Genomic DNA, 72,089 nt, shown 5'->3' with positions numbered 1-72,089 from the left:
GATTTATGAATTTGCCATGAAAGTAACTCATTATATTTGCATGTTTGTGTGTGTGTGGGGAGGTGGTTCAAGGAGTTTCCAGAGGTGGAAGAAGAGTTATTCTGCCAGCCTCTAACACCAAGGGGATACAGGGAAGCAAAATAAATGAAAAATATTTTTATGCTAGAAATGTAGCAAATTACTTATAAAGGGTTACTCCGGCCCCAAGGATAGGGGATAAGATGTCTGATTGCCACTGGGGACCCCCGCAATCTAGCATGCAGCACCAACCTGTAAGCACTGCAGGAAGCGCTGGAGGCTCTCAGTGTTATGCTTCACAATACTCCGTCCCCGTGGTTGGGAGGCATAACACTAAGAGCCTCCAGCGCTTCCTGCAGTGCTTACAGGTGGGTGCTCCATGCTAGATTGCGGGGTCCCCAGCGACAGGACCCCTGCATGTCTTGGGGCCGGAGTACCCCTTTAAGACAGGTATTAACAAAATGCCAGGACTTTTTGTATAAAATAAAAGATTTATGGGATAACTGTCTTACTAATTTTATTGCAATTATCCTTACATAATAACCATACTGCAATTCATTTGGAGGGAATGAATTCAGAGCTGTTTTATTTCTATAACATGGTAATTTTTTCAGGTGGAAGAAAATAAATGCCTGAAGCAGAGTCTGTAATTTAATGTAAAATTTCAATTAAATGTCCTTCACTTTTGATATCGTGTGTTAGGAAATCTTTTCAAATTCATCTAAGTGCTGATGATAATATCATGTTCATCGTAAAATGACACTACCAAAGCGATGCCTGTAATACTTCAAACAGTAATAATAATGATTACGCCTCTAACAACACACTTGTCTGTTTCCTGCCATTATCTCACTATACCTAAATGTCGTCAATAAATCTGTTCACTCATTACATGTAAAGAAAGGCATGACAGTGAACTGGTGGCATGTTCTATTGAAAGCTATTCAGCAGATAATGTTCTAATCCTGTTAGTTTAGAAAGGTACTGCATACCAGGCTCTGTCAGCATTAGTACTGAAGAGATAAACGCTGGTCATATAGACTAGGCACAGAGGCGATGATTTTATAATGTTTGTTTATACTAATAGCAGACAATATCAAAGAGATTACAAAGTGTGTGGTCTGCAAAAGAGGCCACCAATGAAGATGTTCATGATTCATTCAGAAAAAATAAAGCTTGTGTCAATGGTGTTTTCTCAAGCATAGCAAACAGAGGATATTCTTATTGTTATTAAATGCGCAAGATTATTATACGTTCTGCATACCTGAACTCTAGCTACCGTGAAATGTATATATGGTTATTGGTGCTGAATAAAATGCACAAGAAATTTTCAATAAAAACAGAAAATAATAGATAATTACAGGGTTCTAGATAATGGGACAAGCAAGTATTTTGACATGAACACATTCTGATCTTGTTTAAAGACTAGTGTAGAAATAAGAAGGTACCGATGGCAGATCTCACCCTTCAATCTGTACAAGAAAAATAAAATTTGATGGAAGATGGATTTGATGTTATCTGCCATATTTCACATACAAGTTAAATTCTGTGCACATCTATTTTGCGCTTTCTGTACTCTTTTGTTGTTCTGTGACAGTCACAACTATGCGCAATACATACTTTCTAAATTCCTTGTACTGAATTTTCCAATGCCAGGAGGTCAGCTGCTAACTTCCCTGTCATAAAAACTAAAATCTTGGTAGAGAATGCGATAGGCTGCACTATGGAAGGGGCCAATAAAGGTGTGATCTGGTATCAAAAAATGTTATTTAAGATTTTTACACAAAATGTACTGGCTTCTGCATGCTTTTTCCAGCTCCCCAGCTCTTCACCCTCTCCAAAGACAACACTTGGTCATCTTATATCTCAGGTGGTGTGGCTGGATCTTGTCTCTGAGCTCTGACCCCCTCAGACCAGCCCCTACAGCCTAAATCTACATCTTCCTGTCATATACATATATATCTTTTTGGGGACATTTAAGGAGAATGAGGTGTGTTGTTTAGCATGCTGCCTTGTGCTGAACAATGCCACAGGCAGAGAAGCAGACAGGCCATGACTGCAGCAGGTGCTGCAATCTTATTGAGTGTGTTACAGTCTGCTGTGTATAAAATGTTTTTCAATTTCTCTGGGCGGGGAACTGTCAGGGTTGGTGAAGGAAGGAAGTAGGCAGGGTAGAAGGACTGTGATGAGAAAGAAAGCAATGCATTCTTTGTGAATTCAAATAAAGAAAACAGACATGGTTGCACATCCACAACATGCACAATGATCGGTTCTCAGCAACATTTCTTAAACTAACAGGTCGTTAGTGTACTTTATGATTAGAGACGAGCAAATTTTTGAAAAATTCGATTTGGCCGATTTGCCGAATACAAAAAAAAAAAATCTATTCGATCCGAATAAATTCTCGGCGAATTTTTATTAGTAATGTATTTTAATAATGTGTTTAATAAAGTGTGTGACAGTTGCCATGCCCCATCCCATAGGCTTCCATTGAGGGGGCGGAGCCTGACATCACACAGGGGTGGAAATGTGACGTCACGATACTTCGGAGGCTGATGATAGGGGGGTGCTGCATGAAAGATTGCGGGGGTTCCCAGTGGAGGGACCCCCGCAATCAGGCATCTTATCCCCTTTCATTTGGATAGGGGATGAGATGTCTTAGGGCCAGAGTACCCCTTTAAGGACATGGACCATTTTGGCCTTAAAGGGGTACTGCAGTGGGAAAAAAAAGTTTTTTTTAAATCAACTGGTGCCAGAAAGTTTAACAAATTTGTTAAAAATCTTAATCCTTCCAGTAATTATCAGCTGCTGTATGCTTCACAGGAAGTTCTTTTCTTTTTGAATTTCTTTTTTGTCTGACCACAGTGCTCTCTGCTGACACTCTTTTTATTATAAAAATACAAAACTTATCCAATACAACAAAAAACAAGCTTAACCAGCTATAATATAAATCAAAAACAAAACCCTGCCTAACCGGCCAGCCCAGCTTTACAAAGCAAAAAGAAAAACAAACAAACAAAAACACACTGACACACATACCAAAAATGAACATAAAAACAGCACAACTTGACTTAAACATAAACATAAAATTAGCACTACCCGGCTGTGACTCAAAACCATCCATTCTCGGGAAACAAAACAAAAGGGGAAAATAAATAAATAAATAATATAAAAATTAAAAATATAAATAAATAAACAAAAACACATAACACAACAACTGGTCCGACTGCCATAACTATAATATGAGACAATATAAAACGATGTAGATACAAAACCAAATAGATACAAAATCACTAATAGAAATTAATTAATTATAGTATATAAACATAAATTTATGCACCCTATTTACAGAAACCTACAAAAAAAAAAAAAAAAAAAAAAAAAAAATACAGGAAATCCCTACACTAGGACTGTGCCCTCACCCACACCACCCCTCCTGCACATGGGTCAGAGTCCATACCGTTCCTCTACAGTTTACAAAGTTCTGTCCTTAACTGACCCATGTCAGGTCCCCCAAAAACACGAAAACACACCACCACCCACAAATACACCCTCCCCACCTAGCACTCCACCCAACCAACTTATACATACTAACTAACAGACACTGAACCACAACCCACTTTAGGCCCAAGTTTGGTCGCCTGTAAGCCCTTCATGCCATATCAGCTTAAAACAAAACAAAAAAAAGCTAGCGTGCACATGCATTAGCCCACCACCAGAAAGAAGGATGGCAGACTTGATACACCAAAATAATTTTTAACTCTTTTCCTAACTCCCCCTACAATTCTCCCTAATTCTATCCCTCCATTAAAGCTAACCCTACTCTCACCCTATCTCTATCCCTATCACACTTCCCCTATCCAAAATAAAGGTACTCTACCCAAAAGATCTAGTACCTAGGGCACATCAAAAGAAAACCCTCTCCACAGGAGAGAAGCCCTACTGGTACCAAGACTGCCATACTCCAAAGACCTGATCTTCCCGAGGTCACCGGTGATGTTCCTACAGACCTCCACCTCGGAGAGGATTTTCTGCTGGGTCGACACTAAACACCGTGCATTCCACGTGTAGTACCTAACCACTAAACTAACTAAGAATAAAGTGCCCCGGTCTCGGCCACCCAGGTTCCTGAATGCCCCATAAGCCCACTCCGGATAGGTAAGGCCGGCAAGTTGACTCCAGCCGATGGAAGCGCCCACCCGGTTGTAAACCCCTATATTAAAGGGACAATGAAGCAGGAAATGGTCCATGCTTTCCAGCGTGTCCCCACACTCTTCTCGGGGACATCCCCGGTCATCAGAGTTCCTGCACTTCAGGTTGTCCCTTACATATAGCTTCCCCTGAAAGCAGCGCCAGGCCAAGTCCCAAAACTTCTGGGGGATCCTTTTCATGTTTAAAAGGTACAACCCCACCCTCAGATCCCGACCTGGGCAGTCCCTGAGTGCCAGAGGCTTCTGGAAGTGGGTCAACAGAACCCGTTTGTCAAGGAACTGCCTTGACTGGGTCCTGATCTCCCACACTCCCAGACCCCACCGACGTATCGCCTTCAGAGTCGGGGTAGCGTAAGCCGGAAGATATCCATGGGGCGTACGGAGGTCCTTCACTTGCCCTCCTGTCTCCCATTCCTGGAAGAAAGGCCGAAACCATTCCCTGCAGGAGAGTACCCACGGAGGAGCCCTCTCTGACCAGAGGTTTGAGATGTTAGCTTTTAAAAAGGTGTTTGTTAAGAACACCACAGGGTTTACCATAGATAAACCCCCTAGTCTCCTCGTGCGGTACGTAACCTCCCTCTTGACTAGGTTCATCCTGTTCCCCCATAACAGTTGAAAAAACAGGCTGTAGATCCTAGTGTAGTAAGCCTCTGGCAAGATACATACGCTGCCCAGATAGATAAACAAGGGGAGCAGGTACGATTTGATCAGGTGTACCCTTTCCCTGAGGGTCAAAGACCAACCCTTCCACTGGTCCACCTTCTGAGTGGCATCCTGGAGCTTACCATCCCAGTTTTTGGTGGGATAATCATCCTGGCCAAATGTGATGCCTAAGACTTTTGCTGATTCTTGGGGCCCTGGAAGGGTGTCCGGGAGATCAAACGTGGGATCCCCCCCTCCCAGCCAGAGACTCTCACACTTATCCCGGTTGATCTTAGACCCGGATGCCTCCGAGTAGCGTTCCACCTCCGACATCACCACATCAACCCCCTCTCTCGAGGAGACGAAAATAGTGACATCGTCGGCGTACGCCACTACCCCCTGGATGGCCCCCGGCTCCGCCAAACTCATCCCGACTCCCACCAACGGTCCGCAACTCACCCTCCTAAGGAAGGGATCGATCGCGAACACATATAACAGCGGGCTCAAAGGACAACCCTGACGGACTCCAGACCCCACTCCAAAAGAGTGGCCAGACCACCCGTTCACCAGTGGGAAACTCTCTGCCCCTGCATACAAGATCTTAAGCCAATTAACAAAAGTACTCGGTAAGCCATATCTCAGGAGGACGGACCACAGGTACTCGTGGTTCACCCGATCAAATGCTTTGGCCTGATCCAAGGACAGCAAGTACCCCTTCCAGAAACCCGCACTACTCCGCTCCACTGCCTCCCTGACACTAAGGACAGCACTTAAGGTGCTTCGGCCTGGAACAGTGCAGTGCTGGGCCTCCGAAAGGAGCCGGGGTGCAAACTTCACCAGCCGATTAAACAGTATCTTGGCCAGAAGCTTCCTGTCCGTATTGAGAAGAGCTATGGGTCTCCAATTCTCAATACGGCTGGGATCTTTACCCTTTGAGAGAAGAATCAGGGCTGACCTCCTCATTGACTTTGGCAGAGTGCCCGAGGAGAGACACTCATTGAATACCTCAGTCAAGAGGGGAGCTAAAGACTCCTTAAAGGTCCTGTACCACTCAGATGTTAAGCCATCCGGACCTGGCGACTTCTTGGGGGCAAGCCCCTCGATCGCCAGTCTCACTTCCTCTTCCCTAATCTCTTCTGCCAAAACGCCAAGAGAGGGGTCTACCCCTGGCTCAGGAATGGTTTCAGCCAGGAAACCCGACATCACATCCCGATCCAGATCCTTCCTTCCCAAGAGGTGAGAGTAGAAGGATCTGACGATCTCCAAGATCCCTGATCTGGACCGATTCAGAGATCCTGTACTATCAATCAGTCCTGAAATGACTTTACTACTCACTGACATCTTACAGTTTCTGTAAGGGTCGGGCGAGCGGTACTTCCCGAAATCCCTCTCAAAAACCAAAGATGCGTGCCTATCGTACTGACACCTCATCAGCAAGGACTTCACTCTGGAGATATCCTCTTGGCTACCTCCAGTCGAGACAAGAAGCTCGAGTTTCCTCCTCAGACCCTGATACAGGCGATACCTGTTCAGGGACCTGAGGCTCGAGAGCTGGCGGAAGAACCCCGCAACCCGCTTCTTGAATATCTCCCACCACTCTGACTTACTACTACATAGGCCCAGTAAAGGTACCTGACTCTGAAGAAAATCCTCAAAGGACTGTCTTATCTCCGCTTCCTCCAGGAGGGACGAATTCAGCTTCCAATAACCTTTTCCCATCCGGGGGGTTTCTGAAACATTCAGGGAAAACAAAATCATACAGTGATCGGAGAACTCCACCTCAACCACGGACACTGCAGAAGAGACAGCTTCCTCCTTTAAATAAAACCTATCTATCCTAGACCTGCGACTACCTTGATGATAGGTGAAACCCGCGTGGCCTGAGGGGCTCCGGATGTGGGCATCCTCTAGGCGAGCTTCTCTAGCTATGCTAATCAGCGCCACACTATCGCAAGTCAGCGGACTATTGGAGCCTCTCCTATCTTGGGACCTCGTGACATTATTGAAGTCCCCTCCAAAGATCACCTGCCGACTCGTAAAAAGAAAGGGCTTAATCCTCATAAAGAGATCTTTACGGCCCCGCTTACTTTGCGGGGCGTAGATGTTAATGAGCCGGAGCTCTTGTCCCTTCATGAAGACATCTAAGATCAGGCACCTCCCCATTTCTAATTCAATAACCCGTCGGCATTCAACAGGAGCGGTAAAAAGGACCGCCACCCCACTATACGGCTCAGCCGCAAGAGACCAGTGGGAGGGACCGCGCCTCCACTCTCTTCTGGCTTTTACCAGAGAGGCTAGATCTGACAACCTGGTCTCCTGTAAAAAGAAAATGTCGGCTTCAACGCGGCCGAGAAAATCAAAGGCTGCGAATCTAGCCGTATCCGACTTTATGCTGGCACAATTAATAGATGCCAGCGTCAATGGGGTGAGTGCCGCCATACAGGGTGATTAAATTAGACGGCCACACCCTTTACTTTTGTTTTCCCTTCTTTTTTGCCCCCTCATCCCCCGAAGAAGACGAGAGGGCAGGACCACTCTTGGATCTTTTTTTCGATTCAGATAGATCCATATTATCCCCGTCTCCGTCCGGCCCCGGTCTAGCCCTGCCCTCTGAGGAAGGTGCCTCAATAGGACAGGGCCCAGTTCCTCCCAGAGGCTCTTTCTCCCTAGGCACCTCGCCCTCACCTTCCCCAGCCAAGGAGGGGGAGGAGATGGTATCGAGGACGAGGTACCGGTTTGACAGGTCAACCAGAGGGGGGGCAGTCAGGCTTCCGTTTTGAACCTGGCCCGTAGTACAAGGAACAGAGGGCTCTGACCTCTTCTTTCTCCCTTTCCTTTTGCCCTTGTCTTTCTTTTTAGGCCTCTCCCCACTCTCCTCATCCACACTTTCATAGTGGGAGGAATCGGAAGGGTCGGCCATATTGCCTTCCTCTCTGTGAAGCCTCCTGATCTCCCCATCCAGCACATCCTCCTCCAGGGCTTCAGCGGTTACAGGGCCAGCTTCAGGAGCAGAGGCCGGAGCTACCCCCGTCACCTGGGCACTCTCCAGCTCCCTACTCCTTCTACGATTTTCCTCCCGCCTTAGTTTGGCGGGGCCCTTTTTCCTCCTCACGAGCCCTGTTGCACCCCCATCCCTGCCCATACCCTCCCCGGCCGAGGCAACTTCACAGCTCTCCTCAGCCGGAGCGGCCGCTGCACGGGCGAAGGCGCTAGGACAACGGCTAAATGGGTGCCCAAGGACACCACACAGGTGGCACCGGATCTGCCTACAGGATGCGGCCAGATGTCCCACCCCACCACACAAAGCGCAGACCTGTACAGTACAGGCTGCGCTAAAGTGGGCGGGGCTGCCACACCTGTGACAGACCTTAGGCTGCCCCTGGTAGAAGACCTGGATCCTATCACGTCCAAGGAAGGCGGCTGACGGAATGTGGGCAACCGTACTCCCTGAACGCTTGAGTTTGACGGAAAACGTCCAGGCCCCGGACCAGATCCCGTGCTCATCCAAGTTTTTCTTGGGCATGTCCGTCACATCCCCATACCGTCCGAGCCAGGTCATGATGTCATAACAAGAAAGTGACTCGTTACGGGTCAAAACGGTCACCTTCTTGACAGCATTCTGACGGGAAATCGCCTTTACGGCGAAATCCCGCCAGCCGGGCTCGTTTTTTGCCACTTCGTAATTCGACCAGAAGAGTTCGAGACCCTCTGGCCGAACGAAACTGACGTCAAACTCAGACGATCCGTAGGGGTGAATCAGGGCAAAGATGTCACTCGCCCTGAATTCCATCTGAAGGAGGAGCTCAACCACTTTAGCGCGAGGTGGGCACGCATCCTCGCCCCTCCAAATCAGACGGACCACATTCCTACGGTTATTGTCCTGCCCGGTTGTCGGGAGGGACCAGACCACCTCCCCATTCCGCTCTCGGAAAGCCCCCAAACCGTGCCTCTCTATCCAGAAAGACAGGTCGACCTCACCCCTTCCCTCTACCTGGATCGACCTGTCACCCCTGCGTAGAGCCTCCAGGAGGCGCTGTTGCAAATGGCCCCCAGGGCCGGACGGAGACGGGGACCCCCCTGAACCCCCGGCAGCGACATTAGCATAGCTCCTAGGAGCAGTCACTGCCGGGGGGGCAGCCGGACCAGACCCAGAGCCAGAACCACTTACAACACCATTCACACCACAACTCTCAACCTCTTTATTTCCAGCCATACTACTACCACTCCCATCAACATTCAATCCACTGACACTCCCACATACACTCCTCTCACCCACAACACTACTACACCCATCAATATCACATCCTACATTCTTGTCCTGACTAACAAATTCTGGGCTGGCTGGGACTTGTAGTATGGCTGGCTTTAGTAAAGTCCTTTGTGCTGGCTTAGCCGCTGCTGGGGTCGACGCCGATGGTTTCTCCTTCATGGCTGATATCATATCTTGATTCTGGGGCTGCCCCACCGGGCGCACCCCAGCTCCTCCCACAGCGCCAGCACCTGATTCACCCAACTTCACAGGCTCTGTGGATAATCCCGGCACCCGGACACTCCCCCCCCTCACAGGGGAGTGCCCCGCAGTGCCGGTAATGCCCACAGTACTCGGGGAACCGCCCCCCGAGCACACAGGGGCATAACTCGCGCTTCCCACCATAAGCCCATCCTGCCCCTCCCTACCGGCAGGATGGGTGGGCTTCACATCTATTGCGTCTGCAGCTTTTACTGACGCCATGCTGTACCCCCCATGCTGGCTCCGTTCCACCACAGAAACGGAGTCTGGCAGTCTGGGGGGCCCAGCAGCCTGAACCAGCTTTGCAGCTGGCCCAGACTGCTGGAAAGGAACAAACACGTACTTCACTGATTCTTGTGTCTTTTGCTTTTTCCTCTTAACTGCCACATCATCACAGAGATCATCACCAAAGGTGAAATGCTGGAGGTGGGCTGGGGACTCCTGCATGACTATCGCCCTTAGCAATCCCCCAGCCTCACTCTCCACATCATCCTCCTCGCTCTCACTTGAAGGAAGAGCCACCTGGGCCGGTTCAATATAGCTGTCCTGGGTGGCCTGGGTGTCACAGGGAGCAGCCACAGGCACAGCGTCTTCCTCCACATTCTCATCCTTTTCCTCATCACCACCATCCTCACTTTCTTCACCGCCACTACTCTCCCCATCATCCACCTCCACCTTACCTGGGGATTTCGTGGCGGCAAACCGGTCTTCATTAATCAGCTTTTCCTGGAAAAGACCGCTTCCCTCCAGGATCTCGTCTCTCCTCTCCTCCAGCTTCACAATCTTGCTTTTCAGCGCTGTGATCCTCTTTCTTAGCTCTGGCCTGTTCTTTTTGGACCCCGTGCTCACCAGATTCTGAGCCACACGTAGATCCTCCCTGGCCATCCTCAGCTCCTTACCGCACTGGTCATATTCCGCAAAGCGTGCGGCCATGCGGGAGCAGTATGTATCGCTCGACTCCTTGGGCCCTCTCTCTGCCCACATCTCCACTTTTTTCCTCCTCGCCTTGCTTCCTCCAGATCTCTGGTTGGCACCCGTCGCTGTGGAAGCAGAGCCTGCATTGCTGCAGACTCTGCCAGATTTTCTTCCTCCGGCCGGAACAATGGCTGTTGCAGTTTTCTCTCCACCCCCCGCCAGCCTGGAAGAACGGGAAGTGGAGGCTCGAGATTTCCGGGGCTCCATGCAGGGGAGGCTCTCCCCAGGAGTCTGCCACCCTCCTGGGAAAAGCAGTTAGAACACCTGCCTCTGTAGTTCTCTTGGAAGTCCTGGAGAGCTCAAACAGGGACACACCCGCACACTTCTCACACTGAACAGCTGTGTTTCACAGGATGTGCTCTCTGCTGACACCTCTGTCCATGTCAGGAACTGTCTAGAGCAGTTCCTGATACGATTCCTGATACGGACAGAGGTATCAGCAGAGAGCACAGTGGACAGACTGAAAAGAACTCCAGAAAGAAATACAACTTTATATGGAGCATACAGCAGCTGATAAGTACTTGAAGTTATTTACAAATCTGTTTAACTTTGTGGCACCAGTAAATTGTTTTCCACCAGAGTACCCCTTTAATAGAAGAAGCAAGTTGCCATTGCCTGAATTAAGTGTTGCAATTTCGAATCAGTATTTATGTTAAAGGCAAATGTAGGAAAATGTATCCCCTTTCTGAAAGATAGGGGATAAGTGTCTGATCGCAAGGAGTCGGTGGTCAGACTGAAAAGAACTCCAGAAAATAATACAACTTCCTGTGGAGCATTCAGCAGCTGATAACTACTTGAAGGATTAAGATTTTTCAATAGAAGTCATTTACAAATCTGTTTAACTTTGTGGCACCAGTTAATTATAAAATGTTTCCACCAGGCCAATGTAAAATTGGACCAACATTTTTTCCACCAGGCCAATTTAAATTTTTGCGTATTTGTTTTAGCATTTTTGTTTTATCCTCCTCTCCTTTTAAAATCCATAACTCTTCTACTTGTTTACTTACAGACCCATAGGTCCACTGTTGGGGTTTGCAATTCCATTAATAACGAGCCTGTTTTTTAACAAATAATGGAGCATACAGAGAAAATGTACTTGGTGCCCAAACACAAGCTCAACAAGATAAATCATGCCGTTACACCTAAATCTAACATATGGCAAAGTGTAATACTTCATCTGAAATTAGCAATGTTTTACAGCGTGGCGATTTGCCTGATGACGTGAAAATTAAACGATGCACAGATATACTGCAAAGATACTTGATTCTTGCTAAACAGGATGGCATAGAGTTAGCGTCTTTAAATCTTATTATAGCAACTGCTCCTGGTCCTCAACAATTGACAAATTCCACTACTGATAAAAGTGATGATGTGAATGAGATTGTGAATAATGTCAATCCCAGGTTTAAAAGAAATGCAGAACTATTCTTCAGCAGGATGCTCCAGAACAGAGATGTTACGGCGTGGAATGGTAAAGGTGAATTTATGTACAAGGGTAATCTGGTTCCTGGATCTAATATGGTGGACTTGGTGCGAAACACAACACAAAGTCACGGATTGCTCAAAAACAAAATACCCCCTGGATGGGAAACATTTATCCGCGCCATGACTGAATTAAACATACTGTCTAGTGTTGTGGGTAATAATGTTGGGCGCGAATATTCGCATTTCGAATTTGTATTGTGAATATCGCAAATTCATGAATATTGCGAATATATTAGTTATATATTCGAAATTGCAAATATTGGCTTTTTTTTTTACAAATGTGCGCATATGCGCATATTCGCATATTCCTTCTCTTAACTTGTGGGCCAATTAAAATTATGCAAATACACTTGTCAGAGGTTATCAACAACATCCCTAGAAACAAATAGTAAAGTTGCCCACACCCTCACTGTTTTCTTCCTTGAATATGCAAATATAACGAATATGCAAATATATATTCGTGAAATATCGCAAATTCGAATATGGCCAATGCCGCTCATCACTAGTGGGCAATTCAAGCACTAGAGAGTTACTGGATGGAATAAAAATTGAGTTAAATGATCCTACCGGAACTGCAACCCCTAAATGAGGAATATATCTTACACCTTCTACACCGTCGGTGCTAACATAGGGAAGTTTGCTTCCTAAAAAAAGGCCATTTTTACAAACTGCCTGGTTAACTTTGTGAATATTATGTATATTAATGACCTATATTGCATTAAATATCACTATATTTATAATGCCCAAAAATATGTCTTTTTTATTATATCTGATTTTATAATTTTATATACTTTGTATTATTTTATCTGTTCAATAAAGCTTTTTAAACTTTACATTACTGGTCCGTTTGATTATCTATAAAGGGAAATATATATGGGTGGTGATTCAGACATGCCCAGACATGTTTATACATAGAAGTCAGCCACAAGACATGTCCGGGCTTGTTAGTATAGGCGTATGTATAGAAATCTATGTAGCCTCCACCTATTACATCACAATATGCTACTATGAAGCCTATGCTATTCAATCAGAAAGATTCGGCGCCGTGACTAGCATGATGTATATACATCTCTCCGCTAAAAGGTTAGTAGTTTTAGGGTTCTTTTTAGAAATATAGCTGTGTGTCTGTGAATTACTTTTTCACAATATACTGAATGAGCGGTGTGTCTGGGAATTAGTTTTAGTATTTTTTTAATCTACGGCATAGTAAATATCCTATTGTAAATTGCTATGTGGTATAATGTGTGACTGCCAATGACTGATTTACTTTGGTACAGATGAAAATGTGATATAAATGCTGCTCATAACTAAATAAGAAATCTATGGGCTCTGTATTTTCCTGATAGTTTATGTGAATACATGTGTGTGTGATAAGCCAGGGAGGGGGCTGGGACGTAGTTGCCATAGCAGCATGAAGTCAGATGTTAGAGGTGGGGGTTGTAGTAGAGCTGGAGTCAGCATATGGGCGTAGTTAGGACACGTGGGGGCAGGGGCATGGTACCTGTCAAACACCCCTGGAAGGGGCTGGCTGACGTGTTGGGTTTTGGGATTAAGGGGGCGTGGCACCTGTCAACCAACTTCCGGTGATAGTTTGATGAGTAATGTGAATGCTCTACTACTGGTATGCTAAGAACCTCCATTTTTTCTATGGCAATATTGTTGTTTAAAATATATTTTATATGTGCAGTGTGCTGCTGTCACTTTAGTCTTTGTACTTGTATTTCAACCATAGCAGCGTGTACCTCTATATTTATTGTAACTCTTTTGGATGAGCTAATCAATTCTTGTTTTTTTGATTGTATGTTCCTACAACATGTCAAAAGTTTTGTATAGTCATAGGCACACTTTATAACATAATATCACTGAAAAAACACAAAAACTTAGCTTTTAATATATATTCAATTAAAAGGGGAATAAATCCCAAACCATCAAAAACAAAAATGGCACAAAGCCATAGAGGACAAATCCAATCATGATAGTTTGTCTGTGTCCAAAAATACCTACCCCCAATCAGGGTTTATGACAAAGACAACAGCCAAGTAGATCTATACGACCAGTCCAACAACTACTATCATTAGAGGAAGATTGCACAAAAAATAACAAATTCAATATAGTCACCTGTGCTAAAGGTAGGGTGTGAGGTAAAGGTAAAAAGGGGGAGAGGGGACTAGGGGATATTGGCTAAGATTTGACAATAGGCCGCTAGCCTGGTGTCTCCCTAGATCGCCCTCTATCTAGGCTTAGCCCTAGGCGGAGTGTGCGCCCTGATAAGGGCGGCCCCACTCCGGAACCTAAACCTGTCTCTGTTCCTGTATACCCTACAATGAGAGGTATAGAGGGAGGGGGCTCACTGTCTCACTGGGGTACCCTGAATAGCTAGGGGGATAGGATAGGGGATCCCTACTAGTATACCAATGATTGGAGATATAAAGAAGTATTAGTGGGGGGCTGTATAAGTCCACAACCAGAGGTCTATAACAAGGGAGCCACTAAATGAATCGTCTATATAAGGGGAGCCACTAGATGGATTGACAAGGTATCAGGTGTTTATATATTACATAAAAGATACAATATATATCAATTACAACAGCCCTGAAAGTAGTGTCAAGTGGTAAATATGACACTCAAAACAAAAGAACTTATTCCTGCCAAGATAACAAACTCAGAAATATATTGAGTAAATAATGAAACAGATATCAGATGGTAGAATTGACATATATATATGGTTTGCAAGATGACATATATCTCAATAGCAAAATACAACAGTGCCAGGTGGATATCAACCTGTCAATTATAGTGGCTGAACATAATAGATGACTAGACCAACAAAATAATAGATAGATATACTTATCACACAAATGAGGACTGGTCTCTAACAAAGATGTTACAAAAAGAGTCCCATATTGGACTGATATGGAAAATGTCCCAACGTGTTTCACGCCCCCTGCTCATCAGGGGACGGTCTGGGTAGAACTGGCAAGACAATCCTTGGATGGTCAGATAGGGAGCAGTACAGATGGTGACACACTGCTGATGACCATGTGTCTAAATCAAAGTTTCCCGGTTTAAATACAAACAATAGAAACCTCCCCCCTTACTATGATAGCCAACAAGGTACGTTCCCCTGTGAAGGGGCCTACCTTATTGGATGCCGAGGTTCTGCTGAATCCACCTGAACCTCCCCCGTCAGGTAACCGGAACTTACATCAGACGCCAAAAGCATGCGTCTGCTCCGGCTTCAGAAAGACTCAGCGCTATGGGAATACCGCATACTTCCGGTCCGGGTGGAGGTCACATGACTCGTGTCATGTGCGTGGACCTCCGATGTAAACAACAGGTCACGTGCGCACACTAGCTGCGCGATCTGTGTGCCTCGCTTCTTTGTGATAACAGCGATGTAGGTATGCAACGCCCAGTGGATATCACATGACAAAGGTCACGTGAATCCACAAATATAAACAGGGGCACGTGTATACTTTATTGCGGTGGTAACCGCCACTTTAGAGCCTCAATCAGCTGTCCGATTCACAGACAATCAAACAGCTGAAGGCACAAGCAGATATTCTTAAAGTGATAGTACCCTAAGTAAGGTAGGTATATAATAATGATGCTGCATGGACCTTATGATGAATGGGTTAAAAGGGGGGGGGGAGGAGGGGTAGGGGGTGAATTTTGCTTAATATTAATAAGACACATAATCTGATAAAGACAGTAGTGAAAGATAATCAGCACCTAAATTGTTTTTCTTGCTCCATAACAAAGAAAAGTAACCAACCGGACACTTGTTTGAAAATGACCGGACAATGTAATGTGGGAAAATGCCAGATAATCCATATATAACATAGTCATTATCACCTCAGATGCCTAATGGGTGACAAGAATCACCCATACCAATACTAAGAATGGCTCTATCATGTGCCAATAAAGAGGCAGACTTAGAACACCAGCTGACGTCGAAAAATAGTTATATTAGGGAAGGGAGTATATGGTCATACTCCGTCCACTGACTCGTCAACCTGTACAGAGACATAGTAGAGATGGAAAACTCAGCAAATCGACATAAAGGTTGACCAACTGACTGGCAAAGGTCACAAAAATAGATGATCAAATATATGGAGTAAATGTAAGGACTTCATTAAGGCCCTGGGGGGCTACTGATTTAAATGTATAAATCCAGAAGGTTTCTTTCTGTAGCAGACATTTGTCCAAATCACCCCCTCTTGGGGATGGACGGATGACCTCTAAAGCCGCAAAGGAACAAACATCTGGATTTCCCCCATGGACCAATTGTATGTGACGGGCCAGGGGTGTATCCCTTTGATGTTGAATGTCATTCACATGCTCACATATCCGTTGTCGAAATTCCCTTATAGTTTTGCCGATATAGCCCTTTGGACAAGTACATTGGCATAAGTATCCAGGCCCTTAGTCCTACAGTTTGCAAAATCCCTTATTGTAAAGCTCTCACCTATAGTCGAGCTCACATTGATCTTAGTTTTGCGCATGAAACTACATGCTTTACAGCCACTGCACCTGTGATTACCAAAAATCCGACGGTCAAGCCAAGTGCCTGGTTGAGGAGGACGGTGTGGTGGCTGTGGGTGAGACGATCACCCAAATTACGTCCTCTCCTATATGTTATCAAGGGGAGATTTGAAATGGCTCTGTCCAATAAGGGATCTGCCTGTAGTATGGACCAATTCCTTTGTAGAATCTCCAAAATTTGCCTTTTACCTGTGTCGAAGGTACCTATTATTCTCATAGGGCCCTCCATGGATTTTGGAGGTGTAGGGGTCAAAAGGTCCGCCCGATTACGATCCCGAGCAAAGCGGAAAGCATCTCTAAGTGCGTCAACCGGATAACCTCGCCTACAAAAACGATCACGTAGTTTCCCCGCCTCCTGATGGAATTCCTGGTCCGTGGAGCAATTCCTGCAGACTCGAAGGTATTGGCCCTTAGGGATGCCTCTTTTGAGGGCAGGCGGGTGAAAACTGGTCCAATGCAATAGATTGTTGGTTGCGGTTGACTTACAAAATAGGGTAGAGGATAAGCCTCCCTCTGAATTCTTGGAGATCTGAACATCCAAAAAAGACAGGGTCTGCGGATTCACCTCATAGGTAAACCGCAGCCCCAAGATATTTTTGTTCAGATATTCCATGAAGCTGAGAAAGAGTTCAAGTGTACCAGACCAAAGGACAAAAATATCATCTATGTACCTGGCCCATAAGATGATATAGTGGAACCAGGTACATTCGTCTCGGGAAGGCGATGGTGTCTTGCCACCAGCCCAGGAGGAGATTTGCGTATGTGGGGGCACAAGGGCTCCCCATAGCTGTCACCCTGAGCTGGTGGTACACCTTGCACACAAACAAAAATAGTTGTGATTAAGTATATAGCGCATAAGAGAGATGACAAAACCATTATGGGCCTGGAGATAATTACCATGAATTTTCAGAAAATATTCCACTGCCAATAGACCATAATTGTGGGGAATCAAACTATATAGGGCTTTGACATTGATGCTGGCCAGCAACACATCCCGGCCAACATCAATTCCGTCTATCCTCTGGAGGAAATCAGTGGTGTCACGTATATAGGATGGCAATGCCGTGACAAATTCCCTTAGAACTCTGTCGACGTAGATGCCCACAGCTTCTGTTACCGAGTTATTTCCAGAAACTATTGGTCGACCTTTTAAAGGGCTGATGCCCTTATGAATTTTTGGTAGGCAGTAAAAAGTTGCAATTAGTGGTTTAGTGGGATAAAGAAATTTGAACTATTTTTCATCAATCAAGGAACCTCCTTTTGCTTCAATAAGGATCTTTCTTAGTTCCTCCACAAATTGTGGGGTGGGATCTGAAGGGAGAATGGTATAGTTTTCTTTGCTAGATAGTAGATCTAGGCACATAGACCTATAGTTATGGTGGTTAAGAACTACCAGGTTCCCACCCTTATCCGCTGATTTTATAATTAATTCTTTATCTCTTTCCAGCGATATAAGGGCTTGCATTTCCTTCCTAGTCATGTTATAGGGGAAAAAATTGTCGTCCTGTATGGACTCAATTTCCTTAGTCACCACCTGTAAAAAAAAATGTCTATACTTGTTAAGTCTGACATTGGTGGTAGCAATGTACTTCTTTGTTTAACCCCTTAAGGATTCAAGGTTTTTCAGTTTTTGCACTTTCGTTTTTTCCTCCTTACCTTTTAAAATCATAACCCTTTCAATTTTCCACTTAAAAATCCATATAATGGCTTATTTTTTGCTTCGCCAATTCTACTTTGCAGTGACATTAGTCATTTTATCAAAAATGCACGGCGAAATGGGAAAAAAAAATCATTGTGCGACAAAATCGAAGAAAAAACAACATTTTGTAACTTTTGGGGGCTTCCGTTTCTACGCAGTGCATATTTCGGTAAAAATTACACCTTATCATTATTCTGTAGGTCCATACGGTTAAATGATACCCTACTTATATAGGTTTGATTTTGTCGCACTTCTGGAAAAAATCATAACTACATGCAGGAAAATTTATACGTTTAAAAATGTCATCTTCTGACCCCTATAACTTTTTTACTTTTCCACGTACAGGGCGGTATGAGGACTAATTTTTTGCGCCGTGATCTGAAGTTTTTATCGGTATGATTTTTGTTTTGATCTGACTTTTTGATCACTTTTTATTCATTTTTTAATGGTATAAAAAGTGACCAAAAAGTGACCAAAAGTGACCAAAAATTTTTTTGCACGTACGCCATTGACCGTGCGGTTTAATTAATGATATATGTTTATAGTTCGGACATTTACGCATGCGGCGATACCACATATGTTAAATTTTTTTTTTTACACTGTTTTATTTTTTTTATGGGAAAAGGGGGGTGATTCAAACTTTTATTAGGGAAGGGGTTAAATGACCTTTATTAACACTTTTTTTTTACTTTCTTTTTGCAGTGTTATAGGTCCCATAGGGACCTATAACACTGCACACACTGATCTCCTATGCTGTGATCAGCGTTATCGGCGCTTGACTGCTCCTGCCTGGATCTCAGCAGTCATTCGCCGATCGGACACCGAGGAGGCAGGTAAGGGTCCTCCTGGTGTCCTGCAAGCTGTTCGGGACACCGCGATTTCACCGCAGCGGTCCCGAACAGCTCGACTGAGCCGGGTCACTTTCACTTTCACTTTAGAAGCGGCGGTCAGCTTTGTCTTTTTGTCATGTAAGTGAAAAAAGCGATTCCATTTTAATTTCCTACAAAAAAGGTTAAAATCTTTAATCCATGAAAACGTAACAAACCTATTGACCGGTACAAAGGATAAGCCCCTTTTGAGCACACTAATCTGATCATTGGTGAGAGTTTTACCAGAAAGGTTTTTTACTTCCAAAGTGTCACCTGCCAGTACACTGGTCGCTGGTGGCGAGAGATTTCCTCCTCTAAAAAAGAGGAGAAAGAAGATGAAAGTGAGGACGATGAGGAGGACATGCCTGGTTGTGAATTGTATCTTGTTGTATTTGCTTCTTGTCTGGGGTTGCGGCGAGGTGGATCCCTGGTGGTATTTCCACCTCTCCTTCCCCTTCCGCCCCTTCTGTTTGAGCCCCCTTGGCCTCAATTGTGCCATGAGTGAGAACGAGATGTATCCGATTGTTCTTGTTCCAGAGAGGGGTCAGATGCAGGTACCTTGTCACCTGCTGTAGTTTTAAAATTAAAGGCCTTCTTGGTTCTGAAATCTGTGAGATCTTTCACAAATTGTTTGTGCTTGCGATCTCGTAATTGATCCTGATATTTCTCAATAGTTGATTTAAGAGTAGTCTCTTGACGTATATAATCTGGATCAGGTTTAAATTGCAATGCACGTTGTGCTGTCTAACAGAGATTTTTAGATACTTCAACCAGGGTTTTTCTTTCCTCCTCTAGAAGAAGGGTCATGAAGCGTAAAGAGCTTTCAATAGCCTCCTGCTCCCATTTTTCTAATAGAGACGGAGTTTAGGAGCATTCTGCAGGCACTATGGTAACACGAAGTCCTTTTGGCACAATATTTTGTTTAATGTAGTTCTCTAACGTTTGTATTTCACACCAACATTTAGTCTTATTTCTATAACAGTTGTTTAGTTCCCGAAATGTGCTTTTAAGTGTTGGAGTCCCTCCACTTGTGGAGGTCCACTCTTGGTCAGAAAACACGCTTGATACATCAGTTAACCATGTCTCGTTATTTACAGTGGTGTCAACAAAACCTGCCATACCAGGATTCAACAACAAATCACCGTACAGAAATTTAGTGTGTCAATCAAAATAATATCACCGAAAAAATACTAAAACTTAGCTTTTAATGTATATTTAATTAAAAGGGGAAAAAATCCCAAACCATCAAAAACAAAAATGGCACAAAGCCATAGAGAACAAATCCAATCACGATAGTTTGTCTGTGTCAAAAAATACCTACCCCCAATCAGGGTTTATGACAAAGACAACAGCCAAGTAGATCTATTCAACCGGTCCAACAACTACAATCAATAGAGTAAGATTGCACAAAAATAACAAATTCAATATAGTCACCTGTGCTAAAGGTAGGGTGTGAGGTAAAGGTAAAAAGGGGGAGAGGGGACTAGGGGATATAAGCCAAGTTTTGACAATAGGCCACTAGCCTGGTGTCTCCCTAGATCGCCCTCTTTCTAGGCCTAGCCCCTAGCTAAACCTAAACCTGTCTCTGTTCCTGTATACCCTACAATGAGAGGTATAGAGGGAGGGGGCTCACTGTCTCACTGGGGTACCCTGAATAGCTAGGGGGATAGGATAGGGGATCCCTACTAGTATACCAATGATTGGAGATATAAAGAAGTATTAGTGGGGGGCTGTATAAGTCCACAACCAGAGGTCTATAACAAGGGAGCCACTAAATGAATCGTCTATATAAGGGGAGCCACTAGATGGATTGACAAGGTATCAGGTGTTTATATATTACATAAAAGATACAATATATATCAATTACAACAGCCCTGAAAGTAGTGTCAAGTGGTAAATATGACACTCAGAACAAAAGAACTTATTCCTGCCAAGATAACAAACTCAGAAATATATTGAGAAAATAATGAAACAGATATCAGATGGTAGTATTGACATATATATATATGGTTTGCAAGATGACATATATCTCAATAGCAAAATACAACAGTGCCAGGTGGATATCAACCTGTCAATTATAGTGTCTCAACATAATAGATAACTAGACCAACAAAATAATAGATAGATATACTTATCACACAAATGAGGACCGGTCTCTAACAAGGAAGTCACGAAAACAGTCCCATATTGGACTGATATGGAAAATGTCCTAACTCTTTGCTCGGGATCGTAATTGACCCCTACACTTCCAAAATCCATGGAGGGCTCTATGAGAATAATAGGTACCCTCGATACAGGTAAAAGGCACATTTTGGAGATTCTACAAAGGAATTGGTCCATACTACAGGCAGATCCCTTTTTGGACAGAGCCATTTCAAATCGCCCCTTGATAACATATAGGAGGGGACGTAATTTGGGTGATCGTCTCACCCACAGCCACTACACCTGTCCTCCTCAACCAGGCACTTGGCTTGACCATCGGATTTATGGTAATCACAGGTGCAGTGGCTCTAAAGCATGTAGTTTCATGCGCAAAACTAAGATCAATGTGAGCTCGACTACAGGGGAGAGCTTTACAATAAGGGATTTTGCAAACTGTAGGTATACTTATGCCAGTGTACTTGTCCAAAGGACTATATAGGCAAAACTATAAGGGAATTTCGCCGACGGATATGTGAGCATGTGAATGACATTCAACATCAAACGGATACACCCCTGGCCCGTCACATACAATTGGTCCATGGGGGAAATCCAGATGTTTGTACCTTACTTAGGGTACTATCACTTTAAGAATATCTGCTTGTGCCTTGAGCTGTTTGTCTGTGAATCGGACAGCTGATTGAGGCTCTAAAGCAGCGGTTACCACCGCAATAAAGTATACACGTGCCCTTGTTTATATTTTTGGATTCACATGACCTTTGTCATGTGATATCCACTGGGCGTTGCATACCTACATCGTTGTCATTACAAAGAAGCGAGGCACACAGATCGCGCAGCTAGTGTGCGCACGTGACCTTTTGTTTACATCGGAGGTCCACACACATGACACGAGTCATGTGACCTCCACCCGGACCAGAAGTATGCGTTATTCCCGTAGCGCTGAGTTTTTCTGAAGCCGGAGCAGACGCATGCTTTTGGCGTCTGATGTAAGTTCCGGTTACCTGACGGGGGAGGTTCAGGTAGGCCCCTTCACAGGGGAACGTACCTTGTTGGCTATCATAGTAAGGGGGGAGGTTTCTATTGTTTGTATTTAAACCGGGAAACTTTGATTTAGACACATGGTCATCAGCAGTGTGTCACCATCTGTACTGCTCCCTATCTGACCATCCAAGGATTGTCTTGCCAGTTCTACCCAGACCGTCCCCTGATGAGCAGGGGGCGTGAAACACGTTGGGACATTTTCCATATCAGTCCAATATGGGACTCTTTTTGTAACATCTTTGTTAGAGACCAGTCCTCATTTGTGTGATAAGTATATCTATCTATTATTTTGTTGGTCTAGTCATCTATTATGTTCAGCCACTATAATTGACAGGTTGATATCCACCTGGCACTGTTGTATTTTGCTATTGAGATATATGTCATCTTGCAAACCATATATATATGTCAATTCTACCATCTGATATCTGTTTCATTATTTACTCAATATATTTCTGAGTTTGTTATCTTGGCAGGAATAAGTTCTTTTGTTTTGAGTGTCATATTTACCACTTGACACTACTTTCAGGGCTGTTGTAATTGATATATATTGTATCTTTTATGTAATATATAAACACCTGATATCTTGTCAATCCATCTAGTGGCTCCCCTTATATAGACAATTCATTTAGTGGCTCCCTTGTTATAGACCTCTGGTTGTGGACTTATACAGCCCCCCACTAATGCTTCTTTATATCTCCAATCATTGGTATACTAGTAGGGATCCCCTATCCTATCCCCCTAGCTATTCAGGGTACCCCAGTGAGACAGTGAGCCCCCTCCCTCTATACCTCTCATTGTAGGGTATACAGGAACAGAGACAGGTTTAGGTTCCGGAGCGGGGCCGCCCTTATCAGGGCGTACACTCCGCCTAGGGCTAGGCCTAGAGAGAGGGCAATCTAGGGAGACACCAGGCTAGCGGCCTATTGTCAAAACTTGGCCAATATCCCCTAGTCCCCTCTCCCCCTTTTTACCTTTACCTCACACCCTACCTTTAGCACAGGTGACTATATTGAATTTGTTATTTTTTGTGCAATCTTCCTCTAATGATTGTAGTTATTGGACCGGTCGTATAGATCTACTTGGCTGTTGTTTTTGTCATAAACCCTGATTGGGGGTAGATATTTTTTGTCACAGACAAACTATCGTGATTGGATTTGTCCTCTATGGCTTTGTGCCATTTTTGTTTTTGATGGTTTGGGATTTATTCCCCTTTTAATTGAATATATATTAAAAGCTAAGTTTTAGTGGTTTTTTTTGGTGATATTATTTTGATTGACACACTAAATAATTTCTGTACAGTGATTTGCACTTTATAACATAACCCAAATACCTGTTATTCTTGTATTTTTGAAGATATGACTTGCAAAGCTGTTTACAATATTTCAGGTGAGGTCTTACCAATTTGTAAAGTGGTTGTCACATATGGGAAGGGAAGGAGTGCAAGACTATTCTCTCCCACTCCCCCTTTCCCTGCCTACTTGCCTATCCGTCCCCTAGGCAGCGGATCAACAACCACGTTGACGGACCCTACCTGAATAAGTGAGGGATGTAAGGGTCAACACAACAAACTACAATTCAGTCAAAGTCAGGATACTTTAAGGGAGAACACAGACTAACAGAAATATATATATATATATATATATATATATATATATATATATATATATAAAACACACACACAATAAGTCACAGTCTACAAGCCAAGTCAGTACCAAGAGATCACAGAAGTGCCAAGTCGCAGAAACAGTACGGAGTACGGAGCCAATAGGTCAGATATGCCAAAAATACAAGATACAATATACACGCTAGGAGATGAAGCTCGTTCGCAGGTAGGGTGTGTAAGCAGACTGCCAGCTTGTATTGGAGCCAGAACAGGTGCTCTAATCAAGGTCAGCTGACAGCTGGGTGTAACCCAGCAACAAAAAGTAAACAAAATAAACTGTCAGAACCGTTTAACCCTATGGGTTCTGACGGATAATATTACCTCCATTCTTCTAATAACACCACTACCCATAGCAACCATCAAGTATTTTTTTGGCTTTACCTACTGATTTCTCCTCATATCACTTGAATGTTGGACTCACAGGCTAGCCAAACATACACAATAGCTATGACCTATTGTACATTACTTCACCATAAACCTGCATGTTCCGCTGTGCGTAAATGTGTGTAAAGGCTGAGATGAATTGCGAGGCCCCCCTACACATCACCTTATATCCAACAGGTCCAGGTTCATCTGTCATTTAATCCCTTAAGGACCACAGGTTTTTCCATTTTTGCACTTTAATTTTTTCCTCATTACCTTAAAAAAATCATAACGCTTTCAATTTTGCACCTACAGACTGATATGAGGGCTTATTTTTTGCACTATTGTACTTTGTAATGACATCAATAATTTTACCACAAAATTTACAGCAAACCCAGAAAAAAATATATGTGGGGCTAAATTTGAAAAAAAAAATACATTTTGTAACTTTTGGGGGGCTTCCGATTCTACGTAGTTCACTTTTCTGTTAAAAAAGGTACCATAGATTTATTCTGTAGGTCCATATGGTTACAATGATACCCAATATGTATTGGTTTTCTTTATTTTACTACTTAAAAAAATATAACTACATGCACCAAAATTAGTATGTTTAAAATTGTCCTCTTCTCACCCCTATAACTTTGTTATTTTCTGGTTTACAGGGTGGTATGAGGTCTCATTTTTTGCACCATGATCTGAAGTTTTTATCGGTACGATGATTATTTTGATTGGACTTTTTGATCCCTTTTTATACATTTTTTTAGGGTATACAAAGTGACCAAAAATATGCAATTTTGGACCTCGGAATTTTGTTACGTGTACGCCATTGATAATGCGTTTAATTTATCTTATATTTTTATAGTTCAGACATTTATGCATGCGGTTATACCACATATGTTTATTTTTATTATGTTTATATATTTTTTATAGGGAATTTGGGAAAAAGGGGGTGATTTGAACTTTTAATAAGGAAGGGGTTAATGTGTGTGTTTTTAAACTTACATTTTTTTTATTTTTTACACTTTTAGTCCCCTTAGGGGACTTTTAGGAGGAATCATTATAGATCCACATTGATCTGTGTGCTCTGCACTCGATTAATAAAGCCTGGTCCTGCCAGGCTTTATCATTCACAGTGCAGCAGCCGTCACAGGAGCAGAGGTAAACCCTCTAGCACGTCGGCTATTAAAGGGGTACTCCGGCGCTTAGACATCTTATGCCCTATCCAAAGGATAGTGGATAAGATGCCTGATCGCGGGGGTCCCGCCGCTGGGGACCCCGTGATCTTGCACGCAGCACCCCAGTTAAAATCAGACCCCTTAGCATGTTCGCTCTGGGTCTGATTACGAGCAACCTCGGGGGCAGGCGGCGTGTGACATCACGCCTCCGCCCCCGTGTGACGGCACGCTCCGCCTCTCAATGCAAGCCTATGGGAGGGGGCGTGACATAGGCTAGCATTGAGGGGCGGAGCGTGACTTCACACGGGGGCAGAGGCGTGACGTTACGCCGCCGACCCCGTGGTCGCCGGTAATGAGACCCGGAGCGAACATGCTCCGGGGACTGATTTTAACTATGGTGCTGCGTGCAAGATCACGGGGGTCCCCAATAGCGGGACCCCCGCGATCAGGCATCTTATCCCCTATTCTTTGGATAGGGGATAAGATGTCTAAGCGCCGGAGTACCCCTTTAACGCCGGCCCTCAGCTACAAGAATCAGCTGGGTGACGGCCCGGTATGGTGCAGGCTCGAGTCGGAAGCCCGCAACATACCTGCTTAATGGCACATGGACGAGTATACACGTCTATGGTCGTTAAGGGGTTAAAGAGGTACTCCAGAGGGAGGAAAAAAAAACATTTTCAAATCAACTTGTCCCAGAAATGTATTTACATTTTGGCAAATGAGGGGTTGCTTTTACATTTATACCCTGCTAGCTCTGGCTATTTATGTCTGCAGTGTCCTCTTAGACACTGTCAGTAAAACGACTTGTACTTTGTAGTTAGCTATATCCTGCATCTGATTCTGTTTTCTAGTTCTATGACTTTGGCTCTGATGTTGGTTAACCCTATTCGATTCGGTACTTCTGTAGTCCTCTTGGCTTTTTGATCCAGCTTGCTGACTATCCTTTTTGTTTGTTTGTCTTCCTGTGAGTATAGTATCCTGTGCATGTTAACCCATTGTGTACTGACTGTTTTTCCCTTACCTTTACAGTATTTTGTGTAGTTTGTTGTTATGACCTGAGCTGTTCCTGGACCCATTCATGAGTAGGGACCGTCTTCTAGTTGTGGGGTTGCCATTTAGGGCAACCATCTAATAGACAGGGAGAGGAGTTCTGGATGAATCCCTGCACATACACAAAATTAGAGAACAACACACAATTCCCTAAATGTCATGGTCATTGTGTAGTCCTATATGAATATATCCTAACATGAGTAAAATAGCATTATTTTAAGCTTATTTCAAAAACTGTATTTATTATGAAGCACAGAATAAAAATGTAAATGGAAAAGAACACTGATCAAAATTAGAGAACACTTTGAGATACCTCCAAGTTATTGGTGTTAATCTGACAACTGGTGCTAATTTCCTTAACCCCTTTGGATATTTTTCATTTTTGCACTTTCGTTTTTTCCTCCTCACCTTCTAAAAATCATAACACTTTCAATTTTCCACCTAAAATTCCATATGAGGGCTTGTTCTTTGCACCAACAGTTTTACTGCGTAATACCATTAATAATTTCACTAGAAAATCTACGGTGAAAACAGGAAAAAATTATTTGTGGGGCAAAATTGAAAAAAAAGGCATTTTGTACTTTTTAGCAGCTTCCGTTTCTACTCAGTGCAGTTTATTTATTCTGTAGGTCCATACGGTCTCAAGGATACCCGATTTTTATAGGTTTGATTTGATCTTACTACTTAAAAAATATAGAACTACATGCAATGCGCTGTTATCTGAAGTTTTTATTGGTAACATTTTTGTTTTGATCGGACTTTTGATCACCTTTTATTCCTTTTTTTATGGTATTAAAAGTGACAAAAAATACGCTATTTTGGACTTCGGAATTTTTTAAATGTACGCCATTGACTGTGTGGTTTAATTAACAATATATTTTTATAGTTTGCACATTTACGCACGCGGAGATACCACATATGTTTATTTTTATTTCTATTTACACAGGTTTTTTTATGGGAAAAGGGGGGTGATTCAAACTTTTATTAGGGAAGGGGTTAATCACATTTATTAACACTTTATTTTCTCTTTTTTTGCAATGTTAGGGGACTATAACATTGCACACACTGATTTCCTACACTGATCACTGCCATGCAATAGCATGGCATTGATCAGTTTTATTGCTGCTCGACTCATTCGGCGATTGGTCAGCAAGGAGGCAGGAGGCAGGTAGGTAGCAATTTCACAGCGGCGGTCCCGAACAGCACCACTGAGCTAACTGTCAATGTTTACTTTCATTTTAGATGAGGAGATCAAGTTTGATCGCCGCATCTAAAGGGTTAATACCGGACATCAGCTTGATCGCCGATGTCCAGCATTAGCCGTGAGTCCTGGTTGCCTATAGCAACCGGGACTCACCGGGTATGATGCGCGCTCACCTGCTGAGTGACTGAAACCCTTCCGGCAGCAGGTTGTCCAGATGAAGGCCAAAGGTGTGACCCTAACAGCCATAGAGAAGATGGTCGTTCCAAGTCTGTGATTTCAGAATTTTGCATCTTTACAACATCACAAACTCATTCAAGTCCCCCAAGAAGGCTTGTCGGCCTCGAAAGACAAATACAAGAGAGGACAGGAGTAATCGTTTCAACACTGCAGCTGGAATTGCTCGCCAGTTCAGCACTGAACAGGGTAAGGAACTGTCTCATCTTACAGTGTCTCGACATTTAAGAGCATTTGGACTGAAAGCCCACTCTGCAGTGACCAAACGTCTCATTAGCAGAAAGAATCAAAATGCTAAACTCACCTTTGCTGAGGAGCATGTTGTGTGGACAGAGGTATGGTGTACTGAAGTAAGAAATGTGATCAGCACCAGATTTATCACTTTCCCTGCACCATGTAATAAATCAGGTGCAGGTACACAGTTTCCACAATATGAATTCATGGGGTAAAAAGACATTCACCGAAACCACTCTTGAAGAATTCCCCCCTGTGCCCCTATGTTACACAGCAAAATGGGTAAAGCAGTTCCTTGAAAATGAAACCATTGAAACAATGATATGGCCAGCACAGAGTCCTGATCTAAACCCAATAGAAAACCTCTGGAAAATCCTTGGTGACAAAGTTATGGCCAAGAAACCCACAACAGTCACAGAACTGTGGAAGAGACAAGAATAAGAGTGGAGCAAAATTACACCAGAGCAGTGTGAGAGACTAGTGATGTCCTGTAGGGGTTGCAGATGTGCTAAAGTCATTCAAAGCAAAGGCCTGTACACTTCCTACTAATTGGTGACTGTTGGAACTAGAGATGGGTGAATTTTTAAAAAATTCGATTTGGCTGATTTGCTGGATTTCCCCCAAAATTTGGTTCGATCCTAATTTATTTGCAGCAAATTTCTATTAAAATCGGCTATTTCCGGGCTACATAGAGCCTCTACAGGGATGTAGATCACTTTGATTGCCGTAACACGCATAGGAAGTGTGCTGGGGTAGTGAAATAATATTGTTATTCAGTATGACATGCAGATTACAGGTGTCGCTATTAGAATCACTGCTGCAGAGAGGCACAATGATAGAGTCTGGATGTGGCAGCAGGGTCGGGTGGCCATATGGCGTCACTATTGAAGCGATTAAAGAGATTTTTGAGACGTCAATTGAAGAATTTAAAGAGAATAAGGAGTTTAATGTGCCACCAGCAGCATGAGATCACATGGTGGCACAATGACACAGCCTGGAGGTGGCGGCAGCCTATGTAGGCCACAGAGAGGAACAATGACAGAGTAGTGTGTCAGTTTGTCCTCCCTCTCAGTGGTGCAGGCCTGACCCGGGAGGGCTACTGGGTAGATCCTGTCAGTATCATATGCTTGTCTAAAATATTAAGCCATGCACTTGTAAGTAAGCACGGCTAGTACTGTGAAACTGCGTTTGTAAGTTTAATGTGCCAGCAGCATGAGGAGATCACATGGTGGCATAATGACAGAGCCTGGAGGAGGCGGCCGCCAATGTAGGCCGCAGAGCGGCACAATGACAGAGCCTGGAGGTGGCAGCAGCATGAAAAGACCATAGGGCAGCACAATGACAGAGCCCAGAGGTGGCAGCGGCATGACAAGATCATAGGGTGGCACAAAGACAGAGCCTGGAGGTGGCAGCAGCATGAGGAGACCAAATGGCGGCCCAATGACACAGCCTGGAGGTGGCAACAGCATGAGGAGACCATATGGCGGCAGAATGACAGAGCCTGTGGGTGGCGGCAGTCTATGTAGGCTGCAGAGCAGCACAATGACAGAGCCTGGAGGTGGCAGCAGCATAACGAGACCATAGGGCCGCACAATGACAGAGCCTGGATGTGGCAGCAGCATGACGAGACCATAGGGTGGCACAATGACAGAGCCTGGAGGTGGGGAGACCATATGGTGGCACAATGACAAAGCCTGAAGGTGGCAGCAGCATGACGAGACCATACGGCAGCACAATGACACAACCTGGAGGTGGCAGCAGGATGAGGAGACCATAGGGTAACACAATGACACAGCCTGGAGGTGGCAGCAGCATGAGGAGACCATATGGGGGCAGAATGACAGAGCCTGAAGGTGGCGGAAGCCTGTGTGGGCCGCAGAGTGGCACAATGACAGAGCCTGGAGGTGGCAGCAGCATGAGGAGACCATATGGTGGCACAATGACAAAGCCCGAAGGTGGCAGCAGCATGACTAGACCATATGGCGGCATAATGACACAACCTGGAGGTGGCAGCAGCAGCATGAGGAGATCATATGGAGGCACAATGACAGAACGTGGAGGTGGCAGCAGCAGCAGCAGCGTCAGGAGTCCTGAAAGTGACCCGGTGACAGAGTAGGGAGGGGGGTGGCAATACCACTACCAGCTGACCAAGGTGGGTGGGAAAAGGAGCACTTGGCATCAGATGTGTGGCATCAGGCCGGTGGCAGGATCAGAATAGTAGATGAGGCAGGTAGGCAGAAGAAGCCGGTTTCTTTTGTCAAAGTGTTGGTGTGCCACCATGGATAATCTAGTCTGATGCATCAGATATTTGTTGGTGGAAATCCTGGCTGATCCAAGCCTGATTCATCTTGAATAAGGTCAGTCTCTCCACATTTTTGGTGGACAGGCAAGTTCTCCATGGGGTTACTATGGCCCCGCCGCACTAAACACCCGCTCTGATGCCACACTACTGGCCGGGCAGAACAGCTTTTCCAGGGCAAACTCTTCTTGTTGTGGCCACAAATCCAATTTGGCTGTCCAGAAGTCCAGCGGATCTTCAATGTGGGTTGGCAGGGTCATGTCCAAGTATGCCACTACCTGCTGGTTCAGGGCCTGCTCAAGGTCTACCTGCTGCTGCTGCTGATTAGTTGCTTCACCATGCGGTTGAATAAGGCTACTCATCAGAGACTGTAGACTCAGGCTGCTGCTGATGGAGCTGGTACTGCTCCTGCCACCCCACCCCTCCCCAGCAGCCATGGCAGTGGAAGATGGCCTCCCCAGTCAGACCTGCGAGAGGATGGACAAGTGCGCAGATAGGCATCGACCAACTGACTATGTAGGATGTCTCTCTAGTAGATCAGTTTTTCCTCCCTCTCAGTGGGTGTAAAAAAGGCCCTCATTTTGTGCCGGTAGCTAGGGTCCAACAAGGTGGAGAGGCAAAAGTCATCCCGCTGCTTAATGGTGACAATTGGCAGTCACTGCGCAAGCAAGTGAGCATGCATCGTGCCAATTGTGCCAAAAGTGACTTGGAGGGACTCCCTACCTCCATCTCCACTGCATACTGCCACAGTGTGTCTGGGTCCTCGGTCTCGCCTTCCTCATAACCCTCTAGCTCCTCTGGCTGCGGAACACTCAATGTGTGTGTATATATCCCTGCTTTTACACTAACAGGCCACTATACGCTTGAAACAGAAAGCACGTACAACAGTGGAGTGTGTATATGTTTCATTTTTTTTTTTAGAGTAATATGCCCAGTACGGTTGCACCAGAAATAAGCGTAACAATGTAGTGCATAAGTCTTTTTTAGTGCTTTTACACTTACTGCCACCTATTAGCTTTAACGAGAAAAAAGGTAGAACTGCTGAGTGCGTACAGTACATATTTCCCTTTTTTTTTTTTGTAATATGCCCCAGTATTGTTGCACCAGAAATAAGTGTGACAATCTAGTGCGTACATCTATTAGTGCTTTTACACTTACTGCCCCCTATTTGCTTTAACCAGAAAAAATGTAGAACTGCGGAGTACGTATATATTTCACTTTTTTAGAGTAATACGCCCCAGTACGGTTGCGCCAGAAATAAGTGTAGCAATCTAGTGTGTAAGTCTTTTAGTGCTTTTACACTTACTGCCCCTATTAGCTTTAACCAGAAAAAACGTAGAACTGCTGAGTGCGTATATATTTCACTTTTTTTAGAGTAATATGCCCCAGTACGGTTGCACCAGAAATAAGAGTAGCAATCTAGTATGTAAGTCTATTAGTGCTTGTACACTTACTGCCTCCTATTAGCTTTAACCAGAAAAAAACGTAGAACTACTGAGGGCGTATATATTTCACTTTTTTTAGAGTAATACGCCCCACTAGGGTTGCACCAGAAATAAGCGTAGCAATCTAGTGCGTGAGTGTTTTAGTGCTTTTACACTTACTGCCCCCTATTAGCTTTAACCAGAAAAAATTTAGAACTGCTGAGTGCGTATATAGTTCAGTATAGATATATTTTTTTTACAGTAATATGCCCCAGTACGGTTGCACCAGAAATAAGCCTACTCTCTTTCTCTCTCTCTCTCTCTGAACTGTCCCTGCCTGCACTATGGTTGCTTGCAGTCTTTGAATGGGGATTGCTCCCAGTTCTGCCTGCCTGCCTGCAGTGATGCGGGCTTGAGGTCAATGGATTTCCCCTGTGCGGATCTGTATTGTCAGTAACCCTGATTAGTGACCATACAGTGTATGACAGAGAGCTAGCCAGAATGAATGCGGCCTTGGGGCGAATGGATTCGCCACTGTAAAGATCTGTATTGTCAGGGCGCACACTCAGTCTGTGCTCTCTCAGCAAAATGCAAGTCTTCGGCAATGGCTTCCTAATACATAGGGCTGTGACATCACAGGGCTGACTGGCTGCTGATAGGCTGCATGCCACCATGAGATTCAGGGTGATCCCGCCTACCTGCCTTCCCAGAGTTCCTTGCCACATGTCCTCACACGTGTAGACGCCATTGTAGCCCCCTGGCCCGTACAAAATGTAGTAAATAAAGCGATGTGTTCCACGAAGTGCGAGAAAATTCGGATTAACTCTGAATCGATTTTTTTATGAAATTCTGAACAAATTCGATTTCGTCAACTTCGGTTCGCCCATCTCTAGTTGGAACCTTCAGAAAATTTACTTACAATCTTTCTCTGTGCTACAGTCATGGCTGTTCTCCAAATATGATCATCACGTTTTTTTAAAAATAAAGGTTTTATGTTGATATACTTTGGTTATTTTGTAAAACACTGTTCTAATGGCATGGTGTACCCCTTACAAAAAATCATTCAAATGATGCTCAATGTAGATTACACTATTTCTGAAAAAATCAAGTTTTCATAAATTGTTTTCTAATTTTGATCTCCAGTGTATGTGACAATTACATGGTGGAATGGTGGAAATTCATAAGAATGGCTGTCAGTGTATTAGATGGACACATTGGCCCTCATTTACTATTCTAAACCCGACTTCTTTTGTCGGGTTTTTTTGGCACATCTTTGTCTGCGACATGTCGCAGACATCGTGCGCCAGTCTGCGACACGATGCAACATTGTTTCCCGACGGACCCGATGTGGATTCTCCCAAACCCGATAAAGGGGCATAACCCGACATTTCTGAGCTTTCCCAAGTATTTATAAAGGTTTCCAACCCGAATTTGTTGAATTGTTGTGGATTTTTTCCCGACAACTCAGAGGAGTTGGAAACCAAAACCAACAAAACCCAGTGCGACAAACAGGATGCAACATAATAATGAATATCAGGGGAAAAAAGCAGTCAGGTAAGAAAGCAAGATAGACTTACAACCCGATTTTCTAAGTAAATGAGGGCCATTGAGTCCCCCAGAGCTCTTGCTCATAGAGGGGGGGGGGGTCTTATATGTCATATTAGTTAACATATCTAATAAGGTATATGGACATTGGTTATCCTGACGATACAACCCCCAATCACATCTGTTTGTTTATTGTGTGCTTCCACAGTTAGACATCCAGTTTCTTTGAAACTTTAGTATATATTTATCTCATCATAAAAACATAGATAATACATTTTTAGTTTGGGCTCAAAAAGCCCCTATGTGGGAAAACATTGCCACCTATCCTTTTTTATGATGACATTTTATTGGAAGCTCTGGTGCTTATGATCCTCCAGAACTTCCAATAAAATGTTAAACACTTTAACGTAGGTAAAATCATTTTCCATGACAATAATATTAGTATACAAGGAGGAAATATATACCACCACACAATAACTGGATAATACCGCCATACTGTACTGAATAAAACCACTATACACAGACCAGTATACAATACAGGATCTGTATACTATATAAGTTATTACATACAGTGGGGCAAAAAAGTATATAGTCAGCCACCAATTGTGCAAGTTCTCCCACTTAAAAAGATGAGAAAGGCCTTTAATTTTCCACTGGGTGTTCCCCTCGGCTTCTAGATTGCAGGGGAGAGGTGAGAATTACAGCACAGCCCAGTGGCTGTCAATCAGGGGGGTAGTGGAATTGACCAGTGAACAGAGGGGTGAAGGTGCCAAACTATCTGGTGAAGGGGCCGAACTATGCTAGAGCTGGAGGGAGATCTACAGTTACAGCAGGGTATGGTACTGATGTAAAAGTCTCTAAACTGAATAAATAATTTTTTCATGCATTCCTGACTAGCTAAGGCTGGGTTCACATATGTCCAGCATCCGGCATAAGTGAACTCAGCCTAGATCTCGACGCAACTGATGCCACAACTGATGACAACTTTTTTCACTCATTCTGAAGGGAAGTCTGTATCATGCCAATGCAAGGGAATCAGCAATTTTGCATCTGTAAAATATTGGGTAGTTCTCATCTAAAGGGTCTAAATTGTAACGAAAGGGCCCAGATCAGGATAGATTTGAGTTTTGTGGCATATATAGGCGGAACAAAATGAAACATTGATATGTCCCATAAAAGACAACCACAATTATTGTTATTTATTGTATTAAAGCCAAATATGTGAAATAGTGACGTAGCGAATAGTGACCAGTACACTTTCTGCAAATGTTGTCTATGACTTGCATTCTCTTCAGTAGATCAGGAGTTTTATATCAGCATGTCAAAATTTTAAAGGAGTTTTCTTCAATTTTAACACAATGGGAAAACCTGTGAGAAGCAGATAAAATACCAAAGGTGAAGAAATCCACACCAAACTCTATTTCCCATGTCATTAACCCCTTGGGGACAGAGCTCATTATAACCCTAAGGAGAATTTTTTTGCAAATCTGACCACTGTCACTTTAAGCATTAATAACTCTGGGATGCTTTTACTTATAAATTTGATTCCGAGATTGTTTTTTCGTGACATATTCTACTTTATGGTAGTCGTAAATTTTTGTCAATACTTGCATCATTTCTTGGTGAAAAATTCCAAAATTTGATGAAAAATTTGAAAATTTTGCATTTTTCTAACTTTGAAGCACTCTGCTTGTAAGGAAAACAGACATTCCAAATAAATTATATATTGATTCACAAATACAATATGTCTACTTTATATTTGCATCATAAAGTTGACATGTTTTTACTTCTGGAAGACATCAGAGGGCTTCGAAGTTCAGCAGCAATTTTCCAATTTTTTACAAAATGTTCAAAATCTGAATTTTTCAGCTACCAGTTTAGGTTTGAAGTGGATTTGAAGGGCCTTCCTATTAGAAATACCCCACAAATGACCCAATTATAAAAACTGCACCCCTCAAAGTATCCAAAATGACATTCAGTAAGTTTGTTAACCCTTTAGGTGTTTCACAGGAATAGAAGCAAAGTGAAGAAGAAAATTCAAAATCTTCATTTTTTACACTCGCATGTTCTTGTAGACCCAGTTTTTGAATTTTTACAAGTGGTAATAGGAGAAAAAGGCTCCAAAAATGTGTAACCCAATTTCTCTCGAGTAAGGAAATACCTCATATGTGTTTGGCGGGTGCAGTAGAGGGCTCAGAAGGGAAGGATGAACAATGGGATTTTGGAGAGTGAATTTTGCTGAAATGGTTTTTGGGGGGCATGTCAAATTTAGGAAGCCCCTATGGTCCCAGAACAGCAGGAAAACCACACATGGCATAACTTTACACCCCTCAAGGCACGGAACAAGGGGTCCAGTGAGCCTTACCACCACGCAGGTGTTTGACGACTTTTCGTTAAAATCGGATGTGTAAATGAAAAAAATTTTTTTCACTAAAGTGCAGTTTCTTCCCCAAATTTACCATTTTTACAAAGGGTTATGGGAGAGAATGCCCCCCCCCCAAAATTTGTAACCCCATCTCTTCTGAGTATGGAAATACCCCATGTTAGGACGTAAAATGCTCTGCGGGCGAAATACAATGCTCAGAAGAGGAGGAGCGCCATTGAGCTTTTGGAAAGAGAATTCGTTTGGAATGGTAGTCAGGGGCCATGTGAGTTTACAAAGCCCCCTGTGGTGCCAGAACAGTGGACCCCCCCACATGTGATCCCATTTTGGAAACTACACCCCTCACAGAATTTAATAAGGGGTGCAGTGAGTATTTACACCCCACTGGTGTTTGACAGATCTTTGGAACAGTGGACTGTGCAAATGAAAAATACAATTTTTCATTTTCACGGACCACTGTTCCAAAAATCTGTCAGACACATGTGGGGCGTAAATGCTCACTGTACCCCTTATTACATTACACGAGGGGTGTAGTTTCCAAAATGGGGTCACGTGGGGGGGGGTCCATTGTTCTGGCACTATGGGGGCTTTGTAAACTCATGTGGCCTTCAATTCCGGACACATTTTCTCTTCAAAATCCCAATGGTGCTCCTTCTCTTCTGAGCATTGTAGTGCACCCGCCGAGCACTTTACATCCACATATGGGGTATGTTCTCACTCAGAGGAAATGAGGTTACAAATTTTGGGGGGCTTTTTTCCTATTTTCCCTAGTGAAAATGAAACATTTTGTTTAACACCAGCATTTTAGTGAAAAATTTTTTTTTTCATTTTCCCATCCAAATTTAATGAAAATTCGTCAAACACCTGTGGGGTGTTCAGGCTCACTATACCCCTTGCTACGTTCCGTGGGGGGTGTAGTTTCCAAAATGGGGTCACATGTGGGAATTTATGTTTTTGCGTTTATGTCAGATCCACTGTAAAATCAGCCACCCCTGTGCGAATCACCAATTTAGGCCTCAAATGTACATGGTGCGCTCTCACTCCTGAGCCTTGTTGTGCATCCGCAGAGCATTTTACGCCCACATATGGGTATTTCCGTACTCAGGAGAAATTGCGTTACTAATTTTGGGGGTCTTTTTTTTCCATTTACTGCTTGTGAAAATAAAAAGTATGGGGCAACCCCAGCATGTTAGTGTAAACATTTTTTTTTACACTAACAGGCTGTTGTAACCCCCAACTTTTCCTTTTCATAAGGGGTAAAAGGAGAAAAAGCCCCCCAAAATTTGTAGTGCAATTTCTCCCGATTACGGAAATACCCCATATGTGGCCCTAAACTGTTTCCTTGAAATACGACAGGGCTCTGAAGTGAGAGAGTGCCATGCGCATTTGAGGACTAAATTAGGGATTGCATAGGGGTGGACATAGGGGTATTCTACACCAATGATTCCCAAACAGGGTGCCTCCAGCTGTTGCTTAACTCCTAGCATGCCTGGACAGTCACTGGCTGTCCAGAAATGCTGGGAGTTGCTGTTTTGCAACAGCTGGAGGCTCCGTTTTGGAAACACTGCTGTACAATACGTTTTTCCTTTTTATTGGGGGGGGGGACAGTGTAAGGGGGTGTATATGTAGTGTTTTACTCTTTATTATGTGTTAGTGTAGTGTAGTGTTTTTAGGGTACATTCGCACTGGTGTGTTACGGTGAGTTTCCCACTAGGAGTTTGAGCTGTGGCGTGACAAACCTCCAGCTGTTTCAAAACCACAACTCCCAGCATGCACTTCAGTTAGGTTCTGTTACCTAACAGTATTTTCCAACCAGTGTGCCTCCAGCTGTTGCAAAACTACAACTCCCAGCATGTACTGACATACCGTGCATGTTGGGAGTTGTACTTTTGCAACAGCTGGAGGCACACTGGTTGGAAAACCTTCAGTTAGGTTCTGTTACCTAACAGTATTTTCCAACCAGTGTGCCTCCAGCTGTTGCAAAACTACAACTCCCAGCATGTACTGACATACCGTGCATGCTGGGAGTTGTACTTTTGCAACAGCTGGAGGCACACTGGTTGGAAAACCTTCAGTTAGGTTCTGTTACCTAACTCAGAATTTTCCAACCAGTGTGCCTCCAGATGTTGCAAAACTACAAATCCCAGTATGCCCAGACAGCAAAGAGCTGTTTGAGCATGCTAGGAGTTGTAGTTTTGCAAGATCTGGAGGGATACAGTTTAGAGACCACTATATAGTGGTCTCAAACTGCAGCCCTCCAGCTGTTGCTAAACTACATATTCCAGCATGCCCAAACAGCAAACAGCTGTCTGGGCATGCTGGGAGTTGTAGTTTTGCAACATCTGGAGGGCTGCAGTCTCAGACTGTAGCCCTCCAGATGTTGCTAGGCAACTTACCGGCTTCCGTGGGATCCAGGGAGCCATCTTCTTCTGCCGCACGTTGCCCGCGCCGATCTCCGTCGCCGCCCGCCAATCACCGTCGCCCACAGCCTCCGGAGGGGTAAGTGGACCTTCGGCGTTCGGTCCCCGTTGTTTCCCCGACCTATTGTGGGTGGGCAGGACGGGGAAAACGAAAGTAAACCCCTCCGCCCCCGATCTGCTATTGGTGGACGCGTCTAGACCACCAATAGCAGGGGTAGGAGGGATGGCACCCCTGCCACCTCACTCCTATCGCTTCAAGGGGATTGTAGTTTTCTTAGACAACCGCGATCCCCCTTCTATTCCGGGTCACCAGGTCACCATAGACCCGTAATGACCCGGAATCGGCGCAAATCGCAAGTGTGAATTCACTTGACCCCCTAATGACCCCCCTGGGCATTTGCACGGGGTGCCTGCTGATAGATATCAGCAGTCACCCCGGCACGCGGCGAGGACAGAAATTCCCACGGGCGTATGGATACGCCCTTCGTCCTTAAGTACCCTGACGCAAGGGCGTATGCATACGCCCTTCGTCCCCAACAGGTTAAAAATAGGGCTTAGGAGGTGCATCTTGGGCTAAGAGGTTCATGTTTTTTCCTGTTTCCCAGGAAGTGTGGGAAACAGCAGATAGTTTTGTACCAATTAGTTACCGGTTGTGAAGATTTCACTTTGAAGGATTAACAGCAGTTGTGGAAAGACAGATCATGTAAAAAGGAAATACAATGAGAAGTTGGCTGTGAACTGCCCAAAACGTTTGCAATTAGCTGTTTGAAGCAGCCATATTGATCATGTGCAGGGGCGGACTGACAATACCAAATTTAGCACGGCCTCCTGCAAGATTCTGCCCCTGGCCATGCCCTATTCCACGAAAAGCCCTCCTCATGCCCCACTCCTACACACAAAATAAAATTATATATATATATATATATATATATATATATATATATATATAAAAAAGCATAAGTTGGCCAGCACATACTGATACCGAAAAACTACTGCATGGACCTGGCATACAGATGCACGCTGCTAGGCTGAATATACATAAACAGGAGAATACAGCAGCACACTGCTAGCACAAAGATGCACATAAAACATGGAATGCTATATAGGTATAATGCAATAAATGAAAAAAATTAGGTACTTAGCTCACAATTTGGTGGCCAAATAGTTTGGACCATCCCACCACGGTAAGGTGACGTCATTGGGATGGACCCTACATTGTGAATATGCCTCTGTGCAATCAGTTAAACAGGCATTGTAAGGTCTGAGACATCCGCACCTTATACAGCACCTAATAGAGGTGGTTGGGGTGCAGGAGCCAACATGGAGGTAGCCCCTCCCCCATATGTGTAACACAAACAAGGATAAGTTGGCCAGCACATACTGATACCAAAACTATTGCATGGACCTGGCATACAGGTGCATGCTGCTAGGCTGAATATACATAAATAGGAGAATACAGCAGCACACTACTAGCACAAAGATACAGATAAAACATGAAATGCTATATAGGTATAATGCAAAAAAATGAAAAAGTGAGGCACTTAGCTCACAATTTGGTGGTCAAATAGTTTGGACCATCCCACCACGGTAAGGTGACCTCATTGGGATTGATACGGTGCGGATGTCTCAGACCTTACAATGCCTGTTTAACTGATTGCACAGAGGCATATTCACAGTGTAGGGTCCGTCCCAATGAGGTCACCTTATCGTGGTGGGATGGTCCAAACTATTTGGCCGCTAAATTGTGAGCTAAGTACCTCACTTTTTGCATTATACCTATATAGCATTTCATGTTTTATCTGCATCTTTGTGCTAGCAGTGTGCTGCTGTATTCTCCTGTTTATATATATATATATTATCATGCTACCAAGGGGGGTTGATAAATTTGGTGTACAAACATGCAGAAAACAATAAATCACTTCAGAACACCATTCTGTATGATTCTTCCTCTACTCTGCAATTTTTCTGCACAAACACTCCAAAGGCAGTTTGTAAGCCAGATGTGTCCTGGCTTAGGTTTGCAACTTTTTCGGGGGGTTTGTGACTTCTTTTATTTCCATGTCCGACATTTGCACTTCATCGATTTGTGACCACTGCAAAGTGAAAACTGAAAGTTATTTAGTACTTAGATAGGGCTGTTTGGTGGTCATATTATGACCATCTGACACTGTGACCATCTAGACTGTTTTCTGAGTTAAGATAGATACTTACCTGCATATAGAAGATAAAATGAGATCCCCACCCCCGCCATTTTTTTAAACCTATTATTACTTGCACTACTGCAATAATTATCTAATTTATGTGCATGCACTCACCTTTAACTAGTACCCAATTAGTCTAGTCAAAATCCTATATTTAATTTTGTGCAACTCAACCAAATCCTACCTCCTCCATTCTAAACCCACATTATCAAATTTCTTCTCATTTGAGACCACATGAAATATTGACTTCTCCTCCAGTCAAAATAATAATAACATTCAGTAATTTCAACATGTCTTTGTCTCTGCAGCTAAGACTATATAGATTGCCTTCTATGGTCCATTGGGACTATTGCACACAGGGTCTTTTTCTTCATAAACTTACAATGGTCAATGTGTTCTGCTTTACGGACCTATTTTGGATTCCCCAAAGACACATACAAACTTGTCTCACCCTGCTTGCCAAAAGTACAGTAATAAAATTCTTACATACTGTAGCTATTGGTTCCATTTAATCTAGTTAAAGAAGCTTTTCTATAAGACAACAAATAGTCAGCTCTCTATTGCATTGAATGACAAACAACACATTTGGCAGAATTTGGTCCCAGTGGATACTGGAGTAAAAAAAAGAGTATACTGCAGGGTATTTCATCCAGCAGATCCCATTGCATATGTTGGAGCAGAACAGAGGCCAAAATTACACATTTTGGCCTCCGTCGGCATATGGGGGTTTATGAATCTATTTAAAGTATCCTACATAAAGCAAAGCTTCCTGTATTATGCTAAACACAGTATGAAACTAGTCTTTACCCCAAGTTGCTTCAAACTGACTCCAATTCAAGTATCTTTCCCTTGACATAATGTATGCCCAGGTTAAGATTTTATTTTATGATGTTAAAATATATATATATACATACAAACACACACACATATACACAGAGAGAGGGAGAGCGAGAGAGAGAGATGTGCTTCCATAACATCGGAAAATTCTTTTATTATCTGGTGCCAATTGTCAAAGAGGTGTTCCCAAGCCCCTGGAGTGCTGAGAGTTGGATCAACTCCTTGCTCCCCTTCTCATCCGATACCCTGTTTAATTGACAGTCATCTGGTAACCAAGCCCCGTTTCCAAACCTCACACCTGCTCACAATTTGTTTGCACAACGCTGGAATGAGATTTGAAAACAGGGCTTAGTGCTGGAAGCTGATCTCAGCCGTCAGGGGCTTGGGAATGTCTCTTTGAGACTCAACACCAGAGAATAAATTTATTTTTCTACATAATACAAGCAAAAACAAATATATATGAAAGGTAACATGGGGGAACTTTTATCATTGGTCCTTGTGTTTAGCTGCTTTTCCCCATGCTTTTTTTGTATTGAATTTCATGGAGTTGATTGAAATTTATTAGAAGTTTGCGCACTGTGTAGTAAATATTGCACAAGTACACTAAGGCTATTGTCCTGCGGTTTTTGGTTTGAAAAAAATTGCAAGAAAAAATGCCTGAAAAAACGCCAGTGCAATTTCCTACGTTTTTCCTACGGTTTTTCTGGCGTTTTTTTTCTGGTTCAATCATTTTTATTGAAGAAAATTTTATATAACAGAAAATAAACAGCGACAATGTCAGTGTTACAGACAATAGAGACTGAGAAGAAAACTTTAGGTCTACAGCGATATCATGAATGCAGACATCCTCACAAAACAACTAAACAATATATTCTAATGCAACATATGCAAATAGGTCAGTCTGTCCAAGTGTATCAAACAGGCAGCTGAATAGATAAAATTTCCTAAACTCATTATCCATCAAGAGAGGACTGTAGAGGTGAGTGGTGGCATGTGAATGGAGTGTCTTTTTTCAGGGCAGCGTTATATACATGGAAAAGAGCCATCAGGAGAGAAGCAATAAGGAAAGAAGGGGGGGGGTAAGGGGCAGGAGGAACGATGGAAGAGACGTGGAGATGCAAGAAGGAGAGTTATAATAGGGAGGATGTAATATAAGTCTGGGGAACATTTACGTCCTCAGCCTTGACCCAAAGCTATGGTCTTTTCATACATACATGTGGTATTTAATTTCTGAATGACTTCTGCTATGGTAGGCACTACTGGGGACTTCCATAATTTGGTGAGTGAAACCTTGGCTATGATGCAGACAATGCACATCAAATCTCGAAACCCAACAGGGATAGATTGGATGTTTAAGAAAAGCAGCGCCAGGTGAGGGGACCACGGGAGTCTCATATGAAGCAGATCCTCTAATAAAACCTTACATGAGGTCCAGTATGGGACAATAAGTGGACATTCCCACAGTATGTGTATCAAGGAGCCCTTCCTACCACAGTTACGCCAGAACAAGAGAGTCGATTCCGGGTATATAAGAGCTAATCATTCTGGGGGTGTAGCACCATTGCAGTGTAGTTTTAGATATAGAGTCTATGTGCGATACGCACTGAAAGGCCTTGTGGGCGGCTTCGAATGCCTTCCTCCATGACTGATCCGAAAATGATATCCCCAGGGACTTCTCCCAGGATTGGAAGGGGTGTGATCTGTGGAATTTGTCTGTGTGTAGAAATGTAGAGTATAACAACGTCAAACCCTTGAGGTTGCTGTTTAAGAAGGCTAGTGTGGCATTATGTGGATAGATCCCAGAGGGGGGCAATTTGGAGAGGTAGTGCCTAACCTGGAGATACTTATAGAAATCTGTCTTAGGTATCAAATATTTTAAACTGAAGTCTTGAAATGTCAGAAGGTTTCCTTTGTCATATAGCTGGTTAGTTTGGGTAATACCTCTGTCAGTCCAAGTGCGTAGATCCAAGTTAGGGATTGAGGCTTGGATGTATGTAATGGAGAGAGAGGAGCGGTCAACCAGAGTGGAAGAGGCAGCCGATTTTAGGCATCGGGTCCAAGCCTCATTTGAGGATTTAACTATGGGGTTAGCGAGAGGGAGGGGGGAGGTGTTATTCCAAAAAGGAAGCCATAACATGTCCTTAATATGAAAAGGTGAGACCATGGAGTGTTCAATGTGAACCCAAGGCATATTCAATGTTCCCTTCCTCCAACCCTTCAGGGAACCAACTAATGTAGCTATATAGTACCCTTTGATGTCCGGTACTCCGAGACCCCCCACCCCTCTGGACTTGGTGAGAATTGATCGCGCCAATCTGGGCCGCCTACCTGCCCAAACAAATGTATACAGTAACGCTTGTGCCGCCAGAAAGAAAGAGTTTGGCACTGATATAGGTAGGGTCCTAAACAGGTATAAAAAGCGAGGGAGTATCAACAGCTTAAAAGTGGTCACCCTCCCTACCCAAGAAATGTCAAATTTGGCCAGTCTATCAATTTCGTCGGAGATGGATTTTAAAAAGGGTTCATAATTACTCTGATAGAGCAGCTTGTGTGGGAAGGCTAGTTTAATGCCCAAATATGTAAGGTCCGAGGCTCTCCATTCAAAGGGGTATTGCTGCTGCAGAGATTGGACAATCCCTTCTTTTAAATAAATGGGAAGGGCCTGTGTTTTAGAGGCGTTCAGATGGTAAAACGAGAGTTCCCCAAAGTCTGTTATAACTTCAAGGATGGCAGGTGTAGAGATGACGGGTTTGGTGAGGGTCAGAATAATATCGTCAGCATAGAGAGATATCATGTGTGATCTGCCCCCCACCTCCACACCATTGATTCTTGAGTCCTCCCGATCTGCACAGGAAAGTGGTTCTAGGCATAAAATAAAAATAAGGGGGGAGAGGGGACACCCCTGCCTTGTGCCGTTGGTGATATTGAACGATTCTGATAAAGCGCCATTGGCAAAGACTCTTGCTGTTGGGCACGTATACAACGAGGAGATGGCTCGAAAAATTGGACCATCAAATCCCAGATGTTGTAGTACCGAGAAGGCATAAGACCAGCGGAGCCGATCGAACGCCTTCTCAGCATCCAATGCTAGGACCAAGGCAGGGGTGTGTGTCGCTTCTAGATGATGAAAGACATTTATGAGCCGTCTTGTGTTATCAAGGCTTGTCGGCCAGGGACAAACCCTGTTTAGTCAGCTTGCACTAGACTCGGTACCACTATAGCTAGTCGAGAGGCTATAATTTTTGCAAAGATCTTCAGATCCTGATTGAGCAGGGAGATTGGTCCATAGTTCTGGGGAAGGTCAGGATCCTTGCCCGGTTTGGGAATGGTGACTAATAGCGCTTGTAAGTTTTCAGCAGGAAAGGCACCTCGGGACATTGCGGCCTGACAAAAGTTACGGAGATAAGGGGATAGTAAGGCACAGAAGGTTTTATAATATAGATTTACAAAGCCATCGGGCCCTGGGGCTTTATGTGAAGGGAGGGATCTAATAGTTTTAATAATTTCCGAAAGGGAGATAGGGTTATTTAGGTGAGCCAATTGTTGTTCTGAAAGTTTCGGAAGGCCTAGCTTATTAAGGAAAGAGCGGACAGAGTCTGTGAGGGAAGGGGGGGGGGGAGTAGACTCGCTCAGGTTGTATAAAAAGGCATAAAATGCTTGAAAGTGATTCGCTATACTATCAGGAGTGTATGCTATGGACCCTGAGACAGGGTGCCGAAGACGTGCTATGCGAGAGCGTTCATGTTTAGACTTGAGGCGAGAAGCTAATAACCTCCCAGCCTTGTCATTTTGGGAATAATATTTAGCCTGCGTTCTCCGCAGATTTTTTTCATAATTGAATAAAAGCAGGCCTCTCAGCTCCTGTCTCAGTGTGCACAGTTGTGTGGCTAAAAGAGGGGAGGGGGCAGACTGGTTTTGTACCTCCACTATCTTTAAACTACTCAGAATCTCTGACAATTTCTCCTCTCTCTTCCTCTTACACACAGCCCCATATTTAATAAAGAATCTTATATATGCCTTGTGACAGTTCCACAGAACCATAGGGTCAGAGGTAGAATTAGCATTAATAGAAAAAAATTCCGTAAGGTGGTCTCTGGAGATGCTCCGGGTGGGACAGCAAAAAAGGGCTTACTCTCCACTGGTGAGAGGGAGTGGTGACGAAGCTTTCGTGGACTGATAACGTAATAGCCGCATGATCCGACCACGAAATTGTCGCAATTGTAGAGTCAGCTAAGCTGTTTAGGAGCGATCTGCCCACCAGGAACATATCCAAACGCCAGTACATGTTATGTGTCAGAGAGTGATGAGTATATTGTCTATCAGTGGGGTGGTGGACACGCCAAGCGTCATATATATCCTCGGCCCAAAGTATAGGCGCAAGGGAAGGGTGAGTCGTTTGTGCAGAGGATGTTGAGTCTATGTGAGGATCTGCAATGAAATTGAAGTCACCACAAATCACTAGGTGACCATGTTTAACTTTGTGGACTGCTTTGAGAACGCTACGGAGGAAGCGCGCTTGGCCCAAGTTAGGGGAATAAATTGCAACTAGGGTGTAGGGAGCATTGTTTAGTAGGCAAGTAAGAATAATGAAGCGTCCATTAGGGTCGCAAATGGAATCTTTAACTGTGAGTGCAACAGTGTTTTTGACCGCTATTAATACCCCTCGGGACTTGGTCTTGTAGTGGGAGTGGAAAATATGGGGGTATGTCGGGTGTTTTATGCGATAGGCATCTCTACTGAGAAGGTGAGTCTCCTGGGCACAGACCACATCTCCCCCCAGCAACCCCGCCTCCCTCCAAAAGAAAGACCGTTTATGTGGACTATTCAAACCATTGACATTTATACTTACAATTTTAATTACCATAAAGGAAGAGAAAAAGTGTGGTATATGGTGGCTGTAAAAGAACTGGGTGGACCGCAAGCGCCTCCCAGCCAGCACGCTTGGATCCATTAAGGATGGGTAATGCCCTGTAGACAGACAGGAGTGGAGCCCCTACGAATAAGGGACAGCAAGTAAGGTAACATAAAACAAGCAAACAGTAAACAATGTACATAACAAAAGCAAGGAAAAAGGATATATCAGGAAAGGCCGAAGCCAATCTTCCCAGGTGGGGGTAATGTCCACGCCTAAGCTGGACAAAAGGCATCAGTGGAGAGGCCCAGAAGTATGGTAGGTCATAGTCTATCTAGACTCAGTGAACTGCAGACCAGTTATCATGAAGCTTGCGAGGAGTCGACGATGATGAGTTCTTGATGGCGCCCAGGGCGATGTTCCATCTACGGAGAAGTACAGATCCTTTTTCTGTGGTGCGGACTACATGAGTTGCGTTGTCACGCCGGATGAGGAGACGTACGGGAAATCCCCATCTATACGGTATCTTAGCGGCTTGGAGGGCAGAAGTGATCGGATTAAGTGCCCGGCGGAGTTGGAGGGTCACAGCTGATAAGTCCGCATATAACGCTACGTGATGATACGGAGAAGGGAGGCCATTGTTGATGCGGGCAAAATTCATCAGTTTTTCTTTTACGGAGAAGAAATGCACCCTCGCCAAAACATCTCTGGGTGTGGAGTCGTCTAGATGCCTCGGTCGAGGTACTCTGTGTGCCCGGTCAATCTCCAGTTCTTGGGGAGAACAGGCAGGCAGAGAGGCTTGAATAAGGGAACGCACATATGCAGGGATATCCGCAGGTGCCACGGTTTCTGGAATGCCGCGCAGCTTTATATTTTTGCGCCTGCTGCGGTCCTCGAGGTCTGCCACCTTAGCCTTCAGCATAGCAATTTCCTCCTCAGCTGCCTGATGAGAGTCAATGACCTCGTTGTGGGAGGCAGCAAACTCCCCAAATTTAGATTCTATGTGATCTACTCTAGTGCCGAGGTCCTCCACAGTAGCATGTAAGGGGTTAAATATTTCCATTATGTCCCTTTAAAAGGATCTCTGCAGTGTGAGCAGCATATTTTTCATTTGGGTGTCAGTAACAGCTTGGTCACAGATAGGCAGTTGTTGCAGACCATCCTCCTCAGCAGGAGATGTGGAGCACAGTCCCCATGTGGAGGGTAGAAGCTTGGTAGAGTAAGGGAGTCTGCTTACCTCTTGCGTCTGAGGGCCGTTCAATGGCGGCTGTTGAAGAGCAGGGAGAGAGCTGCTGGAGGCCGACGCTTCATCCGCATGGGATCGCCGGTCACGTCCCGGCGAGGACACAGGAGTTTGCGGTGCCGAAGCGGGAGACTCCGGAGGAGACAGGTGAGAGTCTCTGAGTAACTCCAGGTCAGATGAGGAACGCCTGTGTAGTGCTGAAGCTTTGCGCGCAGGCAGTGAAGGCAGGGATTCAGGAGCAGGGCTGCATGCGGCGCCATCTTGAGAGGGCCCCCGGCGCTGTGTAAAATAGAATTTTTGCAGCGTGTCTTGTCGGGTCACTCTCTTTCTTCATCCTGGCATGTCGGTTAGTGATTCATGCACCCTCGAGTGGCAAGTAGGGTCTAGTATGCGTTGTATGGCCGCTTTTCTGGGCTATAGACACAGGAGCTCCGCTACTGCACGGCCATTCAGTCCAGCAGCCAGACCACGCCCCTCTGGCGTTTTTTTCATTTGTGTGGAAATTGCATTTTTGGCCCCTTTGGCGTTTTATTTTTGGTACCGAAAATTTGTTGGGTACCAAAAAAAAAAAAGGATGCAGTAGTGATGGAAAAAAATGTATTTAACAAAATTTATATTTTTTATAACAACATTTTTATAAATTTTTAATAAAGTGTATGTGTTTCACTTTTTTTTCTCTCTTTTTTGACCTTTTTAGGTAGTACTACTACTCCCAGCATGGAACACACTGTTCCATGATGGGAGTAGTAGTACCTGTACTAATAGACATATCGCCCGATGCGATCATCCATAATATAGCAGAGATGCGGAGCGGCTCTATACAGCGCTCGCATCTCTGAACTGTACTCTGGCCAGTGATGTGAATAGAACATCACTCATTCATATTTTCCGCCCAGAGTGGGGATTGGCCGGATGGTTGCAGCCAATCACCGCTCTCAGAGGGAAATATGAATGAGTGATTTTCTATTCATATCACTGTCCGGAGTACAGAGCAGAGATGCGAGTGCTGTATAGAGCCGCTCCACATCTCTGCTATAGATAGGACGATTGCATCATGTGTCAGGAGTGATACCCGCTGTGATCTTTCCTTAACTGCAGATACTACTACTCCCAAAATGGAGCACACTCTGTTGTAGTACCTGCATTTAAGGAAAGATCACAGCGGATGTCAATTCTGACACCCGCTGTGATCCTCCTGTATAATGTATAGATGCGGGCAGCCGCTCTTCTATGGTCCCCTGCACTGCCGTATATATACACCTATTAATATTTCCCACAGAGAGTTGTGATTGACTGGAACCATCTGGCCAATCACAGCTCTCTGCAGGAAATATGAATAGGTGTATATATATACGGGACCATGGAAGAGCAGCCGGCCGCATCTATAAATTATACAGAAGTATCGCAATGGACCTGGGGCGATCTGTCAATTAGTACAGGTACCACTTAAAAAATAAAGAATAAAAAGTGAAAAACACACACACTACATTTTTATTATTGTCGGCTACATTTTTAGTGCCCTACCGGCCCACATAAATTGATCCCTGTTTAAAAATTAATAAAAATGTTGTTATAAAAAAGATACATTTCGTTAAATACAATTTTTCCATCACTACTGTATTTTTTAATTATTTGTTTTAATGGTACTCTACGAAATGTTATTAAAAAAGGTATCTCTTTCACTTTTTTGAATCGCTAAAGTCCAAAAGAGAATAAAAAATGCCTGAAAAAAACACCAAAGTTAAAACCCACATGTCGTTTTTCTTGGCGTTTTATTACTCCCATAGACTTCTATGGGAAAAAATGTCAGGGAAAAAAAACGCCAGTGGCTCAACATGCTGCGATTTTGCAAAACCACCAAGGAGCTGAAAAATGCCTAAAAAGAGTTAAAAAAACGCCAAAAGGATAAAAAAAAAACGCCAAACTTAAAAACGCCAAGAGGAAAAAGAATTTAGTAATTTCTCATTGATTTACAGCTAACATCTGGCCGCAGTGTTTTTTGGTCGAAAAAAACGCCATGCGGCAGAATTGGCTTTTTCTTGGTGTTTTTCACACAAAAAAAAAAAAAAGAAAAAGAAACAAGTAGAAACTTAGCCTAAAGAAGGCAGTGAGATTAAAAGTGTGTAAGAAAGCCTTTTTCTAGATCTCTGCTTGGGGTGGTGTAAATTTGCTAATTTTCTGTGCATTGTGTTGTATATTTGCAAAATTCACTCGTCTTAAATTTCTGACTACTGCATGCACAACCAGGAAAAATGTCTACCGGGTCTGTTTTGCAAAAATCTTTTGAGATACAGGGAAGCGCAAAATGGCACATGCATAAGAATATATGCAATGAACACCACCAAATAGAGACAAAAGCCAATGATAGATCCCCCCATGTGTCCCCTTGCACTTACAGCTATCTAATATTGTCAGCAGTTTAGCATGTGAATTACAGCCGACAGATTCCCTTTAAGTTTTTTTGAGTTAAAGAGTACCTCTCATGATCTTGTAAAATTTTATAATCCTCCCAGTTCACTTCCCCCATCATGATAAACCACCCCCTGCCTTTCTTTTTACGATTTTATTTAGTTTTCTACCTTGCTAGTGCTCTCTATTCACAGACTGGGAAGGGGCATTCTCCAGCAGGCGTGACATCATCAGAATCATCATCCATACAGGGGAGAACTTTCTCTCTCACTCTGCTACACACAGCCCGGAGCAGTTCAGTGTGTCAGATGAGCTATGATTGGCTAAGGCTGCACCCCCCCCCCCCCCCCCCCACAGCACTCCAGACTATATTTCCTGATTTTGGACTTCTGCCAGGCCAGCAAGAGTCCAAAGTCTGTGCAAGAGATGGGGGGGGTGCTCTGGACAAGTAGGGAGACACCTAGTGGCAGCTTTTTTAAACACAATTAAAACATAGAAAACATTTAAAACAAGGCATATTAGAAATATTTTTTATTTACCCTAAGGAGTGCAGTAGAAAAAATTCATTTTAAGGAGAGTGCATATTTAACATGTATATGAATGAGAATGAATGTTGAGCTGTTATCTAAGTCTATTAATGTTTTATTTTTTTTAAACATTAGCATATTTGTTATGTTGTCTATGCTATGGTTGTAAAATACACTGGGTGATGGAAGAGCTATGGGCTTCTGCTATAATGTTACAATGAATCTACTAGATAGGAGAAATCTGTATCTTATAAGAAGATTTTTGCTATAAAGAGACAAAATCTTAAGCAATGTTGCAAATATGTGCGAACTGTCAAATTTTAAAACTAGTGAAATGCAAAGTGACCGCACTCTTTGATGTAAAGTGTAATGGTTTTTGTATTACATGCCAGTCAACGATTTGTTCTGTGTTCTGCATTTTCTCTCACTCAGTAGGATTTTATGTTTATTGCTTTCAGTGTGCTGTCTTCTGTTCTTCAGATGTAATCTCCTGTGTCTCAAGTATCAATAATGCTATGCATCATGGTGGGGGATTTTCTCTGTAATGTAAAACACATTATACAATATATGTTAAACTGGCCGCCAAGATTATCGCAAAAGAGAATAATCATTGTAGACATTTCTGGATTTCTATTGCCTAACATAAAAAATTCCATGTTGATCAAAACCTCATCTTTATATTTGCAGTTATATTTCTTTATAGTTTTGTTATAATTAGATATAAGTAGGTTTAGTGCATACATTTTCATGTGTATTACCTTGAGTGATGTGCCGGTTCCTATGTGTATATAGGAAAGGAAGCATCACTCAAGGTTGGTGTGGTGGATAGCAACTGTGGGAACCACCCCAATGACTACTTACTCTATTCCTAGTAGTTTTTTTTATTTAAGCTATTATTTTTCTGAAATGTGTTTTAGAGTAACTCATACAGTATTGGAATTACAATCCCTGTCTCTTTGTAATGCTGCTTGTCATTCAGGCTGCATGAAACAACTGACCCTTTAAAGGGGTGCTCCACTGGCCGTCACGGCCCCTCCCATAAACTTACATTGAGGGGGAGTGGCCTGATGGCTCGAGGGGATGTGGTCAACCCCCGCAGTGTGCACTCAGCATTCAGAACTAAATGTTCTGAACGCTGCCCAGTGGAGTACCCTTTTAGACTCCCTATTCGACTGGCCTTTGTATTTGCTTCTTTGTCTAACACCTCATAGATGTTTGCATTTTTTTTAGAGTTTTGTTGACTGGGGAGAAGGTTATGAAGGTGACTGACTCCAATCATTGCCTTACCTGACCCAATGGAATGTTAATAAAACCAATGCACAATTAGCTACAGGAAGAAGAGCTGCAATGTAAATGGGGATTTGTGGTTCTGGTACTGCCCAGTTACCTAGTTGATTTTTGCCATACCTGGAAAAGGTGTTTCTCTTTTGCTCTATTAAAAATTCAGTATAATATAAAAATGTACTGTTTTTAAGTAACATTTTGTGATGTTAGATTACTTTACAGTTTTCTATATGTTGGAAATTGTAACTTCATAATTGTACCTCTCAATATGAAAATATCTAAAGATCTAAATTCAAACTAGATGTAGATTTCATGGATTAAGGCTGCTTTCACACTATAAAATGCATCTGTTTTAAAGATCCGTTTGATGTTCCGTTATGAAAACCCTGAAAATCAGCCCTAAAACGTCCATTAGAAAATGCCATACGTCCGTTACAAAATACCATTATAGTCTATGGGATTTCTACATTATTCGTTTTAATCCGTTATAGTCCGTTATTAATAACGGACGTTATCATGTGAAGGAAGATAGTAGAGATGAGCGAATTTACAGTAAATTCGATTTGTCACGAACTTCTCGGCTCGGCAGTTGATGACTTAGCCTGCATAAATTAGTTCAGCTTTCAGGTGCTCCCGTGGGCTGGAAAAGGTGGATACATTCCTAGGAGACTCTTTCCTACGACTGTATCCACCTTTTCCAGCCCACAGGAGCACCTGAAAGCTGAACTAATTTATGCAGGATAAGTCATCAACTGCCGAGTCGAGAAGTTCGTGACAAATCGAATTTACTGTAAATTTGCTCATCTCTAGAAGATAGTAACTGAAGAAATAGTGCATGCACTATTTCTTCCGTTCATTCTCCCATCACAAAATAACGTCCGTTTTTAATAACGGACTATAACAGATTAAAACGGATAATGTAAAAATCCCATAGACTATAATGGGATTTTCTAACGGACGTATGGGATTTTCTAACGGACGTTTAAGGGCCGAATTTCAGGGTTTTCATAACGGAACATCAAACGGATCTTTAAAACGGATGAATTTTATAGTGTGAAAGCACTGATATGTAATGGCATGCTGGTTACACTCACACATTGGTGGCGTAGTGTCGGCCTGCTGCTGAACTTTGTTTGTGTCCTAATTTACTAGATGTGCAAGGGCTAAAAGTTATCATGTTGTTCAATGACAATGTTTAAAAAGTATTCACAGCCTGTAAATAATTTTTAACATTGCAGTACTGCTGTACTGGTTCACATTTAGGAATTTTATTTTAGGCGTGTTTAACATAAACCAATATGTTATTTCTTTGGGAGGTTTTGGATAAGTTCTCCTTTCTGGTGGTCTCCTCATTGGTTGCCTGTAAGATATTTGAGCAGTTTGATTTATAAATACTTGGAAGCCCGTTACTTTTGGTAAGTAGCCAATATTTTAACCACTGCAGGCACCATATGCTGCATTATATGTGTATGCTTCATGTAAAAATTTCATTCTGGCTTCCATTAGAAGATTGTTTTAGTTGAGCTAAGGTAACTGTACAAATTGTTTTATGTTTGGTAGATGTAATATATGACCTAGGAGATCCATGCAGCCCACAAAACATGTTTTAACAATATATACTCTATGAGACTAATCCAGACTTCAGCTTTGAAAAAGTTCACCTTACATTTTATGTCCTTATTTTTCCTGCACATTGAGCTAAGCTTGCTTTTCCTTTAAAATATCAAGAAATATGTGGAGCTCCCTCATATATGTTTGCTTATGTTATTCTCTTTAACTGTAAAACAGAGATAAAGCTTGGTGCTTAAAGTATTAAATAGTATTTTAGTTTATGATATGGAGAAAATGTGTACTCGCATCCAAGTGAAAATATTAAGTGCGCTTTATCATCATCTGAATGTAAAGGATTTTCAGATAGACGAATGCAATGGTTCCTACTAAAAAGTTGTAGAAATAATATTAAACTGTGTTGTGTTATAGCATTAAAAACAAAGATACAGTTGTACTTACCATTGTTACGCCGAGCGCTCCGGGTCCCTGCTCCTCCCCGGAGCGCTCGTGGCGTTCTCCCTTCTGCAGCGCCCCGGTCAGACCCGCTGACCGGGAGCGCTGCACTGACATTCGCGATGGGGATGCGATTCGCATAGCGGGACGCGCCCGCTCGCGAATCGCATCCCAAGCCACTTACCCATCCCGGTCCCCGGCTGTCATGTTCTGGCGCGCGCGGCTCCGCTCTCTAGGGCGCGCGCGCCAGCGCTCTAAGATTTAAAGGGCCAGTGCACCAGTGATTGGTGCCTGGCCCAATCAGTCTAATTAGCTTCCACCTGCTCCCTGTGTATATTACCTCACTTCCCCTGCACTTCCTTGCCGGATCTTGTTGCCTTGTGCCAGAGAAAGCGTTTAGTGTTGTCCAAAGCCTGTGTTCCAGATCTCCTGCTATCCTCATTGACTACGAACCTTGCCGCCTGCCCCGACCTTCTGCTACGTCTGACCTTGCCTCTGTCTAGTCCTTCTGTCCCACGCCTTCTCAGCAGTCAGCGAGGTTGAGCCGTTGCCGGTGGATAAGACCTGGTTGCTACCGCCGCAGCAAGACCATCCCGCTTTGCGGCGGGCTCTGGTGAAAACCAGTAGCAACCCTAGAACCGGTCCACCGACACGGTCCACGCCAATCCCTCGCTGACACAGAGGATCCGCATCCAGATAGCCGAATCCTAACGACCATTTACATTGCAGTTACATTTTTTCTAGTTAAGTACTTGGTCTAAAAATAGAACTTTCTACATTTTTCAAATAAAGCCTGTGCAAGATTTCTAAAATCTTGATGGATGGACTAGGATGGGCCAGATCCATTCAGCCTTTATAAATTGCAGCCAAGCTGTATTTCTTAAAGAGTTACCATAAAAAAAAAAAATTTATATGTTGCCCAGACATTTAAAAAAGGGAGTCCAGCATTTCATTCAATGCTTAAGTGTATACATGAAAAATAGCAGCAATGTTTTGATCCATATACACCATGTGGGTCTTTGTCAAGCATGACAAAGACCCCCACAGCATATATGGGTCAAAACGTTGCTGTGCACACTTATTACATAAATCCTGAGAAGCTCTGAATGAGATACTGGACTCCCTTCTTTTCTTATGAAATGTTACAAAATCACATATAGCCTTTCTAGTTCTTTTCTTATACATCTGTTGTAAGTGATTCCATCCAGATTTGTCTGTGCATCTTGCCCTGTTTGGTGACAGTGGTGCAGTTCTGCCTGTCTCAGACCTATATAAGTCTATGGGAGTAAACAGCGCTGCCGCACCCTTTCCTGGCTTAGAACTATCGAATGCATCGGGTCTCAGGTGTGAGGAGTGTAATCAACAGTTTTGACATGTCTGGGCAACATGTAAAAAAGTTTTTAGTTTTTTTATCAAGGAAAAAAGACAAAAAGACAAGTGCCCCAAGTGAAATAAGTAATTATACCAATAAAAAGCAGGAACAGGGTAATTGACCTTTGTAATGCTGTGTAACCAGTATGAAACCTGTATGTGTGTATATATATTGGATGTGTTCCCATTGCACTGTATGATGTACCTTGTCCTGAAGAAGGGCCCAATCCGGGCCTGAAACATGTAGAGTAACAGTTTACAGTTATACTGTTTCATGTTATGCCCAGTAGATCCAGCACTGTAACAAGTTCCAGTTTTTACTGCCTATCGTTCTACTATTTTACTAGATCTTCCATTGGTTGGATCGGGAGGAACACAGCTGCAGGATCATCTATACCATATATATATACAGTACAGACCAAAAGTTTGGAAACACCTTCTCATTCTAAGTTTTCTTTATTTTCATGACTATGAAAATTGTAGATTCACACTGAAGGCATTAAAACTATGAATTAACACATGTGGAATTATATACATAACAAAAAAGTGTGAAACAACTGAAAATATGTCATATTCTTCATATGTTCTTCAAAGGAGCAACCTTTTGCTTTGATTACTGCTTTGCACACTCTTGGCATTCTCTTGATGAGCTTCAAGAGATAGTCACCTGAAATGGTCTTCCAACAGTCTTGAAGGAGTTCTCAGAGATGCTTAGCACTTGTTGGCCCTTTTGCCTTCACTCTGCAGTCCAGCTCACCCCAAACCATCTCGATTGGGTTTACGTCCAGTGACTGTGGAGGCCAGGTCATCTGGCCCAGCACCCCATCACTCTCCTTCTTGGTCAAATAGCCCTTACACAGCCTGGAGGTGTGTTTGGGGTCATTGTCCTGTTGAAAAAAAAATGATGGTTCAACTAAACGCAAACCGGATTGAATAGCATGCTGCTGCAAGATGCTGTGGTAGCCATGCTGGTTCAGTATGCCTTCAATTTTTTATAAATCCCCAACAGTGTCACCAGCAAAGCACCCCCACACCATCACACTTCCTCCTCCACACCAGCACACCTGTGAAGTGAAAACCATTTCAGGTGACTACCTCTTGAAGCTCAACAAGAGAATGCCAAGAGTGTGCAAAGCAGTAATCAAATCAAAAGATGGTTACTTTGAAGAACCTAGAATATGACATATTTTCAGTTGTTTCAAACTTTTTCGTTATGTATATAATTCCACATGTGTTAATTCATAGTTTTAATGCCTTCAATGTGAATCTACAATTTTCATAGTCATGAAAATAAAGAGAACTTTGAATGAGGAGGTGTGTCCAAACTTTTGGTCTGTACTGTACTGTATATATATGTGTATATATATTTACAGATGTTGTGCTCTCAGCACAACTTTGCAGGGTGAGTGAGCCTAGCTTAACCTTTGTAATGCTGTGTAACCTGTGTGAAACCTGAATGTGTGTGTAAATTTATTGTGTTCCCATTGCACTGTATGATGCACCTTGTCCTGAAGAAGGACCTAATCCGGGCCTGAAATGTGTAGATTTGTGCTTTAACAAACAGTTTACATTCACACTTTCGTGTTATGCCCAGTGGATCCAGTGCTAGTAACAAGTTCCATTTTCTACTGCCTATCTTTCTCTTGTTTATTTAATGATAGGAACAGAGTTCCTGTGGCCAATTCTAAAAGAGAATTAACAGTTCTGTGTGCCAAAAACACCTTTGACAATATCAAGATATCAAGATCAGTTGGATGCCACGCTGCACCATTTTGTTGGAAGGGTACATTTATGCATGCTCTTGATAGAGCCTAGGTTTCCCCTTTCCCCTAAGGGCTATATGCCATGGGGGAGATTTATCAAAACTTGTTTAGAGGAAAAGTTACTCAGAGTTACCCATAGCAACCAGATTTCTTCTTTCATTTTTTAAAAGGCCTCTGAAAAATTAAAAAGTGATCTGATTGGTTGCTATAGACAACTGAGCAACTTTTCCTCTGGGCAAGTTTTGATAAATCTCCCCTTATGTCTCTAAGGGCTCTAAATAAGCCAATATCACCCAATGTAAGGCTGCATTCACATTACGCTTGTCGGCAGCATATCTCCCCATATAATAGAAATTTGCAGCTAAAAATTAGGGCAGCAAAAGGCCGCTAAGTGTACCCTTGCCCACACCGCTGTTGAGCCTTGTAAAAAGCTCTGAAAAAGAGGGATGTCTGCTGTTTCCTATTGTTTATCCTCACCCTTGAACTCTTGGCAAGGAACTTACAGGGGGAGATTTATCAAAACCTGTGGAGAGGCCCAGTTGCCCATAGCAACCAATCAGATCGCTTCTTTCATTCTTAGCAAGGCCTGTGAAAAATGAAAGAAGCGATCTGATTGGTTGCTATGGGCAACTGGTCAACGTTGCCTCTCCACAGGTTTTGATAAATCTCCCCCACAGTCTTCTGTAGATTTTCAAGATGTCAGTATGTCCATCTACTGTTCACCAGTGACGTGATATTCTTTTTGGTACCTTGGAAAGGGATGCCCACTTTGGCCCTCAAGGGTAGCCGTCATCTATTTTTGAGAGTCAGTCATGTTTATGTCAATGAACCCTTTTACCAAAACCATGCACATAGTCAAATATATTGTTTATATGTGTTACCTTTTCTCTTAAAGTGAGACAGACAATACAATAAAATTGTATAAATAACATACTGTATATTCCCTGATATAACATAAATTATAGGATTATTTCTGAAATAACATGAAGGTTTACCACTTCAAAATCCCTTAGGCTACTCTGCAGACCAGTCAAAAATACACTGCCTTAAAATCTAAAAGTGCGATTTTTTTTTAACTCAAATTAAGTTACATATTAAACAGAACTACATATCCATAGGTGAAAATACTCCACTTAAAAAAAAATGTACAGTAGGCATATAATAACAAGAGAACAAGGTTTTTTATGTTTTCTTCACACCCCTATTATTACTTGGCACAGTGTTCCCCAACCAGGGTGCCTCAAGCTGTTGCAAAACTGCAACCAGCATGCCCGGACAGCGGTGATTATATATTCCCTGCTGGGAGCTCTGATTGGTCAGTTGGTACCAACCAATCAGAGCTCCTGACAGAGAATATGACATCACAGCACTATAACGTTATATTGCCGCACCGGGTGCCGTCCGGGGAGCGGGCAGAGCGCAGTGCCACCTGCAGAAATGCAGCGCTCACCCCAAAAATTTGTTACAAATGTCATAACGTCAGCGTTATGACATTGGTAACTCATTTTTTTGATTAACAACGAATCGGAGCTCAATTAATTGATGATGGGATTTGTCGTCAATGAATCCTGTTATTGATTTATCGTTGGAGCTCTAGTTTGCTGTCTGTCACTCTTCATATTGTTATTTATACACATTTTCAATACAATACAATTATTTATTCTATGCACATGCTAAAACAGCACCAGCATGCAATATGTGGTTTTATTAAAAACTGTTGCAGTTTTCATATTGATTATTGAGGGTTACGTTGTTTTGAAGGTAAAACGGCTGTTTACCTGCAAAACCACATGATGTTGCAGTTTTTAAGTGCACCATCACTGCTACTTGAGAGCTCAGTCATAACATGCTTAATGTTTGCAGTAACGTACACAAAGATCTCGCTTTGCACTTTGGAACCATGTGAATCAAATTTAACAAAACAAGCAAAATATCCAGCTGAGTGCTAGTGAATGGATAAAACCTATGTTTACAGTGATTGTGGGTGGGCAGCCTCAATACTGTTTATGTATCCTGGCCTGCAAAAAAACAACACTGTGCATTCCATCTGCTGGGATCCAGATGAGAAGGTATATCACTCAGAACATTGTCCTGCTGCACCAACTCTGTCTTCTCAAGGATTTTCTCACATTACGCCTTGATGAACAATATTTCATAGTATTGTATATGTCTTACTAGGGTGATTTATGTTTCTGCTGATCAATGAATTGTTTGATGAAATAGCCATACATACCGTAGTAAAAAAGAAGCACAAACTTAGGTTTTGGGAAACCGCTCATACAGAATGATAAGAGGAATTTTTTTTTTCAGACACGTCTAGTTTATAAAATTGCAATATATATTTTCTTTATTTATATCAAGCATTTTAATATATGTGATACACAAAAAAGAGAAAAAACAGAGTGCACAGTCACTAAAAAGTGGACCTAAAACAGCTGCAACAGTTCCCAGTAATGTTCAGTGGCCGTAGCTGAAAATACAATACTGACTGGGTGCTAAGTCGTTCAAGGAGTCAAGGCTAGAATCCAATACATAGAAAAGGGTACACTTGCACTCACCTTCCTTGTAGACGGTTAATTCCGGGTCCGTGCGGCAGGGAGGCATTAGATGCGGGCGCTCAGGGGCTAACAGCCGTTTTCGCTCACTGCTGTGTACTTCTTCCGGCCGAAAACGGCTGTTAGCCTCTGAGCGACCGCATCTAATGTCTCCCTGCCGCACGGAGGACCCGTGAATTAACCGACTACAAGGACGGTGAGTGCAAGCGTACCCTTTTCTATGGATTTCTATTGGATTTTAATATATGCATTCTGGCTGCTGGCCAAGATGAGTCCTCTCCTAAGAACAGAATAAAATCACCATGTTGTAAAGGAAGGAAAACAAAAATAACTAATGTGATAATATTAAAATATTGCTCTACAATATTTTATTATTTTCCTAGAGGTCATGCCCCCTCCCAGAGACTTGCATTGAGGGGGCATGACCTCATGATCTTCCATCCCGGTGGTCGAGATGGACTGAGGACCTCCAGCGGTTCCGGAAGTCGCTACACGTGGGTACTGCATGGTAGATCCAGGGGGTCCCCAGCAGCGGGACCCCGGCGATCTGACATCTTATCCCCTATTTTTTGGATAGGGGATAAGATGTCTAGGGGCGGAGTACCCCTTTAAGGACGCATAGTTTTTCCATTTTTTTGCACTTTCGTTTTTTCCTCATCACCTTCTAAAAATCATAACACTTTCATACAAACATTTTACCACAACATTTAAGGCAAAACCAGAAAAAAATATTTTTGGGGCAAAATTGGAAAAAAACACCATTTTGGGGGCTTCCGTTTCTATGCAATGCACTTTTCGGTAAAAATGACACCTTATCTTTATTCTGTAGGTCCATATGGTTACAAGGATACCTAATTTATATAGGTTTCATTTTATTTTACTGCTTAAAAAACTATTATAACTACATGCACTAAAATTTGTATGTTTAAAATTTTCTGACCCCTATAACTTTTTTTATTTTTCCATATACGGGTATGGCACAGGTATGAAGGCTAATTTTTTGCGCCGTGGTCTGAGGTTTTTATCGGTACCATTTTTGTTTTGATGGGACTTTTTGATCGCTTTTTATACTTTTTTTAGGGTATACAAACTGACCAAAAATACGCAAATTTGGAGTTTGGAATATTTCTACGTGGACACTATTGTTTGTGCAATTTAATTAACATTATATTTTTATAGTTCGGACATTTATGCACGTGGCGATACCACATATGTTTATTTTTATTATGTTTACATATATTTTATATGGAATTTTGGCAAAGGGGGGTGATTCAAACATTTAATATGGAAGGGGTTAATGGGTGGTTTTCTAAACTTTTATTTAACTTTATTTTTTTTTTACACTTTTAATCCCCTTAGGGGACTTTAAGGAGGAATCAGTAGATTCCTCATACAGATCAATGTAATTCCATAGAACCACATTGATCTGTGTCCTCTGTGCCTGATTGATAAAGCCGGGTTCAGTCAGGCTCTATCAATCACAGAGCCGGGACAGCCGCAGCAGGAAGGTAAGCCCTCAGGCTACCTCCACAGTGGATCGACCCCCCCCCCCCTCACCCCATGATCGCGGGGGCGATCCACACCACTGGACCACCAGGGATGGTTTAAAAGTCCCTTTAGTCGCCGGTGTCAACTTTGACAGCGGCAATCTAAATGGTTAATAGCCGGCCGCGACGATCACCGCATGTCGGCTATTAATGCCAGCCCTCAGCTACAGGAATCAGCTGGGGGGCTGGCCAGTATGGCGCAGGCTTGAGTCAAGGGCCCGCGCCATATACATAAATTCACCACTGGTGCCCTGTGCTCTTCACAGAGGAAAGCAGGTTCACACTGAGCACATGTGACAGACGTGATAGAGTCTGGAGATGCCGTGGAGAATGTTCTGCTGCCTGCAACATCCTTCAGCATGACCGGTTTGGCGGTGCATCAGTTATGGTGTGGGGTGACATTTCTTTGGGGGGCCACACAGCCCTCCATGTGCTTGCCAGAGGTAGCCTGAATGCCATTAGGTACCATCTGGGACATCATGTCTCGCCCTATCCATCTTCCCACGTTGCACCACAGACTGTTCAGGAGTTGGCCAGGCATTGTAGGGAGGTCATATAGGCACGTGGAGGCCACACACACTACTGAACCTCATTTTGACTTGTTTTAAGGACATTACATCAAAGTTGGATAAGCCTGTAGTGTGGTTTTCCACTTTGATTTTGAGTTTGACTCCATTTCCAGACCTCCATGGGTTGATACATTTGATTTCCATTGATAATTTTTGTGTGATTTTGTTGTCAGCACATTCAACTATGTAAAGACGAAAGTATTTCATACGATTATGTATATGTATATATATATATATATATATATATATATATATATATATATATGTATATATATATATATATATATATATATATATATATATATATATATATAGTAAATCTATTGGTTTTACAATGCAAAAGTGTAGCAGGATAGAATTTAAGTTGTATGAATCAGCAACTGATATGGATTCAGTCTTTAGACCACCATGTTGAATTATATTCTAATGGGAGGCAATAAATATGCCTAATATAATATTAAGACCTTGACTCAGATAACTGTGGTTAAGTTGAGATTAATTCTTTTAATTTGTTTTATGAAAAATATTGCAGTTCTGCTTCAGCATTAATTTCTGTAGCCAAATAACACAGAGTAGTATTTGCTATCGCATCATTTTTCAGGTTGTTTGGCAAACTAAGAAATGTAATGACAATCATTTTTCTTCTACAGCATAAGTATAAATGTGCTTCTCATTTCTATTCTATTTTTGCTTGCCTGTACAAATATTTCCAATAGAGAAGGTCCTTGATTATTTAAAGGGGTACTCTGGTGGAAAACTTTTTTTTTTTTTTTTTAAATCAACTGGTGCCAATAAGTTAAACAGATTTGTAAATTACTTCTATTAAAAAATCTTAATCTTTCCAGTGCTTATTAGCTGCTGAATACTACAGAGGTAATTATTTTCTTTTTGGAACACAGAGCTCTCAGCTGACATCACGAGCACAGTGCTCTCTGCTTACATCTCTGATCATTTTAAGAACTTCCCAGAGTAGGAGAAAATCCCCATAGCAAACATATGCTGCTCTGGTCAGTTCCTAAAATGGACAGAGCACTGTGCTCATGATTCAGCAGAGAGCACTGTGTTCCAAAAAGAAAATAATTTCCTCTGCAGCTAATAAGTACTGGAAGGATTAAGATTTTTTATAGAAGTAATTTACAAATCTATTTAACTTTCTGGCACCAGTTGATTAAAAAAAAAAAAAAAGTTTTCCACCGGAGTACCCCTTTAACCCCTTAACCCCCATAAGGACTGAGCCCTTTTTCGCAATTCTGACCACCGTCACTTTAAGCGTTAGTAACTCTAAAACGCTTTTACCGAATATTCTGATTCTGAGATTGTTTTTTCGTGACATATTCTACTTTATTTTGGTGGTAAATTTTCATCGTTACTTGCATCCTTTCTTGGTGAAAAATCCCAAAATTTCATGAAAATTTTGAAAATATAGCATTTTTCTAACTTTGAAGCTCTCTACTTGTAAGGAAAATGGATATTCCATTTTATTCACAAATACAATATGTCCACTTTATGTTGGCATCATAAAATGGACATATTTTTACTTTTTGAAAAAATTAGAGCGCTTCAAAGTAGAGCAGCAATTTTCAAACATTTCATGAAAATTGCAAAATCTGAAGGGACAGGAGGGCTACTGTAACAGTGGTCACCAAACTGTGACCCTCCAGATGTTGCAAAACTACAACTCCCAGCATGTGCAGACAGCCTTTGGCTGTCTGGGCATGCAGGGAGTTGCAGTCCAGCTTTCCTAGTGGTTGCCACAGTAAAGATCACATTACTTTCACTTTCATTTCTCCCCCCCACCGACGATTCCCTACCTGAGCCGGGATCTCCACTGGATGTCTGCGATGATCGCTGGGCCCCACGCATCTTCTCCTCAGGTACAGGACTCCTTCTTCTTCCCCCGTTCTGCCCAACATCCAGGGGTGGGCAGAACGGGGGGTTTCCATGGCAACCCCCTGTCCTGCGCTGCCATTGGTCAGAACTCAGTTCTGACTAATGGCAGGGGATAGGAAGAGATCGCAGCACTGCGACCTCACTCCTATCCCTTTAGGCTGATCGGGGCTGTCACCGACAACTCCGATCATCCCTATTTTCCGGGTGATCGGGTCACCAGAGAACCGATCAGCCCCGAATTGGAGAAAATCACATGTGTGAATTGACATGCGATTTTCTCCGATCGCCGACATGGGGGGTCTCAGGACGATGTGCCGGGGTGCCATCCCCCTGGGCGATGTGCCGGGGTGCCTGCTGAATGATTTCAGCAGGCATCCTGATCCGGTCCCCAACCGGCTAGCGGCAGGGACCGGAATTCCCACGGGCGAATCCATACACCCTGCGTCCTTAAGGAATCGGGATGCAGGGCGTATGGATACGCCCTGCGTCCTTAACAGGTTAAGGACCAGGGGTTTTTCCGTTTTTGCACTTTCATTTTTTCCTCCTTACCTTTAAAAAATCATAACTCTTAAAATTTTGCACCTAAAAATCCATATGATGGCTTATTTTTTGTGCCACCAATTCTACTTTGCAATGACATCAGTCATTTTACCCAAAAATCTACGGCAAAACGGAAAAAATAACTGAGACAAAATTGAAAAAAACGCCATTTTGTAACTTTTGAGGGCTTCTGTTTCTACGCCGTACATTTTTCGGTAAAAATAACACCTACCTATATAGGTTGGATTTTGTCGTACTTCTGAAAAAAATCATAACTACATGCAGGAAAATGTGTATGTTTAAAATTGTCATCTTCTGACCCCTATAACTTTTTTATTTTACCGCATATGGGGCGGTATTAGGGCTCTCTTTTTGCGCCGTGATCTGAAGTTTTTGGCGGTACCTTATTTGTATTGATCGGACTTATTGATCGCTTTTTATTCATTTTTTCATGATATAAAAAGTGACCAAAAATACACTATTTTCGAATTTGGAATTTTCTTGCGCGTATGCCATTGACCGTGCGTTTTAATTAACTATATATTTTTATAATTCGGACATTTCCGCACTTGGCGATACCACATATGTTTATTTTTATTTACACCGTTTTTTTTTTAAATGGGAAAAGGGGGTGATTCAAACTTTTATTAGGGGAGGTGTTAAATGATCTTTATTCACTTTTTTTTTTTTTTACTTTTTTTTTGCAATGTTATAGCTCCCATAGGGACCTATAACACTGCACACACTGATCTTTTACATTGAACAATGGTTTCTCATAGGAAACTACTGATCAATGATTCTGCCGCTTGACTGCTCATGCCTGGATCTCAGGCATTGAGCAGTCATTCGTCGATCGGACAGCGAGGAGGCAGGTAGGGATTCTCCGGCTGTCTTGTAAGCTGTTCGGGATGCTGCAATTTCATCGCGGCGATCCCGAACAGCTCCCTGAGCTAACCGGCATTGTTTTACTTTCACTTTAGACGCGGCGTTCAACTTTGAATGCCGCGCCTAAAGGGTTAATAGCGCGCGGCACCGCGATCAGTGCTGCGCGCTATTAGCCACGGGTCCCGTCCGCTTTATAGAAAGGGAAAAGAATCAGGACGTACCGGTACATCCTTGGTCCTTAACAGGTTAAAGGGGTACTCCGGCCCTGAGACATCTTATCCCCTATCCAAAGGAAAGGGGATAAGATGTCTCACTGCGGGGGTCCCGCCGCTGTGGACCCTCGCAATCTTGTATTTGCCACCCACCTATTTGAGCTTGTGACATCACAATACTCCGGCCTGGCTGTTTGTGAGCTGGCACCGCGGCATGCAGCTCAAACAGGTGGGTGGCGAATACAAGATTGCGGGAGTCCACAGCGGCGGGACCCCCACGGTGAGACATCTTATCTTAGGGGATAAGATGTCTCAGGGCCAGAGTACCCCTTTAACCACAGAATATTTAATATCAAATACGGATTCACCTGCCTGATCCTTTGGCACTGCTATTCTAAATCTTTCAGCTCCCTGTTGTTGTCTCCACTTCATAGTTACTATCTCAAAACAAGGAAATGCCTAATCAGTTAATCATTGGCTAAGGCGGATGACCACTCAGCAGGTGATTGGTTTAGTGGGCATTTTTTGTGTATGAAGATAAGACCAGGAAGCAGGGATCTGTGGTTTTCTGGTAAACATCGTAATGGTAATGCTGAGGGTTTTGGGAAGGTTAGTACTGCATTTTTTGTTTCTTTGTTTTTAAATGCTAGTCCAACTTCATTTAGTGGACTTTGTCCATGCCTATGCTTCAGCTAGAAAAAAGGAAATACATTTTTCTTATGAAGTATATTAGAAAGGTTAATGCCAAGATGTACAACATCTAAAAAGTTTTTGTATCTGATAGTGCCCATTTAACTCAAGGTGACCCATAAAAATGTTTTTTTTTAAATGCTTCACAACAGCTGTAATGCTGGTTGGCTCCTGGTGGGTATTTTTAGACATGTAATTCTTGTAGTAGAGGCTCTTCAGTGCCAAAACTGTGGGGTGCATGTGCTTGAGTTGTAGCTCTCCCAGCTACTCTACCCTGATGACTAGGCCAGGCTTGATGAAAAATAGGTCCTAGATGACAGTGAGGCCCTTGTGATGCATCTTCTCACTGGCTGAAAAATGTGTAGTTCTGGCACTTTTAACAAAGAAAAAGGTAGCTGTCACGTATGGGCAGGGAACAGTGAAGCCCTAACTCACCCACAACCACTGTCCCTACTGATTGCCTATCCGCCCTAAGTGACGGATCAACAACCATAATGAAAAACCCTCCCTGCTAGGTGCCGGGGCAGCGTTGTGAAAATAATAAAATACAAAAGCAGTTGGAGTCGGGAAATAGCTGGAGGTAGACAAACTAAAAGAGATACACTAAGACACACAACCAGCCAAATCGTAGTCAAACTAGCCATGGTCGGTATCAGGAAATAGCGGAGTACAGGAAAACAGAGCAAGAGAAGAGTCAAGGGAAAATCCAAAGATCAATATTCAAATTACAGAGAACAAACAATGCTGGTTACTCAAACTAAGTTCTTTCACTGGCATCTCCAAACAGAGTGAGCTGGACTCAAAGGGGTATTCCAGTGAAAAACTATTTTTTTTTCATATCAACTAGCGCCAGAAAGTGATTTGTAAATAACTTCTAGCAACAAATCTTAATCCTACCAGTACTTATCAGCTGCTGAAGTTGAGTTGTTCTTTTCTGTCTGACAATGGTGCTCTCTGGCTCTGTCTGTCTCAGGAACTGTCCAGTGCATGAGAGGTTTACTATGATGATTTGCTCCTACTCTGGACAGTTCCTGGGTCAGACTGAGGTGTCAGCAGAGAGCACTGTTGTCAGATGGGAAACAACAATTCAACTTCAGCAGCTGATGAGTACTGGTGGGGTTAAGATATTTTAATGGAAGTGATTTACAAATCTGTTTAACTTTCTGGAGCTAGTTGATATTAAAAAAATAGTTTTTCACTGGAATACCCCTTTAAGTAGCTATCCCCACAGGTGCAGGCTCAGCCTGGTTAGCTAACAGCTCAGATTGTCTAGGGCGTAGCCAAGCAACCAGGCCAAGCCAAACCTCCAGTAGCCTTCTAGGGTATGGCACTGTTAACACCTTAAAGGGGTACTCTGGTGCTTAGACATCTTATCCCCTATCCAAAGGATAGGGGATAAGATGCCTGATCGCGGGAGTCCCGCCGCTGGGGACCCCCGTGATCTTGCACGCGGCACCCTGTTTGTAATCAGTCCCCGGAGCGTGTTCGCTCCGGGACTGATTACCGGCGACTACAGGGCGGGCGGCATGTGACGTCCCGCCCCGTGTGATGTCACGCTCCGCCCCTCAATGCAAGCCTACGGGAGGGGGCGTGATAGCTGTCACGCCCCCTCCCGTAGGCTTGCATTGAGAGGCGGAGTGTGACATCACACGGGGTCGTGACATCACACGCCGCCCGCCCTGTAGTCGCCGGTAATCAGTCCCGGAGCGAACACACTTCGGGGACTGATTACAAACGGGGTGCCGCGTGCAAGATCACTGGCGTCCCCAGCGGCAGGACTCCCACGATCAGGCATCTTATCCCCTATCCTTTGGATAGGGGATAAGATGTCTAAGCACCGGAGTACCCCTTTAAAGGGGTACTCCGCCACTGGCATCTTATCCCCTATCCAAAGGATAGGGGATAAGATGTTAGATCGCCGCGGTCCCGCTGCTTGGGACCCCGGGGATCGCCGCTACGGCACCCCGCTATCATTACTGCGCAGAGCGAGTTCACTCTGTGCATAATGACGGGCGATACAGGGGCCGGAGCAGCGTGACGTCATGGCTCCGCCCCTCATGACATCACTGCCCGTCCCCTTAATGCAAGTCTATGGCAGGGGGTGTGACGTCCGCCACGCCCCCTCCCATAGACTTGTATTGACGGGGGCGGGCCGTGACGTCACGAGGGGCGGAGCCGTGACGTAACGATGCTCCAGCCCCTGTATTGCCCGTCATTACGTGCAGAGCGATCTCGCTCTCCGCAGTAATGATAGCGGGGTGCTGCAGCAGCGGGACCCCAGCGATCTGACATCTTATCCCCTATCCTTTGGATAGGGAATAAGATGTCTAGGGGCGGAGTACCCCTTTAAGGATACATACAATTTTCATTTTTGCATTTTTGTTTTTCCTCCTCACCTTTTAAGAACCTTAACTTTTTTATTTTTTGATCTACAGACTACATATCCATATAAGGGTCTGTTTTTTGCATGACCAATTGTACTTTACTTTTCGTTTTTATGCAGTACACTTTACAGTAAAACGGACATGTTATCTTTATTTTGTGGGTCAATAACAGTAAAATTAAATGTTAACTCTTATTATTAAACTACTTTTCAAAAAAGTTTACCTGTTTTTGACAAAATAAGAATGTTTAACCCCTTTGCGCAGAACGCCGCCTTTATAAGGCGGATGACGCGATACCTTTGCGCATTCTGCCGTATATAGGCGGCATTCATTAAATGCGCACTCCCATGGCGCTGATCGGGTTAGTTATAGCTAAATTCCCGGGGAGTCTGACAGGAGACCACTCCCTCCCGACACCCCGGGACCCCATTTGATCAATCAGGTGTGCAAGGATGGCGGGTGTGTGGCCAGTGCGCGGAGGGTTCGCGGAGATCCGGAGGCAAATGCCTGTCTGGGCATGCCTGGAGTTGTAGTTTTGCAAGATCTGGAGGACCACAGTTTAGAAACCACTACACAGTGGTCTCCAAACTGTAGTCCTCCAGATGTTGCAAAACTACAACTCCTAGCATGCCCGGCTGCAAACGGCTTTCTGGGCATTCTTTTTTAAGAACCTTAACTTTTTTATTTTTTGATCTACAGACTACATATCCATATAAGGGTCTGTTTTTTGCATGACCAATTGTACTTTACAATGATATATTTAATTCTACTATAAAATGTACAGCGAAAACTTTTGTGGGAGTAATATTGAAAAAAAAAACACAATTTAGCAAATTTTTAAGGGTTTCGTTTTTATGCAGTACACTTTACAGTAAAACGGACATGTTATCTTTATTTTGTGGGTCAATAACAGTAAAATTAAATGTTAACTCTTATTATTAAACTACTTTTCAAAAAAGTTTACCTGTTTTTGACAAAATAAGAATGTTTAACCCCTTTGCGCAGAACGCCGCCTTTATAAGGCGGATGACGCGATACCTTTGCGCATTCTGCCGTATATAGGCGGCATTCATTAAATGCGCACTCCCGTGGCGCTGATCGGGTTAGTTATAGCTAAATTCCCGGGGAGTCTGACAGGAGACCACTCCCTCCCGACACCCCGGGACCCCATTTGATCAATCAGGTGTGCAAGGATGGCGGGTGTGTGGCCAGTGCGCGGAGGGATCGGAGGGTTCGCGGAGATCCGGAGGCAAATGCCTGTCTGGGCATGCCTGGAGTTGTAGTTTTGCAAGATCTGGAGGACCACAGTTTAGAAACCACTACACAGTGGTCTCCAAACTGTAGTCCTCCAGATGTTGCAAAACTACAACTCCTAGCATGCCCGGCTGCAAACGGCTTTCTGGGCATTCTGGGAGTTGTAGTTGTGCGCCTCCAGCTGTTGCAAAACTACAACTCCCAGCATGCCCAGACAGCCATTTGCTGTCTTGGCATGCTGGGATTTGTAGTTTTGCAAGATCTGGAGGACCGCAGTTTGGAAATCACTGTGCAGCAGTCTCTAAACTGTGGCCCTCCAGATCTTGCAAAACTACCAGCATGGCCGGCAACAAGCGGCTGTCAGTACATGCTGGGAGTTGTAGTTTTGCAACAGCTGGAGGCACACTGGTGGGTAAACACTGAGTGAGTCTGTTACCTAATTCAGTGTTTTCCCACCAGTGTGCCTCCAGCTGTAGCAAAACTACAACTCCCAGCATGCACAGTCTGTCAGTTCATGTTTAGAATTGTAGTTTTACAACAGTTGGTGGTTTTTGCCTGTAAGCACCCTCTACCGCCCACAATGTGAATGTACAGGGTACATTCACATGGGCGGCTTTATAGTGAGTTTCCTAATGCAAGTTTGAGCTGCTGCAAATTTTCCACCGCAACTCAAACTCCCAGCGGGAAACTCACTGTAAACCCCCACCCGTGTGAATGTACTCTAAAAACACTTCACTACACTACACAAAATAAAAAGTAAAACACTACATATACACCCTTACACAATTATCCCCCCCCCCCCAATAAAAGTGCGTTTCCAAAACAGAGCCTCCAGCTGTGGCAAAACAACAACATTGACTGTCCAGGCATGCTGGGAGTTTTGCAACAGCTGGAGGCACCTTGTTTGGGAAACACTGGCGTAGGGTATTTGTGGTGGCGGAGGCATGAAAACGCTTGCATCCATGTCCGCCCCTATTCAAATCCCTAATTTAGGCCTCAAATGCACATGGCGCTCTGTTGTATTTCACGGCAACAAATTTTCTACACCAGCATGTTAGTGTAAAAATTTTTTTATTTTTTTACAGTAACATGCTGGTGTTGACCCATACTTTTCATTTTCACAAGAGGAAAAAGGAAAACAAGACCACCAAAATTTGTAACGCAATTTCTCCTGAGTACGGAAATACCCCATATGTGGACGTAAAATGCTCTGCGGACGCACAACAATGCTCAGGAGTGACAGCACCATTTAAATTTGAGGCCTAAATTGGTGATTTGCACATGGGTGGCTGATAGTTACAGCAGTTCTGACATAAACGCAAAAAAACACACACACATGTGACCCTATATTGTAAACTACACCCCTCACGGAATGTAACAAGGGGTAAAGTAAGCCTTACCACCCCACAGGTGTTTGACACATTTTTGTTAAAGCTGGACAGGAAAATGAAAAATTAAATTTTTTCCACTAAAATGCTGGTGTTACCCCAAAGTTTTCATTTTCACAAGGGGCAATAGTAAAAAATGCCCCCCAAAATTTGTAACCCCATTTCTTCTGAGTAAGGAAATACCCCTAATGTGGATGTAAAGTGCTCTACGAGTGAACTACAATGCTCAGAAGAGAAGGAGCGCCATTGGGCTTTTGGAAAGAAGATTTAGCTGGAATTGAAGGCTATGTTCATTTACAAAGCCCCCCATGGTGCCAGAACAGTGGACTCCCCCCCCATGTGACCCCATTTTGGAAACTACACCCCTCACAGAATGTAACAAGGGGTGCAGTGAGCATTTAGGTGTCTGACAGATTTTTGGAACAATGGTCCGTGAAAATGAAAATTTTTAATTTTCATTTGCACAGCCCACTGTTCCAACGATCTGTAAAACGTCAGTGGGGTGTAAATGCTCACTGCACCCCTTATTACATTCCGTGAGGGGTGTAGTTTCCAAAATGGGGTCACATGTGGGGGGGTCCACTGTTATGGCACCATGAAGGCTTTGTAAATGCACATGGCCCGAATTGTATTCTAACCAAATTCTCTCTCCAAAAGCTTGATGGCGCTCCTTTTCTTCTGAGCATTGTAGTGGGCCCATAGAGCAGTTTACATCCACAAATGGGGTATTTCCATACTCTTACTTGGGGGGCAACACCAGCATTTTAGTGAAAAAAAATAAAAATGTTCATTTTCACATCCAAATTTCGTGAAAATTCGTCAAACATCTGTGTGGTATTAAGGCTCACTGTACCCCTTGTTACATTCCTTGAGGGGGGCAGTTTCCATAATAGTATGCCATGTGTTTTTTTTTGTTTGTTTTTGCTGTTCTTTAACCATAGGGGCTTCCTAAATGCGACATGCCCCCCAAAAGCCATTTCAGCAAAATTTGCTCTCCACAATCCCATTGTCGCTCCTTCCTTTCTGAGCCCTCTAGTGCACCCACAGAGCACTTTACATCCACATATGAGGTATTTCCTTACTCAAGAGAAATTGGGTTACACATTTTGGGGGGCTTTTTCTCCTTTTACCCCTTGTAAAAATTCAAAAAATGGGTCTACAAGAACATGTTAGTGTAAAATTTGAAGATTTTGTATTTTCTCTTTCACTTTGCTGCTATTCCTGTGAAACACCTAAAGGGTTAACAAACTTTCTGAATATCATTTTGATATTGGTCCTTTATGGGGTATTTCTCACAGAAAGGTCTCTCAAATCCACTTCAAACTGAACTGGTCGCTGAAAAATTCTGATTTAGAAATTTTCATGAAAAACTGGAAGATTGCTGCTGAAATTTGAGGCCCTTTAATGTCTTCAAAAATGTATGTATGTATGAATGTCCAGCCCCTTACATCTCGTGTTCCCCCACTCATGAGAGTTATTTAGTTAATCAAGTGCGCCGTCCATGATTGGCCAGTCATCACCATTTATACTGCCTC

The sequence above is a fragment of the Hyla sarda genome, chromosome 1, assembly GCF_029499605.1.
Source record: "Hyla sarda isolate aHylSar1 chromosome 1, aHylSar1.hap1, whole genome shotgun sequence".
In the NCBI taxonomy this organism is placed as follows: domain Eukaryota; kingdom Metazoa; phylum Chordata; class Amphibia; order Anura; family Hylidae; genus Hyla; species Hyla sarda.
Note: the sequence above shows the minus strand (reverse complement) of the source record.